We start from the raw sequence: 72089 nt of genomic DNA, 5'->3' as shown, positions 1-72089 counted from the left end.
GACATGAACAGACATTTCTGCAAAGAAGACATCCAGATGGCCAACAGACACATGTAAAAATGCTCAACATCACTCAGCATCAGGGAAATACAAATCAAAACCACAATGATATACCACCTTACACCAGTCAGAATTGCTAAAATTAACAAATCAGGAAACGACATGTTGGAGAGGATGCAGAGAAAGGAGAACCCTCCTACCCTGTTGGTAGGAATGCAAACCGGTGAAGCCACTCTGGAAAACAGCATGTAAGTTCCTCAAAAAGTTGAAAATAGAGCTACCCTATGACCCAGCAATCGCACTACAGGGTATTTACCCTAAAGATATAAACGTAGTGATCTGAAGGGGCACATGTACCCGAATGTTTATAACAGCAGTGTCCACAATAGCCAAACTATGGAAAGAACCTAAATGTCCATTAACAGATGAATGGATAAAGAAGATGTGGTATACGCATACAACAGAATACTATGCAGCCATCAAAAGAAATGAAATCTTGCCATTTGCAACAATGTGGATGGAACTAGAGGGTATTATGCTTAGTGAAATATGTCAATCAGAGAAAGACAATTATCACATGATCTCCCTGATGTGAAGAATTTGAGAGGCAGAGTGGGGGTTTTGGGGGATAAGGAAGGAAAAAATGAAACAAGATGGGATCAGGAGGGAGACAAACCATAAGAGACTCTCAATCTCATGAAACAAACAGGGTTGCTGGGGGGAGGTGGGTATGGGCAGGGTGGTTGGGTTATGGAATTGGGGAAGGCATGTGCTATGGTGAGTGCTGTGAACTGTGTAAACCTGATGATTCACAGACCTGTACCCTTGGGACAAATAATACATTATATGTTAAAAAAAAGACTGTATAAGTGTAGAGAAATAAACATATATATGTTAGCACCAGGCTAGGTAGGCTTTAAGGCAAAATACATTACTGAAGATAAAAACAATAGCATGGGGTGCCTGGGTGGCTCAGTGGGTTAAAGCCTCTGCCTTTGGCTCAGGTCATGATCTCAGGGTCCTGGGATCGAGCCCCGCATTGAGCTCTCTGCTCAGCAGGGAGCATGCTTCCTCTTCTCTCTCTCTGCCTGCGTCTCTGCCTACTTGTGATCTCTCTCTCTGTCAAATAAATAAATAAAATCTTTAAAAAAAAACAAAAAAACAAAAAAAAAACAATAGCAATATTATAATATTCTCGAGAAATAGCAACAATTCTAAACCTATAATGTACCTAACAAAATAGCCTCAGAATAATTGTTTTCCCAGACAAGTGGACAAGAAAATAAACAAGCTTGTTCTAATTGACGTAGTGATGTGCTGGCACTCTTATTACTAATGCCAGATATTTTGTAAAGTGTAAGAATTTAACCTTAATAAGACTGAATGTTAAAAAAAAATATGGGCTCTTACAATCTTATGTTCCCACTTCCTAAAAAGTTTGAAGTAATTTAAGCACTGTAGGATTTTTGCCTAACTCTTTTGAGCTAGGATACTTTATTGTGCTATTTAGGAAAATATTGCTTGGGTGACTACTGTAAAGATGCTGTATTTACTCAAAATAGCATGCTTGCTCCTAATGAGGGATGGTAAGGGACCTTCTCCATTCCCAAGAACATGGAAGTAGAGAAATGAAATTGCCTTTCAGAGCTAATTATTAAATCAGTCCATACTGGATCAGAGAAGAGATATTCAAGAAATAACTTTAAATGAATCAGATAATGTATTAGGCATTATTTTAAAATGTTTTATATATGCATCCCCCACTTAAGACTTACCCATGACCTAATTGAAGAAAAAGGGCTATCATGCAAAAGAATAACATGACCCTTTTAGGAAAGGAAAATTCATATGTAAATTTTCCCAATGTGTCCCTAGCACTCACCAGGAAAAACCTGCCTTGGTCAAGAAACGTGAGTAGGTAGCCCTTGCTACATACTAGTGGGATAGCTTGAAAACTGGCCATCAAGAGGAGACAATTACCTTACTTCGCTCTGATTCCTTGCTTTTTGTGCATATAATTTGGCATCTTGAGTATACTCTACCTAGAGAAAAGCAATTCACTAATCAAGAAATGCAAGTCATAGTTGTATTGTCCTCTGAAAAGTAAGGATAACATCTTTTTTTAAATAAAATATTTCTTGCTTCTCTATCTGGTTATTGTGAGTCAGCTCTCCAGAGTGTGAGTCCTTCTGGATGTGCCAGAAATTTTTATTTGGCTTTTTAAGTTTTGCTTTAATTCTAGTTGACGTATAGTATTATATTACAAATGTGCCAGAAATTAAATTCCCAGACCCCAAGCTCAACCAGAATGAGAAGATAGCCCCGAGGTCTTACTGACTGCATGCACCTGTTGGGAATCCCACAGATTCCTGAGAGACCATTGACATCGATGTCCTATATTCCATTTGCTCTGCAACGCTGATTACCCCAAGTACAGGCATGCCCTCGATCACCTTGTGTTTGGTCATTGGGTGATTATAAATCAGTATCTTTTCCCCTTACTGTTTTTCATAGATTTCACAAAAATACCTTGGACCTCCTACTTAGGTACAACAGAGTATTCTAAGGTGAAATAAAAATGTCGAGACCCTCAAACAGTTTATAGTGTAGCAAGGATTAAACAAGTAAGCAATGGTGTAAGACAACATTACTGCAAGGATTCTACAAGGGATATAGAAAATGGCTATGGGTTCAAAAATAGAAATCACCTCTGGTTGAGAGGAAAGGTTTAATGGGTGAGGTAGTTTGTAAAACAACCTTGATAAATTGTGACTGCTAAAGTGACATTTTCAAAACCCAGTCTGTTTAGAATAAAACGATTTCTTCTCTGCAACACATTCTTAAAACCCTTTGGTGGCTTGGCAATTTTTAGGAACAATGGCTAAAATATTTAGCATGCAGGCCTCTCTAACTTTGTCTTGTCCTGCCCTCTCTGCTGTCCAGCTCCCCTGGCCTTCTTCCCTCTTCTGTACACCACCATGCTCCCTCCTGCTTCCACATCTCTGTTCATGCCACTGCCTCTGCCCCGAAACCCATTCCACCTGCCCTGTTGGTTGTATTTCCTATTTAGCTCTCAGAGGTCCTCTTAATTTAGGTTCAAAATTTATATTCTCAGACAAAAATCCACTTGTTGCATTTAAGTGAGATCTGCTGTCGTGGAACACTTTTCTTCCCAGGGCTTATGTTGGGCTGTTTCACGTTCTAATTATACATGTATTTGTGTGATAATTTGATTACCATCTGAAGTCAAATACTTAAGACTGTAAACTAAAAAGGGATGGGAACTTACCTGCTTTAAAAAAAAAAAAAAAGCAGTGAGTGCTTACTGCCTTGCCTACTGTCACCTACCACCTGACATATGGTAACTGTGTGATAAATATTTGTTGAGTAAATGACAAATGCAAAAGAGAGAAGCTGTTTCAGACTATGGGCACAGCACAGATCAACATGCAGCAGGGAAAAGAACTGCCAAGTTCAAGGATGCAAGAAGTTGTTTAAATGACAGATATTTTATTACTGAGTTCCAGGATATAAGAGAAAGAGTTAATGCCTCAGACAAGGGACTAATCCCCACTAAAAACTCCCATTACTACTGACTAGACGCTCAACAAGAAGAATGGTTTATTGTTAATCAAGTGGTGGGAAAAAAGTGTAACAGAAGTCTAATAATATAGAGAAAAATTAGTAATGTATTACTAATACATTAATTGTTAATTGTAATGAAATATGGTCAACACCAAGAACTAATGCAAAAGCAAAAACCTCAGCAGAAATGAAAAAAAACACATTGAGAGTGTGATGACATTGTTAGTTTTTCAGAAAGAATTGTGATCGTAGATATATTTTTTAATACACTTTAAAAAATTATTGAAGTAAAGTATTTGAGAAATTTTTAAACTATTGATGTAAAATTTACATATAGTGGAATGCACAGATCTTAAGGGTACAGTTCAGAGTTTTGACACAGTCACATGACTCTAATCCATACCATTTTAAAGACACAGACATTTTCTCTCATCCCACAAAAGTTCCTTCATGTTTCTTCCCAGTCAACCCCCTTTCCCACAGGAAACTACTGTTCCGAAATCTAAAATCATAGAGTAGTTTGCCTATTGCAGATGTTCATGCAAATGAAGATATGCACCAAAGGAATATAATTTTGTGTCTGGTTTCTCTTGCTCATCATAATGCTTTGAAGATTCATGCCTGTTGTTGCATACATCAGTCATTTCTTTGTGTTGCTTAATGGTGTTCTGTTGCCTGGCTATACATTACAAGACAATGTTTTGTTGTTGTTGTTATTGTGTATGTGATGGTTTTAAATTTAATTTTCTAATTATTTGTTGCTAAAATTTAGAAAAACACCTTAGTTTTGTATTTGACCTATATTGGTATCCTGTAACCTTGTTTAATTCACTTAATAGTTCTGGTATTTCTGTAGATTCCTTGGTATTTTCTAATAAACAATTGTATCATTGGGAGAATGTTAGTTTTTTTCTTTCTAATAGTTATGTTTTCTTTTTTTTCTTTCTTTCTTTCTTGCATTGCTACATTGGTTAGGACCTCAAGAAAGAAGAAACATGGTGAGAATGGATACTTTGCTTGTTTCCAATCCTAAGGAAAAAGTGAAGTCTTTCCCCATCAAATATATTGTAGCTCCAGGTGTTGTACCCTTTATCAGAGTCTATTCCTAATGTGTTAAAAAAAATTTTTTTTATCGTAATTAAGTGTTGATTTTTTTCAAATGCTTTTCCTGCACCTATTGAGATGCAGATTTTTATTGAGATTAATTGATTTTCTACTATTGAACCAGCCTTGCTTTCCTATGAAAAGCTTCACTTGGTTATGATATATTTTTTTATACAATGCTGGACTTCAATTATTAATACTTTGTTAGAGGTTTTTGTGTCTATGTTCATGAGAGATACTGGTCTATAAAATACCATTTGTTATGGTCTTAACTAGTTTTGATATCAGACTTTTTCTGACCTCATAGAATTGTTCCCTCTCCTTCTTCCTATATTTTCTGAAACAAAGGAAAGAAATGTATTTCTTCCTAATGTGCTAGTAGAATTTGTCAGAGAATCTAGATCAGAACTGTCTTCAAGTAAAAGCTTTTATTTCCAAACTCACACAGATATTGGGATATTCAGATTCTCTAACTTTTTCGTATTTTGGCAAATTGTGTTCTTCCCTAAGAAATTTTTACATTTTACCTGAGTTGTCTCATTTTTTAGCAGATATTTTCAAATAATAATTACTCTATTATTTATTTAATGTCTGCAGTTTCCCTAGTGATACTCTTGCATTCCTGATATTAATATTTTTTTCTCCCTCTCTTATTTTTGATGACTCTAGTTATGGGTTGTCAATGTTATTATTGTTTTCAAAGAATCAGCTTTGGCTTTGTTGATTGCCCTTACCATTTCATTGTATTCTTGTATTCTATTTCATTGATGTCTGCTTTTATATTTCTTATTTTCTTCCTTTTGTTTGCTAGAGCAAATAAAAGTTCAGTTTTCTTTTTATAGCCTTTGGTCTTCTCTTCTAATATAGAGCTATACATTTACCTTTACTACTTTAGTTAGCATCATACAAATTTGGACCTGCTGTGGTTTCATTACCATTTAAGTCATAATATTTCCCAGTTATTCTGTATTTTCCTTTTGAAACCATGGATTATTTAGAAATATATTGCTTAATTTTAAAATGCTTTGATATTGTCATCATCGCTTCAGTTAATGATTTTATTTTTTTAAGGATTTTTATTAATTAATTTGACACAGAGAGAGATTACAAATAGGCAGAGAGGCAGGCAGAGAGAGAGGGGGAAGCAGTTTCCCTGTTGAGTAGAGAGCCCAATGCTGGGCTCGATCCTGACCTGAGCTGAAGGTAGAGGCTTAACACACTGAGCCACCCAAGAATCCTATGTTAATGATTTTAAATTTAATTTTATTATGGTCAGAGAACAAACTCTAGATGATTTCAATTCTAGTACATTTATTGAGACTTCATTTCTTTCCACAGGACATGATCTGTCCTGTGAATGGTACATATCCACTTTAAAAGACTATATAATGTCTAGGTGCTGGGTGTATATTCCATAAATGGCAATTAGATTAAATTGATTGATAATTTATTAAATTATTTTATATTCTTTGTGATTTTTCAGTTTAATTATTCTATCAATTACCAAGCCATAAGTGTTAAATGATATCTAAGTATAAATGTAGGTTTGCCAGTACTTTTTTTTAATTCTGTCAGTGTTTTCTTCATGTAGTTTGAAACTCAGTTACCAGGTGTATATAAAAGAGCATTATGATTTCTTGATGATTGACACTTTCCCATCTTGAAATGTACATCTTTATCTCTTCATCTGTTTATAATAGCTCTTTTAAAGACCTTATTTGCCAATTCCAAAATCTAGGTCATCTGTGAGATTGTGTCATTCATCTGTTGTTTTCATAGTTAGATATTAATATTTTCTTGGGTCAGTATACATCTCGTAATTTTTGGTAATATGCAGGGGATTGTGGATGTCATGTTACTGAGAATCTAGATTTCTTGTCTTCCTAAAGACCATTGAATTTTGTACTACTGGGCAGTTAAATTACTAGAGGATCAGCTTGATCCTATTGAGGCTTAGTTTAAGACTCTAGTTGAATTACGATGGTCTTACTGTAACCCTCCTGAAGTTATCCTTCTAGAGTTTTCAAATGAATTCCCAAGATATTCAGCAAGTTTTCTCCACTGTGGATAGTACAAACTCCAGTTTTTTCCAGCACCATGTTATCTCCAGAATCATTCAACTCACAGTCACCCAGTAATTGTTCTGCTCTAGTCCTTGTAAAATGTGGCTCTGTGCATAGTATTAAAAAGTATTTGGCTCAAACTCTTTCTAGTGGCTATGTTGATTTTTGGTATTCCCTCTCTGAACATCTTTCTCCTATCTGGTACATTTCCAGGAAATTCCAGTTACTTTGGCAGCCCCAAACACTGATTTCTGTTTCCTTCATCCTGCATGATTGCTGCTTTCTTTTTGGACTCTGCTTCTCTCCACTTCCTTTTGGAAAGAGGACTTCCCAGGAGAAAATCAGAGTGAATGTGTAGCTTTCCTCATGCATTTCTCTTCTCTGGAGAATTTTATCCATTTTTTTCCTGTTGTCCAATGCCTGAAAACAATTGTTTACATAGATTTTTCAGTTGCATAGTTGTTGATGATATTGTTCTATCATGACCAGAATTGAAAATGCAGATAGACTTTTTTTCTCTCTCTGAAGAACTATATTACTGATCTTTACTTTTTAAGTTTTTTTTTTAATTTAACTAACACTTTTTATTTTATTTTATTTTATTTTGCATGTTTAATTTTTTATTTTTTATAAACATATATTTTTATCCCCAGGGGTACAGGTCTGTGAATCACCAGGGTTACACACTTCACAGCACTCACCAAAGCACATACCCTCCCCAATGTCCATAGTCCCACCCCCTTCTCCCAAACCCCCTCCCCCCAGCAACCCTCAGTTTGTTTTGTGAGATTAAGAGTCACTTATGGTTTGTCTCCCTCCCAATCCCATCTTGTTTCATTGATTCTTCTCATACCCACTTAAGCCCCCATGTTGCATCACCACTTCCTCATATCAGGGAGATCATATGATAGTTGTCTTTCTCTGCTTGACTTATTTCGCTAAGCATGATACGCTCTAGTTCCATCCATGTTGTCGCAAATGGCAAGATTTCATTTCTTTTGATGGCTGCATAGTATTCCCTTGTGTATATATACCACCTCTTCTTTATCCATTCATCTGTTGATGGACATCTAGGTTCTTTCCATAGTTTGGCTATTGTGGACATTGCTGCTATAAACATTTGGGTACACGTGCCCCTTTGGATCACTACATTTAGGGTAAATATCCTGTAGTGCAATTGCTGGGTCATAGGGTAGCTCTATTTTCAACTTTTTGAGGAACTTACACCAGCTTGCATTCCCACCAAGAGCATAGTAGGGTTCCCCTTTCTCCACATCCTCACCAATAGCTTATCTTTTCCCAGTTTTTTTTCCCCCCACAGATGCACCAATAGGCTGACAATGGAAATCACCATCAAGAAATCCAAAAAGCTTATTTAAAGGTTTTCTAAGTGTTAAGATGATATGGTATTTCCACACTGATGTCTAATGTCATAAATACATATATTTCCCTTGATTTAGAAAATTACTTATTCCTGCATCTTTAGAATCTACCTATTAATTGACTTTTAAACATTTATTTAGCTCATGCTTTGTGTCTGGCACTGGGCTAAGACAGAATAACTTCTTTTAGGTAATTGAGTGGAAGGAAAATAGTCCCAATAGGTTACAAAAAAGTGATTCTGAGTATTTGACAAATTATTTTAGTTGGCTGAAATGCATTTGAATGGAGCATAAGGCACATAATGGGAGAGGAAACAAACTTCTTGTTGCTTAGCTGAAACCATAGAGAATGGGGAAAAGGAGTACATACCAACTGTACCTAGTAATTTGATCTGATCTTGAGTGTACTTTGCCCTTGCCTTTTTGATCTTCATTTGGTCTGCAGTAGTAAATTTGTACATTATATACAAAGTGAACATAATTGTATGGAAAATTAATTACTCTTTCATTGACTCTAAAAAGAGTCAATCTAAGACATACCAGTATTTCTTGTCATTGTGTAAGCAGTTTTTTTCAAAAGTCTATATTAAAATAGGCGGGTTTTGGGGTGCCTGGGTGGCTCAGTTGGTTAAACACCCAATTCCTGATTTCAGCTCAGGTCACGATTTCAGAGTCATAATATCGAACTATTAAATAGTATTATATACTATTAAATAGTATTATAATAAATATATCTTGGATAAATATGGAAATTCTCAATTATATGCAAGGATTCACAGTAAACATTAATAATAAAAATAACAAAAATTAAACTGACAATAAAAACTACACAGCAAAACTATATAATTCGAATGGAGAAATTCTTATCTGATAGATTTATGAATACAGATGCACACTCAAAAAGGCAAAAGCTATAAAGTGTAAAAGTGGGTATGAAAAACTAATCAATTAACCAAAGAAAAACTTCATGTAAAATGTTTATAGAAAGTAATTATTAACTGATCAATATTTTCAAACAAAATTCCAATGTAGATATAATTCTTAAATATTTACATTCATAAACAAATATCCAAATATCCCAGGATTAAAACAATGGGATAAAAAGGGGGGGCAGGCAAAGCATCTTATGTATGTGCAAAATATACCTAAAACAAGTTACATTTGTTTTACAGAATATTTGCAGTTCCTAACATTTTTATTTAAATATTCATTCAGTCTTCTCAGTATGTTCGAAGCCATAGCTATTAAGATCAATGCTATTAAACCTGAAAGCATTGACACCAATTTACAAATGTCATAATAGTTATATTAAAGTGTATTTCTAAAGAGATACTATTAAAAATATTACTTCCGTATATGGTATAACTTTACATTTCATGGATTTATTTATATTTGCAAATATTCACTTGCAAAATGTATTTGAATCCAAATCCAACTTACCTGATAGTACCTCAACAGGGAAAACTGAGGTCCCCTCATAAAGTGGAACTTGGTAAGGTCCCAGGATTGTTTGGTAAGTTCTAAGATCCAGCTGAACTTCAATCCAGTTTTAGAAAAGATATTCCACTATGGAGAATGTAAAGTAACCTAATATTCTACAAAATTATCATCATATGGATATAATATATGAACATTCTCAAATGCAGGTAAAAATTAACCTCATGTTAAGTATTTAGTGGGAGAGAGATGATGTGAGTTGGATGGTGCTGACAGAATTGTATATGCCTGTCTTGTACTTAAGCTTTTAAAGAAGAGAAACCATACACTGCATATTTATAATGATAGGGCCACAAAACTGGAAAGACTCTTAAGTTTATAGATGTACAATTACTTCTTAATGCATATGCTGAAAAAAGGAATTTACGTTCTGCCTTCAGTTTGGTACACTCCTCTCAAAGCTAAGTACTAATGAGACATTTGTTTAAAAAGATATTTAATGATTGTACCATCCACAAGACCACTCCATTTGAGTGTTTAAATGGTTCATACCTCAGTGTACCAAAAGAAAAGTAAAATCATGTCAATATGTTGAATAAAGTATGCCTAATCTTTCTAAACTTTTTGTGCCAGCTCCCTCAAAAACAAATAATATAATATAAAAATTTTCTTTAAATTCAACATACATAATGGTTTTGATGTAATATTCAGTGATTCATTAGTTGTATATAAAACCCAATGCTAGGGATGCCTGGGTGGCTCAGTTGGTTAAGCAGCTGCCTTCGGCTCAGGTCATGATCCTAGCGTCCTGGGATCGAATCCCACATCGGACTCCTTGCTTAGCAGGGAGCCTGCTTCTCCCTCTGCCTCTGCCTGCCATTCTGTCTGCCTGTGCTTGCTCTCTCCCTCTCTCTGATAAATAAATAAAATCTTTAAAAAAAAAATAAAACCCAATGCTAAAATTTTTCTTTAAACGTTCTTTCAAAAAGGGGCATACTTTTAAAAAAGATTATTCTGGGATGCCTGGGTGGCTCAGTTGGTTAAGCAGCTGCCTTCGGCTCAGGTCATGATTCCAGCGTCCTGGGATCGAGTCCCACATCAGGATCCTTGCTCCGCAGGGAGCCTGCTTCTCCCTCTAACTCTGCCTGCCACTCTGTCTGCCTGCGCTCGCTCTTGCTCTCTCTCTGACAAATAAATAAATAAAATCTTTAAAAAAAAAAGAATTAAAAAAGATCATTCTATTTTTACACTGACCTGCAGAAATCGTTGACAGAGGAATAAGCAAATGGTATATATGAAAATTTCTGCCTATCAAAAAGAAAAACAGAGCATTGAAAAGTGTCCAGAAGTCTTCTTTACAAATGGGAACATATAGCATAGCCAAACATTTTGCACAATATTAACTTTGATGAGTGCAGATAAGAGAAAATGGAGCATAATATTTTGTTCAGTCCATTTCCCATTTCCCATACAGCCTAACCCATTTGTTTGCATGTGCTGTTAATAGTTTAAATTTTTGTGGTTACTTTTTATACTTTTTATGTGTTGTTTTCCCATAACTCATAAATATTTCCCCAAGAATAAAACTTTTTATGTTTAAAATTGTTTGTATCACTCTTACATTAGTAAAGAGCCTGCTTTTGATTAGCTAGCTTCTCTACATTCCATGTTGTAGGAGGAAAATTACACCCTTTTTGAAATGCTCTGTAGATTTAGTAAAAACTGTTTCTCAGCAACGCTTGAAAAATAGCAGCTGAGAGATCCTAAATGTAAATTGAGTGAAACTGAAACACCTGTGGGTCATTTGGCATAGGTAGGCAATTGTCACATTAGCTTTTACTTTCTTAGGTAATGGAGTTTGTTTCACAATGCTTTATAATTCCAAATGGAATACTGTTTGGTCTTCTGAAATCTAAACTCCTAAGATTTAAGACAGTGATGAAAGGCAAATGGTAACTTGGCTGACTCCTTAGCTTTTCAGTGTAGAGTATGGTGTTTTGTGATGAGAACACACTAATAAAGAACTTTTATCAAGATTGGCTTTAAGTGTTGGTGCAGTGGGAGGATGTGAGATGGAGAGATGAGAACCCAAGCTTTACATGTAGTGACACTCAGGTTCCTTTAGTGTATGTGGGATTAGGAAGTTCTGGAAAAGGGAAGTACTATTTATTTTACTTTCGGAATTTTTGCAAGTGAGTCCATTTGCTTTCACCTCCAGTTTTATAAGAAGTCATAAAAACATCAATAATTGCTATCAAATATGATAAAATGAAACTTGAAGCAAGGAATTAATAAAACAATGGTGAGCACCTGAAGTAGCTGGAGGGTGATTCACTTAGTAAGAAAATATGGAATTTATTATTTATTTTTACTCTTTGAAAATTAGAGAATTTTATTCTGCTTTTCTGAATAAGGCAGAGAGGCAGGCAGAGAGAGAGGAGGAAGCAGGCTCTCTGCTGAGCAGAGAGCCCAACTCAGGGCTCGATCCCAGGACCCTGAGATCATGACCCGAGCTGAAGGCAGAGGCCCAACCCACTGAGCCACCCAGGCGCACCTGAATAAGGAAATTCTCATTGCTGTGGTTGCTACTACTAAAATATGGAACCGTGGAGAGTCAGTATTTTGTGGAAGCTGAATATCCTTTTACATGGCCTGCCATTACAGATTAGGAGTGAGGTAATTATAAAGGACAGTATTATGCAATAGCAAAAGCATACACTCCAAAAGCCACTATTCATTTTGGGGTATACCCAGCCCATTTCTTGGACTCCTGGGAAGATTTTGGTCCCATTGGTCTAGAGGACATAAATAAATATTCATTTGACCAGTACAGAAGCAGAGCATGACCAAGAGTCCATATTAACCTATAAAAGTTCATGCAAGACAACTTCTACAGAATCTTTTGAAAACATTTAGATGAGAAGCTGCAACTCTTTGCATCAAATTCATGCCAAGATCACAACTGTTTGCACATGTGTCATCATTCTCATGTCCTACAGACACAGCAGATACTGCTGTTCAATCTTTATCCACACAGCTCTTAAGGCAGCTAACTCCAATAAGACATGCAAATTAAAATCTGTCTCTTTCTGAGCCAGTCCAATGAATTTTATGTTAATATTGGATGGCCCTAGGATCAACTTAATGTAAATTTACTGAGTGTACTTTGTAGGATTACATGGGATCCCAGTGAGGCATAAAATATGGTGTATACCCTCAAGGAACTTGGAATCTAGAAGGAGAGACAAAACACAAACAATCACGCTGAGCTGTGGGATTTGGGCAGGGTGGCCAAGGAAGTTCAATAGGGAGTCTGGTTGAGAGGAGGCAGCTATATGTAAAAGATTTAAGGAGACAAAGAGTAACCTTCAAGAAACTTGGCTAAGTTTAGGAATGAGCAAAGAAGGCCAGATTTAGAGTGAAAGAGATCGGGAAATTGCAGGGAAGGACTCCAGGGCTGGTGGGGGCTGATCCTGAAGAACAGGAGTTTATTCTCTGCCCCATTCTACATTATCTACTGGATATAGGTATCTATTAGCCCATGGGGACTGTTTGTAGTTATAAAGCAGGATTGCTGGAGTCCACAGACGCTTCCATGACTCTCTCGTACTTAATAATATGAGGAGCAATTTTGGATTATTTGCAACTATCTGTGTTTCCTCTTTTTATGAAGAACAAACAGTGAAATAAGCCCCATTCTTGAATATTGAGTTTTGTAAGATTGAGGGACACTAAGGCATTTTTATAGTATTGAATTAGATACTAGATATAAAATGTACCTTTGTAAAATATGCCTTGTTATTCATTAAATATCTAATGGATAGCCTTCGTTAATGGATTGCCTTTCACAAATTTCTCTCAATATAACCAAGGTTTCCCTTGTATTTACTTTTAAAATAGTTGAAAACATAAAGCACTGAATGACCTGAGAAAGCACATTTGAACAGATTTCGTACTGGGATCTTATAGCTTATATATTGTTACCAGGATTGCAGATGGTCAGTCTATATGACAAAGCCTATCAAATTACTGATTTCTTCTACAGACAGATGGTGAAGGGGCCTAACAGAAGCTCAGTTTTCAAGTTGTAGGGGTGTGTGTGTGGGGGGGGGTGTCTGCTAACGAACAAAGGTCTCTTACTCTGAAGGGCAAGAATAATTGTGTATATTACCTAGCCCGTATTTGTCAGTACAATACTGATGACTGACTGTTGAGTTTTGGGTAAAGAATATTTTACCCAACCAAAGCAAAACAAAACAAAAAATTGTAAGGCTGTTGTTTTACTTAAATTATGATCTAAATTTTCCTATGAAAACCAAAAATAAAAAAAATAGTAAGCACCTGAAATACCTGAAGGGTAATTCAATTGGTAAGTTTGGAATTTAATATTAATTTTTACTCTTTGAAAATTGGATAATTGTATTTTTCATTAGGAAAAGGATAGTTTAGAATTAAAAATAATTTAAATTTTTCTATTTATAAGAGTCTAAAGTACTCTTTTTTATAATCTTTCATTCTCTATCTTCAAAAGACTATAGCTCTTTATTAAATTTGAGCTCAACTTTTCTGAAAATAACTGCAAGACTTCCACAGAATTGTTAGTTGCAGAGCAGCACTTGAATTAGTCATGCTCCTTTGCTGTATCTGTGTAGGACACAACCATTTCATTAGCTCCTGGAGCTAGTGAATCTTCTGGAAAGACTCCATGTCAAAAATAACTATTTAACTTCAAATTATTCTGTCATCTGACATATCTCAATCATTTATCAAGATGAGATACTGTTTCCAATGTTTCTTCTGACCTAAGATGTTGTGGGTGAGCAACAAATTTCCAGCCTAATTTCTGATGTAACCTGTCCCAGGGAACAGGATGTTTTGAGCAGAAAATGAGTTGGCACTTGCCTGGAGGCTAGATGTGGGTAAACCATCTCTCTCCTCCCAAGATGTAAGATAGTCACACATTTATCAGGGAATGCTCAGTCAACTGATAGATCAGGCAATTGACAAAGAAGGAAAAGCGCATCTGGTGCATTATTAAGTATCAAGATGAAGAACAGAGGTCATAATTAAGCTTGTACTTAACAGCTCATTGACTTGAGTAATAATAACAATGACTTTACAAAAGCACTCTCCTATTTTTTCTCTTTGTCCTCACAAAGAAGTTTAACAATGTCTGTGTTGTCATTACCAAGAAATATGTCAGCCTTCTCCTTAATTAAAACCTTCCTTGTATTCACATGAAATTGTTCATGTATTCCATTTTTAAAAATTACTTCAATTGCTCTTTGGAGACAAATCACTGTATAAATCCCCACATACAAATAAGTAAGTCAACCCAATTACATGTTGTAAGGCAGTTACTTTATTTATATATGTCTGCTCATAAGGAGCAAAATAATTATTAGGGAAACTCTATATGAATGCTATATTTTGATGAATGGAGACACTAAAGTAAATTATGCAATAGAAATAACATATATAGTATTCATTAAAATCTGTATTATATCATCAAATATCTTTACATAGAGTTATTGTATGTCTCACTTGTCAAATAAAAAAAAGAGGAATATACTAACAGATAATAAGAAATAATATTTTATAAGACTAGTGTGTCCTAATTTATTAAAGAAAAGAGTAAGATTTGAGTTAATGTTAAATAATAAAGAATTAGAATTCCATATTCAATAGAAATAAAATATCTAAGTTTGATTAAATAAGCAACCAATACACAGTAGAAAAAAAAAGGGTGATTTTAATATGGCAATTAGTCCCTGACCAAATAGACAATAAAAAATTGGGTTCTTTGAATTTTACTGCATGTAATTTTCAGATGAATTTTCAGAGAAAAGTTTTTGATCTACACCACAGACCAAGCATTGGACAACAGACACATCAGAGTTGGACCTCACATTCTTGAACTATTTACCAAGCACAGAAATCCATAGTTGTTAATATTGTTATTTTTTGCTATTATCATTGTTGTTGCTTAGTTGAAATTCAAACATAACTGCTCCTTCTGTAGTCAAGTAATTTATTTGTCTGGAACAATGTCAGTGTAGTGAAGCATGTGATGAAGATTGAGTAGGATATTCTTCCCTGATTATCCCTAGTCTTCATACAGTGAGAGCAGGTGTTGGGAAGAGTACTAGTTTTACTAGCTCAGGGCTTCTATCTTCTCCAAGATTCAAGAGAACTGTTAAGAGAAATGCATTTGTATAGACATAGAGAAGAAACTATTCTCTATCCTTTCCTTTTCTAACTTCTAACTTCTATTCTCTTCTGTTTTATTAAAAAAAAAAAATCTCTACCATTGTAGGAAAATATTCCTAGTAGTTATGTCAAGGAATCCCCAGAAGATCCCCACAGATCTGAAATGGGGGATTTTTTTGTTTAAGTATAATGGACTTGGATGAACATGTGAATGAGAAGGGGGAAGCTAGAATATTCTTCTGTCTCACAGCCTTTTATCAGTGTCCTCTTGCTACTTAGAGTATATTTTTGTCTATGCAATGATACAGGTTAAGAGCAAGGAGTTTGGGGAAAGTTCTGGGTTTGAACATTGGCTCTTACTCTTATAGGCCATGTGGCTCTGAGTAGCTTTGAGCAGTTATATTTTCTGGCCTCAGTTACCTCATGTTAAAAAAAAAATAGGGTCATAACAATACCTACTTCATAGGCATATTGAGATGAAAAAATGAGATAATATATGTAAGAAATTTAATGTAGTCTGACATATATAAACACTTAATAAATGATAGTTATTATGCTGGATAACATGAAAAGTTTTCCATTACCAAGAAAAGGCAAATTATTTTTTGCAAAATCATTTACTCCACCAATTAACAAAGTATATGAAAAAAAATGTGGTATTAATAATGGGTTTTCATGGGCAAATGATAGGAAAAAGAACTGAGTTTTTTGGCACTCACAGAGAACAGTGTTTTCAGTCACTCAGTCAAATATGCAGCTATGGGAATTCTTGTCCCATCTTTGAAGACACACTGTGGCCAGCGCAGATATTTGGGAAATCCCATTAAGGTATGGCAAGGTCCTTAATTTACCATGAAAACTTAAGGCTGTCCTATGAGCCAGCATGAGAGAACTGAGTTCCAGCCTCTTCATTGGGATTGGGCTCTTCGATTTGGCCTCTTTATGGCTAAAATGGACCATTAAATAGCTCTATAGTCAAAATATGTTTTGAATATAATTACTTCTCACCATCTATTCAGTTGGCACTACTCTGGCTCAGTCCATAATCATTTTTCATCTGGACTACCTAACTTGTCTCCCTGTTTTTACTTTTGGCTTTTCTGCAATATGTTCTCCACATAACAGCCAGGGTGATCTTCTAAAATTTTATTGCCACATGTTACTTCTCTGCTAAATCTTGCTTAGAATTGTATTCTTGGGATGGCTCCGTGGGTTAAAGCCTCTGCCTTCGGCTCAGGTCAGGATCCCAGCGTCCTGGGATCAAGCTCTGCATTGGGCTCTCTGCTCAGCAGGGAGTCTGCTTCCTTCCCCCCATGCACCACGCCCCCCCCCACCTGCCTCTCTGCCTACTTCTGATCTCTGTCAAATAAATAAACAAATAAAATCTTTAAAAAAAAAAAAAAGAATTGTATTCTAATTTCTTACCATGGTAAATGAAGCCGTATATGATCTCGTCCTTACCTCCTTAATGAACTGACCTGCTACTTCCTCCTTTTTTGTTACTCTGCTTCAGCCATACAAGATTTCTTGCTCTTCCCCTAATTTGTTGCTGCTTCCGAGACTCATATTTGCTGTTCCTTCTTCTTGGAACATACCTGGACCAGGTCTTCATGTAGAATGTCGTTTCTTGTGCTTTAAGTCTGTTTTCAAAGGTTGCCTCCTCAAAATTCTTTCTTAGTGAAACCATAAGCTGGGGTTTTTTTTTTAAGATCAAAAAAAGTGATAAAATTTTAACCAGACTCATCGAGAGAGAGAGTGAGAGAGAGAGAGAGAGGACTGAAATAAATAAGATCAGAAATGAAAGAGGAGAAGTAACAACCAACACCACAGAAATACAAAGGATTAGAATAATATTATGAGAAGTGGCATGCCAATGTATTAAACATGCTCAAGAAACAGTTAAGTTCCTAGAAACATATAACCTCCCAAAACTGAATCAGGAAGAAATGGAAAGTTTGGATAGACTGATTATCAGCAATGAAATGGAATCAGTAATAAAAAAAAACTCCCCCAAAACACAAATCCACAGCTGGATGGCTTTACAGGAAATTCTACCAAACATTTAAAGAGTTAATATCTACTCTTCTCAAACTATTCTAAAAAATAGAGGAAGAAACACTTTCAAATTCATTCTGTGAGGCCAGTATTACCCTAATACTCAAAACCAGATAAAGACACTACCAAAAAGGAGAATTACAGACCACTATCCGTGACTGGTTTTTGTAGATATACTTGACTTTACTGGCTTTGTGTTTCTTACTTTTCTTTTTTCTGTTTATGGTCTTTCTTTTCACTCAGAGAATCTCCTTTAACATTCCTTGTAAGGCTGGTTTAGCTGTGATGAATTTCTTTAACTTTTGTTTGTCTGGGAAACTATTTCTTTTTTAATTCTAAATTCTAGCCTTGTTAGATAGAATATGCTTGGTCCCCACTGAGCAGGGAGCCTGATGTGGGGCTTGATCCCAGGACCACAGGATCATGACCTGAGATGAAGGCAAGTGATCAATGACTGAATCACCCAGGCGCCCCTGATTGGTTCTTTTTTATGTTGTCTATCTCTTTGTTGAGAGTCTTACTGAGTTTCTCTACTTTTTTCTCAAATTTAGTATTTCTGTGAATATTGCTTTAAATTTTCTATCAGGCATATTACTTACCTCCATTTTATTTAGCTGTCTTGTGATTTTGTGCTATTCTTTTATTTGGGACAAATTCCTCTATCTCCTAGTTTTGTCTAATTCTCTGTTTCTTTGAGTTAGAAAAGTCATCTACATATCCTGCTCTTAAAGGTAATGGCCTTATGGAGAAGAGTTCCTGTTGTGCTTTGCAGTTCAATGTCCCCTGTTGCCCAGAACCTGATAACTCAGAGGTGTCTCCTGTGTGTTCTATGTGCCCTACTATTGTGGCTGACCTGTGTTTGTCTTTAGTCCAATCATCTGCAGTGGCTCTCTTTGCCTGATGTGGGCAGGGTCTGGTCTCTGTTTGGTTAAAAGGTCAGTCTGGCCCACCTTGGGCTTGAGATGACTCAGGTGAGCAGTTTCCCAGAGCTTCAGTGTCACTGAATAGCAGGGCACTCTCCTCTTGAGGAGCTTTTGTTGGTGGGTGGGACCTGCAGTCAGACCAGTTGTCTGCCCCCAGCCCAGTGCTGGGGCTGTAGTCAGACTGGCGTGTGTGGTTTTCTTTCCCTCTCACAGGGGCAGCAATCCTGTGGAGTGGTGCTGATCCATGTCAGGGCTGCTTGCACACTGCCAGGCTTGTGACGCAGCTTAGGTTGGACTCATACTGAAGGTGTGTTCAAGTGAGTAGGTCTGCAAAAGAATGCAGGGGTGAGGCATGCAGTGTTAGCAAGCTAAGTGAAGAGTATTCACACCGAATCCCTCGGTTGTTCAGATATTTAGTTTGGGGGGCGGTGGATGGAAATTGCACCCACCAGCTCTTTTGTTCTAGGAGAAATCTCCTAAAAATCCCTTACACCCCCAGCACAAATTGTGAGACCAGGAAGTCAGTCTCCTTCCAGGTGTCTTTCAAGAACTGCTGCTTCTGGGCTCTCTTTTGTGTCCCTTTCTTGAAGCATCATTACAATTCCTGGTACAGTCCTTTTCATGAGGCTCTGAAACTGCCCTACCTTGTAGAAGATAGTGTTTGGCCTCCGCCTCATGTCAGAGCTTTTGGGCAAGCAGGAAAGGAAATCAGTTATCTGTTGAGGATAAGGATGAATGATTATTGTTAATTATATAAGTAACCAACAACATCAGAAAGGAGAAAAGTCAAATCCTTTTTTTGGATATAATATACAAATGTTACATAAGGATTATGTCAGTTTCCCTTTAGGGTAGTCACTTATATATGATACACGAGTGCTTTTCTATAAAGTATATAATCTCTGAAATATATTAAATTAATAACATTTTTACCAGAATGTAACAACCAATAAAGTTGAAACTTGTCTGATTTCACAGTTACTATTGAGCTAATTATGAAAGATTGGATATACCAAAAAAAGAAAGATTTTTTTCTAGTAGTGGTTCCTTTGTAAGGTAGAAAATATAATTTAAAAAGACATCCTGGGGGAGGAGTCAAGATGGCGGAGAAGTAGCAGGCTGAGACTACTTCAGCTAGCCGGGGATCAGCTAGATAGCTTATCTAAAGATTGCAAACACCTGAAAATCCATCGGCAGATCGAAGAGAAGAACAGCAATTCTAGAAACAGAAAAACAACCACTTTCTGAAAGGTAGGACTGGTGGAGAAGTGAATCCAAAGCTATGGGAAGATAGACCCGGGGGGGAGGGGCCGACTCCTGGCAAGTGGCGGAGCAACGGCGCACAAAATCAGGACTTTTAAAAGTCTGTTCCGCTGAGGGACATTGCGCCAGAGGCTAAACTGGAGCGAAGACCAGGCGGGGTCAGCGTGGCCTCAGGTCCCACAGCGTCACAGAAGGATCAGGGGTGTCTGAGTGTCGCAGAGCTTGCGGGTATTGGAACGGGAAAGCCGGCTACAGAGAGCCGACAGTAAGCTCACAGCTTGGTGTTACCTTGAACCGGTCGCAGGCTCGGTGAGCTCGGAGCGCGGCCGGAGGTCAGGCAGACGGGAGTGACTGGGCGCTGTTCTCTGAGGGCGCACTGAGGAGTGGGGCCCTGGGCTCTCGGCTCCTCCGAGCCGGAGACCAGGAGGCCGCCATTTGTATTCCCGTCCTCCAGAACTCTACAGAAAGCGCTCAGGGAACAAAAGCTCCTGAAAGCAAACCCAAGCGGATTACTCACCCCGGCCCCTGGTAAGGGCGGTGCGATTCCGCCTGGGGCAAAGACACTTGAGAATCACTACAACAGGCCCCTCCCCCAGAAGATCAACAAGAAATCCAGCCGAGACCAACTTCACCTACCAAGGAGTGCGGTTGCAATACCAAGGAGAGCAGCAGAATTCCAGAGGAGGAGGAAGCAAAGCACGGAACTCATGGCTTTTTCCCTGTGATTTTTTTTAGTCTTGCAGTTAATTTAATTTTTTTCTTTTTCATTTTTTGTTTTTTTTTCTTGCCTTCTGGTAAAATTTTATTTTAACTTTTACCTTTTTCTTTTTTAATGATTTTTAACTAGTTTATCTAATATATATATTTTTTATTTTTTATATTTTTCTTGTTTGTTTTCTTTTTTTTTAAATTCTTTTCTTTTCTTTTTTCTTTTTTTTTTCTTCCTTTTAAACCTCTTTTTATCCCCTTTCTCCCCCCTCACGATTTGGGATCTCTTCTAATTTGGTTAAAGCATATTTTCCTGGGGTTGTTGCCACCATTTTAGTATTTTCCTTGCTCCTTCATATACTCTTATCTGGACAAAATGACAAGACAGAAAAATTCAACACAAAAAAAAAGAACAAGAGGCAGTACTGAAGGCTAGGGACCTAATCAATACAGACATTGGTAATATGTCAGATCTAGAGTTCAGAATGACAATTCTCAAGGTTCTAGCCGGGCTTGAAAAAGGCATGGAAGATATTAGAGAAACCCTCTCGAGAGATATAAAAGCCCTCTCTGGAGAAATAAAAGAACTAAAATCTAACCAAGTTGAAATCAAAAAAGCTATTAATGAGGTGCAATCAAAAATGGAGGCTCTCACTGCTAGGATAAATGAGGCAGAAAAAAGAATTAGGGATATAGAAGACCAAATGACAGAGAATAAAGAAGCTGAGCAAAAGAGGGACAAAGAGCTACTGGACCACGAGGGGAGAATTCGAGAGATAAGTGACACCATAAGACGAAACAACATTAGAATAATTGGGATTCCAGAAGAAGAAGAAAGAGAGAGGGGAGCAGAAGGTATACTGGAGAGAATTATTGGGGAGAATTTCCCCAATATGGCAAAGGGAACGAGCATCAAAATTCAGGAGGTTTAGAGAACGCCCCTCAAAATCAATAAGAATAGGCCCACACCCCGTCACCTAATAGTAAAATTTACAAGTCTCAGTGACAAAGAGAAAATCCTGAAAGCAGCCCGGGAAAAGAAGTCTGTAACATACAATGGTAAAAATATTAGATCGGCAGCTGACTTATCCACAGAGACCTGGCAGGCCAGAAAGAGCTGGCATGATATTTTCAGAACACTAAACGAGAAAAACATGCAGCCAAGAATACTATATTCAGCTAGGCTATCATTGAAAATAGAAGGAGAGAGAAAAAGCTTCCAGGACAAACAACAACTGAAAGAATTTGCAAACACCAAACCAGCTCTACAGGAAATCTTGAAAGGGGTCCTCTAAGCAAAGAGAGAGCCTACAAGTGGTAGATCAGAAAGGAACAGAGACCATATACAGTAACAGTCACCTTACAGGCAATACAATGGCACTAAATTCATATCTCTCAATAGTTACCCTGAATGTGAATGGGCTAAATGCCTCTGTCAAAAGACACAGGGTATCAGAATGGATAAAAAAACAAAACCCATCTATATGTTGCCTCCAAGAAACTCATTTTAAGCCCGAAGACACCTCCAGATTTAAAGTGAGGGGGTGGAAAAGAATTTACCATGCTAATGGACATCAGAAGAAAGCAGGAGTGGCAATCCTTATATCAGATCAATTAGATTTTAAGCCTAAGACTAAAATAAGAGATGAGGAAGGACACTATATCATACTCAAAGGGTCTGTCCAACAAGAAGATTTAACAATTTTAAATATCTATGCCCCCAACGTGGGAGCAGCCAACTATATAAACCAATTAATAACAAAATCAAAGAAACACATCAACAATAATACAATAATAGTAGGGGACTTTAACACTCCCCTCACTGAAATGGACAGATCATCCAAGCAAAAGATCAGCAAGGAAATAAAGGCCTTAAACGACACACTGGACCAGATGGACATCACAGATATATTCAGAATATTTCATCCCAAAGCAACAGAATACACATTCTTCTCTAGTGCACATGGAACATTCTCCAGAATAGATCACATCCTTGGTCCTAAATCAGGACTCAACCGGTATCAAAAGATTGGGATCATTCCCTGCATATTTTCAGACCACAATGCTCTAAAGCTAGAACTCAACCACAAAAGGAAGTTTGGAAAGAAGCCAAATACATGGAAACTAAACAGCATCCTTCTAAAGAATGAATGGGTCAACCGGGAAATTAAAGAAGAATTGAAAAAAATCATGGAAACAAATGATAATGAAAATACAACAGTTCAAAATCTGTGGGACACAACAAAGGCAGTCCTGAGAGGAAAATATATAGCGGTACAAGCCTTTCTCAAGAAACAAGAAAGGTCTCAGGTACACAACCTAACCCTACACCTAAAGGAGCTGGAGAAAGAACAAGAAAGAAACCCTAAGCCCAGCAGGAGAAGAGAAATCATAAAGATCAGAGCAGAAATCAATGAAATAGAAACCAAAAAAACAATAGAACAAATCAACGAAACTAGGAGCTGGTTCTTTGAAAGAATTAATAAAATTGATAAACCCCTGGCCCGACTTATCAAAAAGAAAAGAGAAAGGACCCAAATAAATAAAATCATGAATGAAAGAGGAGAGATCACAACTAACACCAAAGAAATACAAACTATTATAAGAACATACTATGAGCTACTCTACGCCAATAAATTTGACAATCTGGAAGAAATGGATGCATTCCTAGAAACATATAAACTACCACAACTGAACCAGGAAGAAATAGAAAGCCTAAACAGACCCATAACCAGTAAGGAGATTGAAACAGTCATTAAAAATCTCCAAACAAACAAAAGCCCAGGGCCAGACGGCTTCCCGGGGTTAATTCTACCAAACATTTAAAGAAGAACTAATTCCTATTCTCCTGAAACTGTTCCAAAATAGAAATGGAAGGAAAGCTTCCAAACTCTTTTTATGAGGCCAGCATCACCTTGATCCCAAAACCAGACAAGGATCCCATCAAAAAATAGAGCTATAGACCAATATCCTTGATGAACACAGATGTGAAAATACTCAACAAAATACTAGCCAATAGGATTCAACAGTACATTAAAAAGATTATTCACCACAACCAAGTGGGACTTATTCCAGGGCTGCAAGGTTGGTTCAACATCCACAAATCAGTCAATGTGATACAACACATCAATAAAAGAAAGAACAAGAACCATATGATACTCTCAATAGATGCTGAAAAAGCATTTGACAAAGTACAGCATCCCTTCCTGATCAAAACTCTTCAAAGTGTAGGGATAGAGGGCACATACCTCAATATCATCAAAGCCATCTACGAAAAACCCACCGCAAATATCATTCTCAATGGAGAAAAACTGAAAGCTTTTCGGCTAAGGTCAGGAACACAGCGGGGATGTCCATTATCACCACTGCTATTCAACATAGTACTAGAGGTCCTAGCCTCAGCAATCAGACAACAAAAGGAAATTAAAGGCATCCAAATCGGCAAAGAAGAAGTCAAATTATCACTCTTCGCAGATTATATGATACTATATGTGGAAAACCCAAAAGACTCCACTCCAAAACTGCTAGAACTTATACAGGATTCAGTAAAGTGTCGGGATATAAAATCAATGCACAGAAATCAGTTGCATTTCTCTACACCAACAGCAAGACAGAAGAAAGAGAAATTAAGGAGTCAATCCCATTTACAATTGCACCCAAAACCATAAGATACCTAGGAATAAACCTAACCAAAGAGACACAGAATCTATACTCAGAAAACTATAAAGTACTCATGAAAGAAATTGAGGAAGACACAAAGAAATGGAAAAATGTTCCATGCTCCTGGATTGGAAGAATAAATATTGTGAAAATGTCTATGCTACCTAAAGCAATCTACACATTTAATGCAATTCCTATCAAAGTACCATCCATCTTTTTCAAATAAATGGAACAAATAATTCTAAAATTTATATGGAACCAGAAAAGACCTCGAATAGCCAAAGGGATATTGAAAAATAAAGCCAACGTTGGTGGCATCACAATTCCGGACTTCAAGCTCTATTACAAAGCTGTCATCATCAAGACAGCATGGTACTGGCACAAAAACAGACACATAGATCAATGGAACAGAATAGAGAGCCCAGAAATAGACCCTCAACTCTACAGTCAACTAATCTTCAACAAAGCAGGAAAGAATGTCCAATGGAAAAAAGACAGCCTCTTCAATAAATGGTGCTGGGAAAATTGGACAGCCACATGCAGAAAAATGAAATTGGACCATTTCCTTACACCACTCAGAAAAATAGACTCAAAATGGATGAAGGACCTCAATGTGCGAAAGGAATCCATCAAAATCCTTGAGGAGAACACAGGCAGCAACCTCTTCGACCTCAGCCGCAACAACATCTTCCTAGGAGCAACGCCAAAGACAAGGGACGCAAGGGCAAAAATGAACTATTGGGATTTCATCAAGATCAAAAGCTTTTGCACAGCAAAGGAAACAGTTAACAAAATCAAAAGACAACTGACAGAATGGGAGAAGATATTTGCAAACGACATATCAGATAAAGGACTAGTGTCCAGAATCTATAAAGAACTTAGCAAACTCAACACCCAAAGAACAAATAATCCAATCAAGAAATGGGCAGAGGACATGAACAGACATTTGTGCAAAGAAGATATCCAGATGGCCAACAGATACATGAAAAACTGCTCCGTATCACTCGGCATCAGGGAAATACAAATCAAAACCACAATGAGTTCATGACCTGAGCCGAAGGCAGCGGCTTAAGCCACTGAGCCACCCAGGCGCCCCCAAAACCACAATGAGATATCACCCCACACCAGTCAGAATGGCTAAAATCAACAAGTCAGGAAATGACAGATGCTGGCGAGGATGCGGCGAAAGGGGAACCCTCCTACACTGTTGGTGGGAATGCAAGCTGGTGCAGCCACTCTGGAAAACAGCATGGAGGTTCCTCAGAATTTTGAAAATAGAACTGACCTATGACCCAGCAATTGCACTATTGGGTATTTACCCTAAAGATATAAACGTAGTGGGGCGCCTGGGTGGCTCAGTGGATTAAGCCGCTGCCTTCGGCTCAGGTCACGATCCCAGTGTCCTGGATGGAGCCCCGCATCGGGCTCTCTGCTCAGCAGGGAGCCTGCTTCCTCCTCTCTCTCTCTGCCTGCCTCTCTGCCTACTTGTGATCTCTCTCTCTGTCAAATAAAATAAATAAAATCTTTAAAAAAAAAAAAAAAGATACAAACGTAGTGATCCAAAGGGGCACGTGCACCCGAATGTTTATAGCAGCAATGTCCACAATAGCCAAACTACGGAAAGAACCTAGATGTCCATCAACAGATGAATGGATCAAGAAGATGTGGTATATATACACAGTGGAATACTATGCAGCCATCAAAAGAAATGAAATCTTGCCATTTGCGACAACATGGATGGACCTAGGAGATTTTGAATATTAAGTGAAATAAAGCAAGAGGATATTCGGTGAGGTAACGGGCCCATAATCAAAGTCACTTGTTATTAGCTACTATCAGCCTGCATCAGGAAGTACAATGTTCTCTCTCCTCGCCAACATCTGTCATTTCCTGACTTGTTGATTTTAGCCATTCTGACTGGTGTGAGGTGATATCGCATTGTGGTTTTGATTTGTATTTCCCTGATGCCGAGTGATATGGAGCACTTTTTCATGTGTCTCTTGGCCATCTGGATGTCTTCTTTGCAGAAATGTCTGTTCATGTCCTCTGCCCATTTCTTGATTGGATTATTTGTTCTTTGGGTGTTGAGTTTGCTAAGTTCTTTATAGATTCTGGACACTTGCGACAACACGGATGGAAGTAGAGCGTATCATGCTTAGCGAAATAAGTCTAGCGGAGAAAGACAACTATCATATGATCTCCCTGATATGAGGAAGTGGTGATGCAACATGGGGGCTTAAGTGGGTACGAGAAGAATAAATGAAAGAAAATGGGATTGGGAGGGAGACAAACCATAAGTGACTCTTAATCTCACAAAACAAACTGAGGGTTGCTGGGGGGAGGGGGTTTGGAAGAAGGGGGTGGGATTATGGACATTGGGGAGGGTATGTGCTTTGGTGAGTGCTGTGAAGTGTGTAAACCTGGTGATTCACAGACCTGTACCCCTGGGGATAAAAATATATGTTTATAAAAAATAAAAAATTATATATAAAAAAAATATTCAAAATCTCCTAATAAGATCCTTTCACTCAACTTGCAGTTGAAGACATTCAGGCCGAGAGAAATAAGCAGCTTGCTCAAGTAAGCAGGAGAATCCGAATTTGAATGTGGTCTGAGGGGTCTGGTCCATGCCGCCATGTCACCAGATAGCCTCTCCTGAGTAAGAGAGCAGCAGATGTTCTGTATTAGCTTATACCTTTGAAGCTGTTTGCAGAAAAAGGAGCAAGCCACTGACAGGTGGCCTCACAGAAAACCCCAGCTTTCCGACTGCATGAATTTACTCTGATACTCCCTATAAACAGATGTCAGCATAAAGACTAGAAGAGCAAAACCAGTCCCTTCCTTGGTAAAGGTTTACCCAGGAGCATACTAAGTGATGACAGTTTCTCAGGCAGCACCGTACCTTAGTAGAGCACTGATTTGTACCACGTTAGAGACGTGGCAACTTTACCGGGGTTATGAATTTTATTCCTTTTAGATGGTTGGCAGTTTAGCAGGACATATTTGACAAAACCACCGAGGCTTTCCTTGCAATTAGAAGAAAGAGCACCCAGCCATTTTGCAAGTGGGAATGTTTCCCATTTGTATACCATCTAAAAAGAGATTAAAGCTATTTGTTCTTATTTCTCCTTTTATATAATAGCCTTAGTAAGGATACTCATTCTGAGCATATGTGACAAAATCATTAATTGAAATTAAGTAAGTTAAGTTATAAATTTATATAATTTATATATTATAACCTGAAACAAATATATAATATAAATAATTTTGAGTTAAAACTTATAAATTTATTGATAATGGAAGGTAATTAAAGGTAATCAACTGTGTAGAAGTGTGATTTCTCACATTGCATGTATATTTTCTTCTTTGGGGCATTTTTTGTTTCCTAACTTGTATTCTGGTAACTTATATATGTCCCCCACTATATTTTTGGCACCATTACTGAGGAGTATAACTTCATTGTAGGCCCAGCATTTGTATCTCAGTGGTATTTTCCCCAGTTATGTTGAGTTACTTTTTTGTATCTCAAGCACAGCACTTTTAAAGCATTTAGGAGGTAATTATTTTATGCGTCTGAGTTTCCCCAGCATAGCAATGCCTTCTGTTGCTTGTTTCTATTTTAGAGCTTTGTAAATTTGTGTTAGAGCAGGGTTTTCTAGACCAGACACTGTGTACCACCCCCACAATTTTTGCCAAATAGATCACCTGTACCTTCTATCTAATTTATATTTTCCTTAAGTAAATTCAGGACTTTTATCTAAAATTTATTTCTGAAGGAACTATGTAACTATTGCACATGGGAAACCAGAACCACTTATCTTAAGTAAGATGTGGAAAATTTATGCACTGCAAACAGACTCTGGCTTTATAGTCTTATCTGCCCGTAAGTGAAATAAGGAGGAGAGAGAGAGAAAGTAGCTGTTACTGGGAAAGCATTAAATACATACTGGCACCAATCAGAGACTTTATCCTTGATGTAATAAAATTAATTACAAAGAAGTTTTAGAGGAAATAATTTTCTTACAGTCTAATGTTGTCATTACTTAATGCCACTTTGTTTAAGACCTTAATCATCTCACTTACAGCCATAGACCACTTTGGGAACATTTCTTATAATATGACCCCCAAACAAAACGCACGTCAGAACTAATTCCTCATTGTTTGCTTTTTGACAAGTTAATTCCTTTAAGCCTTGATTCCTCCATGTGAAAAAGGGATAATATATTCATATTTCAAGATCAACTTTGAGAATTATATGAGGTATTGTTCACATTTTGTCTAGTCCTGTGCCTGGAGTTTATTAAAATACATGAATACCTTGGGGTGCCTGAGTAGCTCAATCAGTTAAGGGTCCAACTCTTGATTTTGGTTCAGATGATGATCTCAGGATCATGAGATCAAGCCCTGAATTGGGATCCATGCTGAGTGTAGAGCCTATTTAAGATTTTCTCCCTCCCTCTCTCTGCCCCTTCCTGTCACACTCAACATGCTTTCTCTCTCTAAAAAAAAACAAACAAAAACAAATCATGAATACCAACTGTGTGCCAAGCATACACCTCTGGGGTTTCAGGATCTAGAAGAGCACATGACAGAGAAGGGCTCTGCTTTCATGGAACCTAACATTCTGTTGAGGGAAAAATCAACAATGAACAACTCAACAAAAGAGCAAGGTTATTTGAGGTAATATTGATAAAAGCTCTGAAGTAAATATAATGAAACACTATGAAAGAAAGTGACTGGTGTTCAGGGAATACTAATTTCCTTCCTAATTCTCAACTCTATATGGTTGGAATTCCATATATGCAGAAAAAGATGAAGGCTATTGAGAATATGCTTGTCAACTGAGACAAGCAAAGGGCCTAAGACCAAGAGGGAATAATAATGGCAGTTTAAAACATAATTAAATACATGGTCCAAATTTCAAACGTCTCTACTGCTCTAAAATTTACCTTCTTAAATTATATTCTATAGAACATATGATCCTCTCTTTGAAACAGAGAACATTTCATTGTTCATATCATGGAAATGAAATGTAGTTGGTGCTTTATCACCTACTTTTGTCATGGGTGTGCTTTTAAAAGAACACAACAACTTCAGAACTTACTGTATTATGTGTGATGAGTTTGATTTTAGGAAAGTTAAGAACATTCTGCCACATAGTTCAGGCCCCTAAATATACTTTCACTCAGCAAATTCTGTGTTGGGCAGGGCTCGAAAGTCCATGAGCTGATGAAGACAGAATGGGAATAATTAAGTTTGTACCTAAATCAAAGGATGAATTTTTATGGAGAGAACCAGTTCTGAGATTTCTGAGATCTATTATCTGTCCTGTGAATGATAAATGAACACATTTGAGGCATTGCAGATTAACTTTGGAGAGCCAGGATAAAAGTTACCTCTTTTCCCATTCCTTCATCTCTTTGCCACTCTAGTCATTTGCAATGATTTTGAATCCTGTTGCTCTTACTGGACTTGTTAACATCCTTCTGATGTCCAAATGGCTTAATTGCTGGAATTAAGATTTTGAAGAATCAATTACGAGTATCTAGTTGGAGGCAGTAGACCCAATTAGGAAGTACCAAGAAGGCTCTGCTCCCTTCATCTCAGTCCTAATTGAATTCTACTTTTTCCTCTCCAGTAACAATAAATCTTTTGATCTCTGCGAAAGAAGCAAAGATCAAGCAGATCCTCAGAATGAATCACCTCCTTCCCCCACTTCTTCAAAGATCTAGTTAAATTTGAGTTGCACTTATTTTTTTTTAAAGTGTTTTCCAATGCAGTTACCAGGCACAAAAGAAAATTACTTCCTTTATTATCATAACTGAGAAACACTATTTCTTTTTTCTTCCAGTATTTTTATGTTACATTTTAAATCAATGAATTTCATATAAATTTAACTTTTTTCTCTGCTACTTCACAGTAAGAGGCTTTCACAGTAATACCACAAATAGTTGCTTTTTATTTTCCTGTGTAAGAACCCCTACCTATAAAACAAGTCGTTCAGGGCTGTTCATAATTTACTTTAGAAACGTAATGATTTTTATTTCCCAGAACAGCAATTAAGAATGTTTAACAAACTAGATGATGTAGTGGAAAAAGCCATGATCTACTTCTGACCCCAGTATTTACTATTTGTCTTTCAGCAAGTGAAATCTGTGAATTCTGAATCCCAAGTTGCATTTCTATAGAACAATATTTTATCCATCGTGCTTTTTTTAAAAAGATTTTATTCATTTATTTATTTTACAGAAAGAGAGAGTACACATAAGCAGGGGGGAGCAGCAAGCAGAAGGAGAGGGAGAAGCAGACTCCCTTGCCCAGCAGGACCCTGGATGATGACCTGAGCCAGAGGCAGACGCTTAACTGACTGAGACACCCAGTAGCCCCCCTCCTTGTGCTATTTGGAGGGAGAATCAAATGTGGAAATACAAATGTGCTGCTTTTAAACTGCCAAGACCTCTACAAGTAAGTTTTATTTTACCACAGTGCTAGAAGAAAAACGTGCTATGGCTCATAAAGCACAACAGTGGTTAATCTCATTTTTTAGTGCTTACTTTATGGAGCTACTTGCATTCATTTGAATGCATTCAAATGTTATCTCGAGAGCTTGAAATGTGCTGTATCAGTTCTTCTCTAAACAAATCCAGGAGATGAGTGCTGAGATTCCAAATGTAGCAGGAAGGAGCAGTTCGGATCCACTTTTCTATTAGTCTTGACATATGTATCAAGGTACTGCTTTAAAGATTTCATGAAAATTTACTTCTAGCAATAAGGACACAAATAATACACTATCTGTAAGATCAGTTCAGGGCCAAAACTGTATTAACATTTTGAAATCAACCGGCTCACATTACCGACTCCTTTCATTCATTGTCTCTTCCTTCAAACCTACCATGCAGGAAAACCTCTGACACACAAAGCCTCTGGGGATTTGTTTTTTGTGGCTATGTCATCTAGAGAGCTCTCCACAATCTTGATTAGTTTGGGGATTTCAGGTGCATAGCAAATTAGAGAGCCTTACAAGGCTGGAATTGTGTTGAATTTTATTTGGTGAAGTAAGGTGAAACTAAGTAGAGCTCAGTGAAGAAAAGATTTCAGAAGACAGAACCTAATAGTTAAGAAAATACTGTGATGGTTAATTTTATATGTTAACTTGGCTATGCTACGGTGCCCAATAGTTTGATGAAACACGAATCTAGATGTTGCTGGGAATGTATTTTTTTAGATGTTATTAACATTTTAATTAGTAGACTTTGAGTAAAGCAGATTACATTCTTTCGTGTGGGTGGGTCTCATCTAATCAGTTGAAGGCTTTCAGAGCAAAGACCGTTTCCCATAGAAGAAGGAATTCAGCCTCAAGACTGCAACACAGGAAGCTTGCCTGAATTTCTCATTTGCCTGACAGCCTGTGGAATTTGGGCTCAAGACTGTAACATCAACTCTTACCTGAATTTCTAGCCTGCCAGGTTGCCCTACAGACTTCAGACTTGCCAGCCTCCATATCTGTGTGAGCCCATTTCCTTTTCTCCCCCAGATTTTATTTATTTATTTATTTATGGTGTGCACAAGCAGGGGGAGGGACAGAGGGAGAGGAAGAGAGAGAATCTCAAGCAGACTCACCACTGAGCATGGAGCCCGATATGGGACTCAATCTCATGACCCTGAGAACATGACCTGTGCTGAAATCAAGAGTTGGACTCTTAACTGATTGAGCCAGGCACCGTGAACCAATTTCTTACAATAAAGTGTATGCTTGTTTTCTTTCTCTCTTACCCTCCCCCAAATGAAAGGGGGATAGTAGATAATAGTGTAAATTCATTCATTGTGTAGTCTTTTCAATCCTCACCTACTTCTAGTTTTCCAACATTTACTTCTTCCATCCAAACTAAGTATATAACTTGAAATTCTGCAGGAACAGAATTCTATGTTCAAGATAACAAGTTTCTAAATAAAAGTTGTTTTTTTTTTCCTTCCAAATTCTAATCTTATCTTAAGGATAACACTTTCTGAAATTATAGCCCTTTATAGATTTCCTTAATATCCATGCATGTGCTTTGGAAAGAAATCTAAAATTTGCTATCTATGAAGAAATACTAGAGTGATAATTCATGTTCATTCTGGGAGGCCTAAAGCACCACTTTTTTTTTTTTTTTTAAGAAAATGACATAAAAAAGAACTATCATTTAGGAGATTGGCACACAGTTGTTTGAAAAGATTAAGAGGAATGATCACAGTGGATGTAGTCTGCATGTTTGCACACAAACCAATCAAGAACAAACTGACCCAATTATCTAGCCATAGCTATGCCAATCCCTGTGGGTGCAGAAGCCTGTGTTCTAATGAGACAGACAAATCTGAAACATACTACACATTTATAACAATATTTTCAGGTCCACAAAACCTTTTGCTCAGATCCATAAATAAAGTAATAAAACAAAAAGTACCAAAAAAAAAAAAAAAAAGAGAGAGAGAGAGAGAGAGAGAATTGAGCTGCTTGTTCAAGGCTATAGGAATGACCAGAGCAGGGCTTCACTGGTTTACTTAAAATTTCCCACTGCATCAGGTACCGTTGTTGGTACCTCTGGGAGGCGCTGTGGAGGACTACCTGAGAACCATTTGCGAAGTCAAGTTTGCTAGTTCCTCATTTTCCAAGAACCAATGGATTATATAAGTGTTATCCATTAAAAAGCATTTGAGGGTGGACAGAGAATTGCTGGAAAAAAAAATGCATATATACATATAGGGTACGTGTTGGGGTTAATGTAGAGCATAAACTCAACCATAATACCTGACTTACTAAAATGTAACACGAAAAAATAATAAAATAAAATAAAATGTAACACAGAGGCCATAGAGGGCGAAGGAAGGTTTCAGAGAAGGGCGTGGGCCTCTGGAATGCTGAAGCCTGTGTGACCACTCTGCTGTTGGAATGCCTCGAGGAGTTGCCTTCCTGAAGCTTTCCTAGCCCAAACAGCCACCCTGTGATCTGAGAGATGCCTTGTCGCTTAAGCTATGTTTAGCAGAACCCCTAGGACACACTTGAGAAACAGTGATAAAGATTTGTGATTATCCTGAAGAACCAATAAAAGCGGGAGCAAAGAAGAGCAAAGGGTCTTTGCCTTTGAGAGTTGACCCTGTTGCCTTCTCCTCACTTTTGCAGCAAAGTCTGAAGTCATCTTTCATCCATGGGTACAGGGATTTCTGGCCATTCCTGGCAGGTGCTTCAGTTTCAGAAAATGTAAAGTTAAAAAAAAAAAAAAAAAAAGATGGGCCTTAAAGACTACATGTCACAAACATTACAAGAAAATGATTGCAAGGCTATAGAAATTCCCAAGAGAAAATGCCAACATGACGGAGCAAATCAAGACAGACTTGGTGGGAAAGATGACACTCTATAGGTTGGATTTGGAAGAAGAGGACAAGGAGGGAACCATCTAGTGGTGGCAACAGCATGAGCACAAGTGCTAGAGCAGAAATGACAAGCTGATTTTGGGAAATCTGAGACTTTTCCATATCTTGAAGACCTGATTTCTTTTTGCTTAATATCTTCTTCAACTCATTTCTCTCTTCTTGCATTTTACTTCTCTTCTTCTTGCATTGCATTGCAATCAGGAGGAAACAAGCTCCTTTAAAACTTTCCTGAGAAATCTCCTCAGGTAAATACCCAATCTTATTGCTTGAGAGTTTGACCTTCAGCAAAACACTAGAATACTAGTTACTAGTTAAGTGAAGTTCTTTGCCATTATATAACAAAGTTCTCCTTTCTTACGGTTTCCAGTAACATGTTCGTCATTTCCATCTGAGATCTCACCAGAAAGATCTTCAAAATCCATATTTCTAACATTCTGTTTCTGATTAGTTATTTATTCTCTAAGAAGATAGAATCTATCACTGAAGCTCTTGCTTTTATTTCTGAACACTTACAGAATCGCCTTCAACATCTATTATTTCTACCAATAGTCCCTTCACAGCAAAGTGGGCTTTTCCTAGCATGCCCCTCAAAATTCCTCCAGCCTCTACTCCTTACCCAGTTCTAAAGCTGCCTTGACAATTTTAGTTAGTTGTCACAACAGCATCCTACTTCTTGGTACCAAAATCAGAGAGGGAAATGAATGAAATGATCTTAAAAAAAAAAAATTATCTATTTGAAAGAGAGAGAGAGCCCATGAGTGAGAGAGAGTGTGGGGAGGGGCAGAGGGAGAGGGAGAATCTCAAGCAAACACCCCACTCAGTGGGGAGCCCCACTCCGGCTGATGTCAGGATCCTGAGATCATGACCTGAGCTGAAATTAGGAATCATATGCTCAGCCTACTAAGTTACCCAGGCACCCCTGAAATGATCTTTGTTGAAAAAATATAAAATTATATGAATAGGAAAAAGATCTGATTAGTAATCCCAGAAAACATATAGGCATTAAAAAAAACAAACAAACAAAAAAACAAAAACCAAAAACGACATGAAACTAAGAGAATAAACTCTAGAATAACCAAAGTTAAAAAATTTAAATAAACTGGAAGAAACAACTGCAAATTTTACCCAGAATTGGGTTAAATTACCCAAAAATGCAGAAAGAGAAGAACTTGAAAGAGTTGTTTATATGGGGTGTTCTTTGAGAATCATTGTTTGTAAAATTTTAGTGGATTCTAGTAAAAGATAATAGAAGAATATTGGAACAAAGTAGTCAAAGACATGATAGCTGAGAAATTTTAAAACATATTAATAAAAATTATAGGGAAAATAATAAACTATAATTTATTGATCCAACAATAATTAGTAAAGGGAGAAAAAAGAAACCAGGAGAAATCTTTGATGAATTAAAAGTATAAAATAAGGTGGTCAGCATAACTTGAAGTGCATTGTAATGACAGTAAGTGTGGATAGATTAAATCACTCCATTAAAAATCAGAAACTATCAGTGTTGATATAAAAAAATCATTTATACACTGCTTATAAGGGACACTATTATACACATATGCACATACACACCCCAAAACAGAAAATATAAAAAGGAAAAAAAAGAAATATACTAAGCATATATGAACCAAAAAAGAGTTGGCAAACAGTATTTGTCAGAATGGAATATGAAGTCAAAGCATTAATGTGAGTAAAGCAAATAAGCTAGACTTCATGACAAAGCTATAGAGACTATAAATTTGTATGTACCTAATAATATAGACATAAACTGTAAAACACCAAAAGCCCTCATCTACAAAAATGCAGAATTACAAAATAAAATTGAAAAGCTCATGTAAAGCATAATGGCTAAATTTAACACCTCTCTCAGAAACTACATATTTGGAGAATATATAGAGAATTCGAGTAACACATGTGACAGAATTGTGACTTTACATATCCCTGCACTCAAAGGTCAACACAACAGAGGATACACATTCTCCTAAAGCATGCATGCAACATGTTAGATATTTATAAAATTAACTGTACACTCTCAGTCACAAGGAGTCATAGTTATTCAAACCCTATTATCTGATTGCTATGCAATTTAATTAGGAATTAAGTACTACAACTAGTAATTAAAATCCTACAGGTTAGAAAATCTGAAAAAAAACAAAAGCTTAAACAATAAATAGGTTAAAAATAATTTACAAGGAAAATCATAAACTGTAAATGGTTTTATCAGCAAACTAAAACATGAAAAATTTGTGAGCTATAGCTAAAGCAGTACTTAGGAGTTATGAATAGTCTTAAATATATTTACTACAAGTAAATGAGCTGGTATTTAATCCAGAAGCTAGATGAAGAAGTCTAATAGAAAGTTGAAGCAAAAGAAGTATAAAAACAAAACACAAATTAAAAACCTAGGAAAAAACATGAATAGAGATGATTTTTAAAATCTATTTCTTTGAAAGCTAATAAATCAGGCAAGCCTCTAGAAAGCTTGATCAAGATAGATGTGTACACACATAAATGTATTGTCACAGGATGGAATACTAGACAGAGCAAACCGGGTTATCAATACAGAGGAATCACAAAACATCCTGCAAAAAGAAAAAATTGCTGAACGATAAAAATTTTTGTAGTTTATTTGCTTATTCCTTTAACAATGTTTTGTATGTTTATATGTACAAATCATGTGTATGTGTGTGTGTGTGTGTGTGTGTGCGCACATGGGTATGTTGTGGATATTTCTGTAATAAAGTTACCCGTAACATTTTCTTAAAAAGTGTGAAGCATGTGGTGAAATGTTAGCATTTTTTTTATTAAATTAATTTATTTTCAGAAAAACAGGATTCATTATTTTTTCACCACACCCAGTGCTCCATGCACTCTGTGCCCTCTATAGTACCCACCACCTGGTACCCCAACCTCCCACCCCCCTGCCACTTCAAACCCCTCAGATTGTTTTTCAGAGTCCATAGTCTCTCATGATTCACCTCCCCTTCCAATTTACCCCAACTCCCTTCTCCTCTCTAACACCCCTTGGATATTTGTTATGCTCCACAAATAAGTGAAACCATATGATAATTGACTCTCTCTGCTTGACTTATTTCACTCAGCATAATCTCTTCGAGTCCCCTCCATGTTGCTACAAAAGTTGGGTATTCGTCCTTTCTGATGGAGGCATAATACTCCATAGTGTATATGGACCACATCTTCCTTATCCATTCGTCCATTGAAGGGCATCTTGGTTCTTTCCATAGTTTGGCGACCGTGGCCATTGCTGCTATAAACATTGGGGTACAGATGGCCCTTCTTTTCACGACATCTGTATCTTTGGGGTAAATACCCAGGAGTGCAATTGCAGGGTCATAGGGAAGTTCTATTTTTAATTTCTTGAGGAATCTCCACACTGTTCTCCAAAGAGGCTGTACCAACTTGCATTCCCGCCAACAGTGTAAGAGGGTTCCCCTTTCTCCACATCCCCTCCAACACATGTTGTTTCCTGTTTTGTTAATTTTGGCCATTCTAACTGGTATAAGGTGATATCTCAATGTGGTTTTAATTTGAATCTCCCTGAGGGCTAATGATGATGAACATTTTTTCATGTGTCTGATAGCCATTTGTATGTCTTGATTGGAGAAGTGTCTGTTCATATCTTCTGCCCATTTTTTTGATATGTTTGCCTGTTTCATGTGTGTTGAGTTTGAGGAGTTCATTATAGATCCTGGATATCAACCTTTTGTATTTTTTAATCATTCAAGAAATTAATATATGTGTGCTTGGAGTTTCTTTTTTTCCCCTTTCCTCAATTCCATATAAAAAAAAATTTATTTGACAGAGCACTAGTATGCAGAGTAGCAGGCAGAGGGAGGGGGAGAAGTATAAGCTTTCTGCTGAGCAGGGAACATGAAATGGGGCTGGATCCCAGGACCTTGGGATCATGACCTGAGCCAAAGGCAGCTGCTTAACTGACTGAGCCAGCCAGGTTGCCCCTCCTCAATTCCACTCATTCTTTTCCTTCCACTGAAGTAATCATTACCCTGAAGATGGTGTTGTTTTGTTTTGTTTTTTCTTTCCCAACTAGTTTTATAATTTTACATTTTGGAAAAACTCCCATTTCTACAAAGCAGTTTCTCTTTTTCCATTTTAGGAAACTATAACTTTGACAATTTGGTTTTCTAGTTGCTTCTTTATTTGACAAAGGAATGATACCATTCTTTAAAAGATTAAGCCAACTAAATTAATACTGACATTTAGGCCCAGGACCATAAGGAAACCAATTTTTTCTCGGCGCCAATTATGCTATGGGTAAGTAAAACAAAACAAAACTGGAAAATAAAGTCACCATCCACTATAAAATCTTCAGCCCATTTGACTAGTGTGGAAAGAATTACAGAAAAATATAAAATATAAAAGGTATTGTTCAATGGTCTCTGAAAAAAGGTGGTTTCCTGTACTAATATATATTCCATTCACCAAATTCTTACATGTTGCTTTTGTAGAATAAAAATTTTGTAGTAATTAATCCTGAGAGTAGCTTTCTTTCTGGAAAAAAATAAGAGAGTCATTCTAAGTAGCTTTATTTTACTTTTGGAGATGTTTAACCTTAACTGCATCACTAAGTGCAGACTGACTGATGATTACACACATCTTACTCCCAGGTATAGTAAAGGCCAATATCAAAATGTCTAATTGCCTTTTATTCATTCTAGATTAGGCAATTAAGTCCTCTACAGTTTATCAGAATTCCCAGGATCTTTTCCTCAAAATTAAGAAATAAATTGCTCTTCTCAAAGAGATATTATGCTTGAGTCTCCTGACGGAAGTACTAACATTTATTAACTATTTTCCTATGTCAGGAATCTCTTCTGTGAGTTGCCATTGACAAATTAGTTCAATTTCAGCTTATCCTTACCTCCAGGTATTTCTATCTCCTCTTCTTTAAAAAAAAAAAAATTTTTTTTTTTTAGTATATCTTCCTTGGCTTAAAAACTCACATGCCCAGCCATGTTTTTTTGTTTGTTTCCCCTTTTATTCTGGATTGTTATTTAAAAGAAATTTCATACAAAATGCAGTTATTCCCAAATACATCACTGATATCACATTTTTTGCATAATGAATAAAAATAGTATATCCCAGAACTTGTGAATAAGGCTGTGAAGTCATACCTAAAAATATTAGTCAAACTGATGTATTGCGCCCACTGAATTTTATATGTGTTGTGTTCTACCTCTTCAGTTTTAAAACTTGCAGTTGCTACCAATCTATATAAAATCTATACACTTTGAAAATTGAACATACTCATTCACACATTTTTTTGAGTAGACATTTAGCCAGGCATTAAAAAGTAATATAAAACGAATATAAGATACAGTCGTTTACTACAGGAATTTGGATGTGAACACACTGGCTTAATTCCTGATAGTGCAAAGCAACGTATGAGCCAATGTCTAGTAGGGTCAAGTGCTCATGTAAAGAGCAGTTAATTTGAGATCAGAAAGGCTTTGTGAAATTTCTGGGAGTGGAAAACCCAAATGGTTACCTCATTAGTGTGTGGAAATGTAGAGACCAAGGAGAGGTGAGAATTATAGTTAGAAAAGTACATGTGACTTGTTCAGGGATGAGTGAGGTGTCTGACCTAGCTAAAGCAAAGGACCTACACTGGGAAAGTGGTGGACAAAATTGATTACTAGTGCAGGTTGCATTGTGGAGGTTCTTAAAAAGGACATTTTTTCCTGAAAAAAAAAGAAAAAAACCCAAAGATCTATTGAAATCCATTGATGGCTTCTTAGCAGGTGAGTGAAATGGTAAAATCTGTGACTTAATTCTTAATTTAAGAATAAATTAATCTAGAGCAATGTTTATTAGTGTATGTTCCCAGGATCCATTAATTAATGGGGTTACTCCAAAAGGGTTAAGTAATGTGGAAAAAACTGAGACATTTGACTTCCAGAAGGAAAATGCAGAATTTCCCAAACCTATTTGTCCAGGGAATGTTTTCTAGGAAAACCATGCATGGATCATATATTCTATATGTATTGATACCAATCTCAGTCTATACATTGATATATTTAAGAAATGTCCAGTTCTGTATTTTTCAATAATTCACTTGATGTTTAGTTTCTCTGTTCTCAGATTGGTAGCAATTCAGGATCTCTTAATTTCCCCCACCAGTGTGTCTATGTTCTGGAGTCTTCTAGTACCAGGGAGTTAGGAAGCTGTGAAATGGTGAGGTGGCACTTATCTGGTGCTCTGTGTCATTGATGTATACTAGCATCTGCTGAGACGTCCTACTGCTCTCTGGTCCTGGGGAACTGGTCAGTACTACTGTTGCTGAAACATGTCTTTCAAACCCAGGGGCTCTCTTTATTTTTTCCATACTATTCTGGGATTGATGAGCATACTTTTACTTACTGATCTGTTCCATGCTGAGGTATAAGAAACAGTGTGTGGATCCACAGGGCCCCATCTTTCTTAGATGTGTCAGTTAGCTATTCTGTGAGGACTCTATTGCTTTCTTTTGATTTCTATCCAGCAAATGGTGCAGATGTCCCTTGTACCTAATGGTTTGGGGCTTTTCCCATGAGATTTCCACCTAAATCTTCTACTCTATGCCATGAATCATTTTTGTTTCCTAGAAAACTAAATTTTTAAAACTCATAAACAACAAAGAGCCCCCTTTCCCTCTTATTCTCCTATAGCTTCTATTCTCTGAGGAAGTTATTTAGTTGTCTCTTAAGAAAGCTTAAGACAGGGAGAAGGAGAGGGGCAAGGAATACCTGCTGTAAAAAATCAGTTATTATTTCAAAGATGTTTCCTACAACACTTGGAATGCCTTTTAGGAATTGCTGGTGTGCAGAACTGAGGATTAAAAGCTGATGAATAAAAGAATATGTATAGTATTGGTGGTGCCTTAAGTTTGGATTACCATGTGTGGTCTCAATAAATAATGAATGCCTTGTCTTGTAAATCACTATCTTTGGCATAGTCCTTTGCGACCTCTCCCACACTAACTCTTACAAAACCTTTCCTGTTTCTAAGAACTCTTCTTCCACCATATGAAGGAGGTCAGTCTAGCTTGTTGAAGACATGAAGACCAGTTGAGAGATAGCACCAACAGACACATAAGTTAGCTCTAGGTGAGCTGCATGCTGACTGCAAGGGTACAAGTGACCTCAGCTGAGACCAGAACTGCTCAGATGAACCTCCACTGAAGGTTTGATATGAATCATAAGCAAATAAAATGGTTGTCTAACCCACTGAGTTATAGAATGATTTTTATTACATCAATATCAAAATATGTGGTACAATACAATACTAAAATATGTAATATGATATGCTAGGCATTGAAGACAGAGGAGATATTTTATGGATAGATTTCCTCAATATGGATATATGGGATGAGGGAAAAGAAAAATTCAAATGGGATGAGCTGGTACCTTGGAAGGGGCTCATTTTTTCATTCATTGGAAAAAGAGTTCTTATAGGAAATAAAAAGGAAGTGTCAAGTGTCATTATGGAGATTAGAGTCTTCAGTGACTTAGGTAACTGTAGACAGGTAGTTGGGTGGATCCATGCAAGATGGGGTCTTGGTATCATTCTGCAGTTGTGCCTTTTTGTAAATCACTATCACTCTCACTGGCTTGGATTCAAGAGGTTGTTCTTCTGTCACTGATGAAATGAAAAACAAACAGTTCTCTTATATAAGCATAGTCTCAGACATGACACTATACTCATCTTAATTCGTGATGACAAGTATTTTCCTAAAGATTTCCTCAAAGCAATGAGGTAAATGTCATAAAACCAAGAAATACTAAAAATATGGAGGGATTGATAACACACATCTCCAGGTTCTGAATCTAAACTCTAGCTTATAAAATGGATTGCTGCCAGTTAGCTGTGATTAGTTAGGTTCAAATATTATTAGCTTTAGTCTCACGGAAACTTCTCCTAGTCCTACTAATAGCTTTCTTAGAAATTTATTTTACATTCATCATCTTATTTAATCTTTACAACAATTCTAAGATTTAGACATTATTTTTATCCACATTTTAGAGATGAATAAACTGATACTGAGCTAAAATAATTGGCCAAAGACAATATAGCTGGTCAATAGGGGTACAGGTGTATACACTCTGGAGAAGTTCTTTGACTTCAAGTCAAATCCTTTTTTTCTCAATGATGCTAGTTCTTTTCAACCATTTCAAAGAGCACCGGAATCTTGTGGTGCCTCAAGAGTCACTGAGCAAAAAGAGGAGGGAGGGGGAATAAAAGCCCTTCACCGTGGTTTCAATCAGAGCACATCATTCATATATATACACACACACATATATATATATGCATGTGTGCATATATATCCGTTCATGTATATATATATGTGTGTGTGTGTGTCTGTGTGTAGACACACAGACACACACACACATATATGTATATGGGACCCTTTTAAAATTTTGTTAGAAAAAATTCCCCAACACTGCATCAGACCATCATGACTCCTAATGCTGTTATGATCTACACTAGAAACTTCTTGAAGTCAGAGACCTCATCTCATCCTTTCTTTGGTCTCACAATGGTGGGAAACCTCCCTTGACCTGTAAGCCAGTCTTTGGAAGAAGGAGCCGATGGAAATCATTGCCCTGTGGATGCTCTGGGCTCCAGAACAGCACAGTCTAAGCATCTCCCATGACCCCAGTCAGCCTTGCTGTCTGCTTCTCTAAAGCCAATGAAATTATTCACAGTACCTTCAGCCTTCTCGCTGTTATCACAGCTCACTGAGTTCTCTCCCAAGAGGGAAGTGATATCTTCTCCAAATATCTTGAGGCAATTTTCAATGAGAAATTCTACAAGAGAAACCTGTAACACAAAAAGACAAAAAATGGGGTGCTTTTTTCATAGGGCATAATTTCAAATCACATTTTGTATATAGAACTTGGACCTAACAAAAAAAGTGAAAGACTTCCAAGAAAAATTCATATATAAAAATATGATAAAAATATATAAAAAATCAAAGTTCTCTAAGAAATAATCTAGAAAGAATGATACTTTCTAGTATACTTTGGGTACAGATTTTAAAATATTGTTCATCAGTGGGGCAAAGTTATATAATATATATAATATATAATTTATAGATAAGTTATAGCCTATTTAAATAGCAAACATTTTGTTATTAATGGTTATGTCATTAAAACTGGAATAATTTGGGGGGCACCTGGGTGGCTCAGTCAGTTGAGCATCTGACTCTTGATTTCGTCTCAGGTCATGATTTCATGGTGGTGAGATTGAGCCTCACATGGAGCCAGCACTGGGCTCCATGCTCAGTGGGGAATCTGCTTGGAATTCTCCCTCTCACTCTGCCCTGCTCACACTCTCTCTCTCTCTCAAATAAATAAATATTAAAATAAAATAAAACTAGGATAATTTTCAAAGTAACCTACTTTATTAAATTTTACTTATTTTTGTTTGTAAATTTTGTCTCCAGTTTTATTGAGCTGTAACTGACATATAACATCTTATTAAAATTTATAAAGTATAAACAAAAACTTATGAAATCCATTTCTTAAATGAAGAAGTATCTTAAAATTGGAAAGCAGAGATTTTTGTGGGCTTTTTTGTGAGGGAAAACCCACACAGTTGGAGAAAAAAACATGTCTGTCTGTCTACATGCTGGCTTGGGGAAGAGCTGTCATCTTATTAGGCATGTTGCGGTTCCATTAGGATGTTCTCAAATCTTTTACTAGTTTACTAGATGTAGGAGGTGAAATATTAGCCAGGTATTTTTCTAAATGAGCCACAACTTGCAGAGGAAGGCCAATGTGTTGAGCCAATGAGCCATGGGTGCTCATACTGCCCAAGCCACCTAGGATGTGCCAGTAGATTGGAGGAGCTGGATGTTGTTGCCATTGTGTAATGAGGAAACCAGGGCTTTGCCCAAGATTACAAGTCCTTCAAGGATTAGGCTGAGAGTTGAACCTTGACTTGTCAAGCTCCAAAGCCCAGGTTCTTTTCTATTGTATCACATGATTTTTCTATCTGTTTAGTCAAGTGTTTAGTTTCCCGGATGGGGAAGAAGTGACTCAACTGCTCTGAGTTTCCCGCCTAAAGACACCCCTTCGCAGACCCCACCAGAGTAGGATAAAGAATTCTGACACTCCAGTGGAGCCTAATGAAAATGTGCATTTTACAAAACAGATCCATCAGAGTTACTACTGCACATTTCCGGTTCAGAGCAGAGATTCTACACCCCCCACCGGGGAACAAAAATGAGAGCCCTCATTACCTTTTTCATGACATTTTCTTCCAATTCCAAGCTGCAGGAATTAGGTGGACAAAGGATGCTTGGAGCTATACACACTGATAAATTATAAGCCGTCATCTGATTGGATGAGGATTGTTGCTGAATGTTGTATAACACTCCAAAAAGGTATCGCAAAAGAACAACATTCGCTTTTGGCAGCTGGGCTAAAAGTCTAAGGTTAAAAAAAAAAAAAATGCACTTTTAAATAAGACAAGTCATTCTACTTAGGAGGTTGGAAATACATAAGACAGGGGACAGGATATATCTTTGTATATCTAGTACACAGTCTGCTGTAGCAGAGTTGCAGGCATGAGTATATACAAAAATATTTCACTGAATTCAGTTCCTAAACCAGATAAAAACTTCTCTGGTTAATTAAATGTTTGACAAACTTAAGGTCATAACCCTGTCAGTTGATGCTCTAGCATCTCACTTAGACCAATGGATTTCATCTACCAGTTTCATACATCCAGAAGGTATAAAATGGCCAAGGATTCCATATTAATAAAATCAGGAGAAGAACAATAATAGCCCTAAGGAATGCCTCTATTTTGAAGCTGGTCTCCATGGGTGTCAAGAATTGAAACTCTTTGGCATGGATCATTATTTTAGTGGACAAAGCTGTGAAATTTAAGCCAGTATTTTCCCAATAGTTTATTAGCTGTATTTTTGAGATGTGACCAGAGTAGAGTAACTGTTGTATCATTACCTCTGGGCTGCAGTTATTTTCTCCTCTTCATTCCCTTGATCAATAACACCAAGCCATTTGTCATAGAGATCAGATAAAAATATACTTCCTGGGATATTTCTAAGAAAATCCTTATGGAGATAAAATATATACATATATATATTATAGAAAATATAGATTGGTAATATTACAGAGAAAATATTTAGTTAAAAAGTTCAGTCGCCCCCTCACTTCCTTCACAGATACCCAAATGATGACCCACACAGAGCTTGGCTCTCACTCTCCATTGATTTGCACATGCAGAAGCAGGTGCTTGGATTTTTTCCAACTAAAACTTAGAAACATAAAAGCAGAGCTCAGGCTGTGGTGTAAATGAAGATAAAGATCCCTTCTATCATCTGGAGCTTGTGTGTGTGTTTTGCAAACTACCACAAACTCTGAGTCTGGCTATAGACAATCCTAAGTCCTATTAGTTTCTTGGACAGAAATACACATACTCATTTTGCTTGTTTTAGACACAGTACTAGCTCTTAATTCTAGCAAGAAAAGTTCTGAAACAGAACATAAATAGGTGTGCTCTTGCACACATATTAGGAAAGAACTAGGTCTTCTGACTTGAGGTGTATGTGCTCCTTGGAAGAAAGCTACTGTCATAATTGCTTCATTCTTCCTTTTCTTAACTGTTTAAAAGTCAAGATTCTATGGCAAACTCATGTGGTCCTGATGACATATTCATTTCTAGCTTGGGCCAATTCTCCAGTTAGTTTGACATGATATTATCAAGTCCAAGTTTTCAGAGTCTGATTCTCCATCAAGAACAGTTAACTTTCAGAAGAGAAAACTTTAGAAATGTGTAAGAACTATACCCACAAGTGGTGACCCTCTTCCTAGTCTGTGCTTATAACATGGAAATAGGAAAGAATCCACTAACTCTTGCTAGAAAATCAATTCCACGTGTGCACTCTGTAAGAGGGTAACACTCATCTTGCTATTCACATACTTAGTGCATCATCATTCTTGATGCCTATATGTATATTACTAGTGTATGTTATTATGACCCCAGTGTAATAGTGGTTAACTAAGTCATTTCTGGACTATTGCTATTTATCATATCTTCCAGCACTGATGGGGGATAAGGAAAGACCGAATGTGACTGAGATTCTAAGATTGTAGTATTACTACATTAACTTAGGTTTGTTCAGAGCTGTTAATATGTGCTAAGATGAATGAATTAAATTCTTTCTCTCTTCCATTTCTTTTGGAAACTTTGCCTTCATTAGGAAGGTGGTAAGGATGTTTGCTTTGATAAGCATTGTGTACATGTAAGTGCATATTTAGAAATTTGTTATCATTACTAGTAGTCATTTTAGTATTAGTATTTTGCATGGAGTCTTCAGGAGTGAAGGTAGGGAGGGCGGTATGTGGTGAAAACAGAAAGTATTTCTAACATATGGGGCTTTTAACTCCTAAAGTAGCTTCCTTAAATTTTGATTTTGTCAAGTGTTTTTCAGTTTGTTAGGTTCTTAATCTGTTATGCCCATTATTGTTCTTGGGCAGTCATGATGAAGGACACCAATCATAGTTTCAGTTACTTGTGTATGGAAATGCTAGAACTTTCCCTACCTTTAGGACGGATGCTACCACAAGAACTGATTCATCATCCAAGTTCACTTTGTCCCCAGAATTTAGTTTCTCCTTTAGGATTCTGCATGATTTCATATTGGCTGATTTTCTGAAGATGCCTTCAGTGAGTGGCCCTTGTTGATTGATAAAGCAAAGCATATCCTGTAGGAAGGAAAGAAAAGTGTATGACAATTCATATCCACAACCACAGAGCACAAGCTTGCCTCCTTTTTGAAGGAGCAAGAGATTGTGAAGGTACACTGTTTAAGAGCTGGAAGAACTAAAGTCAGTTTAGATTTTTTTTCAGTGTGTCTATATATTTTCTACCCAAAAATCAATTTTACAGTCATACACTGAAACATTTTAAACTTATTTTAATCAGATTTTCCTTTTCATTGAATTTACACTTTTAAATCAAACTTCTCTGCTTCAAGGCCTTTGTGGAACTACCATGTTTCCTTTTTACCATTCTTTTCTCATTATTCCCTTACATAGATGCTCTTTTCTAAATATGGAAATCTTTTGCCATACTCATTTCCCATTTGTTTATTTCTCTTTAAGTGACTGTGTATTTCATTCCTACTACTTCTATTTCTTTCCTTTTTGAAAAATCAGGCTCAAAAGCTCTCTTCTCCTTCTCTGATTATATTCCCTTCTCATGAGTCTTTCATTGTCTTTTGTTCTATCTTCATGTCCTCTCCCTGCAGTGCAGAAAGATAATAAGGACCGGAGTCAGGTAACCCAAGGGATCTGAAATCTGTTACTTATCTATTGTGTGACCTGGGGCACACATATACTGTACTGAGGCCTTTCTAATTCATTTGTGAAAAGCGGGGAATGATAATCCTCGCTACCCCCTAAATTTGCTGTGATGCAAGGACTGGGGTGATAGCTAAGCATGTAACTAACATGATAAATTTCTTCATTATCTAGCAGAACATTCCCTACATTGAGTACAGTGCTCGCAGGGATACTGGATACTCAATGAATGTCAACCCTGACAATTTAATACACCAATTTGAGATAACACGGGCCAAACTGTGTCTTTTGTTTGACATATTGTTAGGGTTAAATGGATTCATATTTGCCAGAGGAGGAGTCTTTATGCTTGTGTGAGGTGTTTGTAGTTGTTAGATTGAGTAGACTCAGCTGACGGAAACTTGAGAATAATGTGAGTTCAGGAAGGCAATGAAGGGGAGAGTGTGAAGATGATGTGGCCTCTCAGAGACTCATACATAGTGTCCATTTTGACTGATCTGAACAGGACTATGTGGGTCTTAGTGGAAACAAGAAACAAGTGGAATGGACAAGAATGTCTTTTCCTGTTGTATTTGCCTCATGACTCTGTATTACCTAAATCAGATTCTATTCTTTGAGATAACAGAGAACTTCTTAGCCAAAGCCAGGAGCTATCTAATGACCTCTCCATTTGGGGATAGATTTGGATGAGAACACTTGATCTCTCTGAGCTTCCCCTCCTCCAGAGGGCTGTAGAAGACCTACCAGAATTGGAGAGGGCAAGTTGTCATTATCACACACATCCGTGAGGGTAACTCCAAAGAGTTGTCCAGGCTTTGCAGAAGGTGGGGCTGTGCACTGGTTGTTGTGGCAAGTACTGGGGCGCCGCCAAAAGGCCCAGTTTCTGAAAGAATACCTTTTATCTTTCTTCTGGTCTGAGTCTAAGGAAGAAGTGAGATGATGATGATTATTATTAGTAGTAGTAGTAGTTTAATTAGCTTAACCTTATTTTCACAATTGCCATTTTACAGCATGTTCATTGCAATGGCTAGAAGAGGGCAAACTGAGTCACTCATTGTGTAGAATTCTCCATTATCTGATAATGGCTGATAGAATCCTTATGGTGTTAGCGTGTTCTTCCCCAGATCCTGCAAAGTAATGGTTAAGCCTAGAGACTTGATCAGATTCAGGGTCAATACTTTCAGTGCCATCTACTGCCTATTGAGCTGTATCATGAGGCATTCAACTTGTAGTTGTTTGCTTCCTATTAGTAAGTATGGTCAGTGGATTCATCAGGTGTCAGATCTGATTTTAAAAGCTAAAAAACAGGGGCACCTGGGTGGCTCAGCAGCGAAAAGCTGAGTTCAAAGTTTCTATTGGTCAACTATGAATATTTTCCTTGTAAGATACCTTAACATTTGCTTACATAATCTGCTTAAGTCACTAAATTCTTTAAAGGTCCACAGAGGAGCCAAGCTGCAGAAGGATAAAACAAATGAGCAACATTTCACCAAAAAATCCTTAAACACCTGACTGCTAGGCTTTTCTAGGATGTAATGAGTGCATCATCGTGTCCACTTACATGGGTGGCAACACTCACGGTGCTTGACTGGAGAGACCAAGTCCCAAGACCAGAAGCATCCTGATTCTGCTACTTGGTTAGATTACTCAAAAATTTTTAAGCGTTGGTTTGTTCAACTTCAACGTAAATGCTGCTGCCTACAACTCATTGAATTAAATATAATGTACTACTCAGCACAAGACATGGTTCATGGCAGCCTTGATAAAAGTAATTTCCTTGCTCAGAGGGCCTCAGGCAGTCTAGAGTCCATCTCTTAATCGCTTCTCCCCCAAAGCAGACATCACTCCCATTTTCTATTTGATTTTGCAACCTCTAGAAGGTAGGCAATCATGAAAGACTGCCACCATTTTGCTTAACTAAGGCTCTTTCTTCCTGCCCTGGAATTGATACCCTTACCATTTCAAAAGGAGAGAAGAAAGAAAGCAAATACATTCTTAAATCCAGGAGGAAATTTCTGTACATCAAAATGTACATATTTCATGTCCTCTGCCCATGAAATATGGACATTTTGGGGAGGGTATGTGCTTTGGTGAGTGCTGTGAAGTGTGTAAACCTGGTGATTCACAGACCTGTACCCCTGGGGATAAAAATGTATGCTTATAAAAAATAAAAAAATTAAAAAAATGTACATATTTGCTTAAGATACAAGTTAATACATAAATTGAGTTGCTGTATGCAACCTGGGTTCCCTACTTTTACCCTAGTTTTATTATTTCTAAAACTACCCAAATACATTTTATTATCCAACTTTAATAAGAAGAATGCTCTTAAGAAGAATGTTGTATCCCTTGATACAAAGCTGTATAGCTAACTACTCTAGGAGTACATACAGAAAGCAGGCAGACATAGAGCCCTATACTTTCTCAAAGGTATATTTAGACTTAGCCAGATGTTTTGTAATGTATGCTATTTGCTGTCAGAGTTCATGTTGCCTCTGTGACTAATAAAAATATACACTATAGCCACGCAAATACAAGAATGATTAAATAATCATTCTAAGTTTCTAACTTTATAGAAACCTATCCTTTCTTAAACAGCATTGGCAAGATTTAGGTTAATGTTTCCTAATGCTCAAATTAGGGTATGAATATTAAAAAGTAAAATTGTTAAACTTTGTGCTTATAGAATAACAATCATAGCAATAAAATACTTTCTTTTTTGGCCCCATTTCTTCTTAGATTAACAACATATTTTCATTAGAGAAAGAACTATCAATGGGAATACTGGAATGGTAGGACAAAAGATAGCAAGAAGGATGATTAAAACACTCTGATCATAAACATTCAGTCTAGCTCCAGCCTTAACCTGGGTCTGAAGCAGACATGGAAAGTGGGGGGCAGAATTGAGTGTTGAATTCTAACTGGAACCCCAAGACCTCTTCACCCTAAGCTCAGAATAAAACAAATTCAGTTCCATAACTCTCTACTCCACTGGAGTTCTTCCATTCCAGGTGTGTCTAAGCCATGCAGTCATTTGATCCCACCCTGTGATTGCCTGAGATACTAGACAAAACCCTGGAATGGGGAACACCTGTTTCCAGGCCGCAAACAGCTTGTGCTCTATTAAGTCACACATAATTACATGTAGAAAGTGCTCTGGGGATGCACAGAAAGGAGTTACGGTCTACCTAGAAGAATTAAAACAACCTTCCTAGAAGAGAGTTGGGTCTTGATTTCAGACCTTTGGGTTTCTCTAAGCTTGATTCTGCATAGTTTGGAGTTTTTGCCTATACTGTTCCTCCCCAGTCCCCACAGAGAGAGTCAGCTCTGTGTCATGAATTTGTGGTCAAGAGTGGAGACACAAATCAAGAGAAGGCACTTGAAGAAAGGGAGGGGACTCACCTCTCTCTTGCTGGTTCTGGGTTGGGTGTCTGGGCTTCAGGATGAACTGGTCTTGCACCTTTGTGAATTTCTGCTCCAGGAGGGACTCCTGGAGGGTGGAAGAAGAGGTGGAGTCCTCGGGTGTTTGTGGCAGCAGTGTAGTAGATGGATGTTCATGTCCTAAGTGGAAAAAATATATATATAGATTCAGGTTGATGGTGATGGCTGTCATCAAACCCACCTTCACCATGAGTGTACGCATCACACTGGTATATGCTGTTATTCTTCTGGGGCTCTTGGATAAAAAAAAAGGCTGTGCCTCCTGAGTGAGCATCATATTTGCTCCTGTTGGGGACACGCTGCAAAAAGCAGGTGCCCAAGGGAAAGATTTTAAGAAGAGAAAAAAAAATTTAAGCATGTTACTTTGCTTGGAATACATAGATTGTTCAGGGCATTGCACAGTGCTGACTTTTGCTGTGTTTCCATCTGAGAATATTTAAGGCCTTCTCGTTTCTGCCTTGAAACTAATAAGATCTGTACATCTTAGGGAAATTACTTGACCCCTCTAATCCTTACATTCATCCTTTGAAATGCTTGCCCTCACACAAACTTACAAGGATCAGAGTAAATATATTAATAAGCATTGGTGGTTTAATATTTTTTTAAATAATTAGACCATTTATATTAAGAAGTGCTATTCTCTCTCACACAATGTCAGTTGAACTGATTTTTTTTTTTTTTCCATTTCCTTTTGTCAGTTCTAGAGCCAGAGCTATGCATGGGTGGTGGGATCGGTAGACTTTATGCTTTATGCTTCCCTCCCACCGGCTGCCCTTCCTCCAAAAGGAGTCCTGCCAGGCGATGATGAGAGGGAAGGCTGCACAGTATTGGGAACCCAGAAGCAAAGGGCAAAGCGATGTTTACAGAGTGGAAAACTGCACCCAACCACAGTCAGTGAGAATTGCCTGGCAAGTGATTTGTTTTGTTCTTGGATGCTTTACATTGTTTCCTCTCCATAGAATTATCAAAGGCCTTGTGCTATATGATATGGATTTCATTTTTTAAGAATAGAATGAAAGTTCTCTTTCTGTCATTTCTGTTTATTATTGAGTGTAACTTGGGGAGCTTTTGCTGTTTTTTTTTTTTTTTTCATCTGTCAGAGATGCAATGTCAGTGCTCTGTTCACAAGAATCACAGTGATTTCCCTTTTTTAAGGAAAAAGAAGTTTCTATGACAGCAACACAACCGAGTCACCAAGATAACCAGGAGATAATCTGCAACTGAGAATTGAGAGCATTTTTTAAAATGGAATGCATGTGGACTGCTGCTAATGGATCAGCATGAATGGCAGGCTCTCCAGATTCCTCAGAGATGCCTTTGTGTGTGAAACTGCTCAAAGTCTGAAAAGTTATCGTCTACATTGTTTTACCTAAATTAATGCAATTTATTAAAAGAAATGTATTTCAGTATTTTTTTCCTTTTGATTGTTGACCGACTTTTACAAAGATGTCAACATTAATACAGAACATGAAATGGGGGGTAGGCTTTGTCCTCAGCTATGCGCTTGGTGACTCTCTGTATTCTAAGTGTGGGAATATACATTCCATAGAAAGAAACTCGTTGTTTAGATTTCCAGATCATTGGAAAATATCCTTTAGATAACTTTAAAAAGAGTAATACCCTCAAAGGATTATTTTCTTTTTAAGACTCTATTTATTTGTCAAAGAGAGAGTACGCACAAGCAGAGGGAGTGGCAGGTAGAGGGGGAAGCCCGCTGAGCAGAGAGTCCTGACTCAGGACTCGATCCCAGGACTCTGGGATCATGGCATAAGCCGAAGGTAGACACTTAACTGACTGAACCACCCAGACATCCCACCTCACAGGATTATTAGAAAGATAAAAAAAAATTGCATATAAGAAGGAATGCTATAAGATTTCTAGCAAAAATCATTGTTGCCTTTACCATACGTTACTACTTCAAGGTCTGTTATATATCCTGTCCTCTTTCTCTTGTTTTTTATTCCTTTTATTTCTAGTAAGCACTGAACAATTTTGCTAATCCAAAGATCTATTTTTTTAAGAAAACTTGTGCTAATAACTATCTTAGGAGAGGTATAAATGGTTTATCAATAAACTTAAGACTGATGGAAAAAGCCTGAGAAACAGCAAAGTGCAGGTAGTTTAGTCAGTGAAGACTTGAGAAGTTTAAGCGTGATTATCTCATTTTCTTTATGATGCTGAGAAGACTTCTGGGCACATGGCAGGTGTTAAATAGATACCTATACCTAGATTCACAGCCATGACTGGATTTTAGAGGATTTTCACAAAATAGAGGCTATTTAGTAGTTAGGAACTGGAATTCAAGACTGGAATATGAAAAATGAATGTATGGGAAAAGAAATTCCAATCCCTTTTGTTTTCATACCTAAGTGGGTAAATAAGTAAGCAAATAATAAATAAAAAATTTTCAAGACAGCTCTGTTTGTTGGGTAAAAAGTAGTAGAAAAGAAAAATTTACTAGGCCTAACTAGGCCATAAGCTGCTGAATGAGGAGATGTCATCAGTGCCTGGGAAAAAGTAAGTACCTGGCAATTATTTAATAAATGTGTGAGTGAATATTGCATGTGATTTTTACTTTTAAGGGTATTTAAGCTTAAGACAGAACAAGCATTACTTTGAGATGTAGGGTTACAATTTTGAACCTAATCAATCCCATCTTAGGTTTTCCTGACACTTACCACTGAGTGGGTGTGGGGCCGCTTTCTTGCCAGAACTCACCCACAGCTGGTAGTCTTTCTCAGAGCCCTTGGAGACAAAAAGAACTATACATCATAACAAATCTTTAACAGTACTTGAAGAACACATTTCCTTAGCATTTCTGTGTTTTCAGAAAGAAAGAATTGGCACCAGTATAAATGCTGTTTGGTCCATGGAGGTAGCTATAGTACTTGTTCACTTGATTCCCTCACAGCCACCAGTAGACCATCCCACATTCTTGCCATTTTTTACAAAGGCCAGGAGACCACAGTACAATCAGCTCCTCACTGTATAGGTGGCCTATAGCATAAGAAATCACAGTTGTGCCCCCTCACTAAAGAGGAAAGGGCTTATCTCAGAGTGCTGCCTTCTGTTGTCTCTAGACTCCTTGGGTATGTTAGCTTTTGCCTTCATATTCATGCATATTGTCCAGAGAGACCTATACCCTGCTATGACTATTTCTGAGCAAAGTAACTTGAAAGGCATCAATAGGTCAGCAGCCCTGAGCAAAAGGAGATGAATGCCCAAGGGGCCTTCAGGAGATAGTGGACTCAAGTTAGCCACTGGTGGCGGTAAGCCCCACTTCAGGGAGAGAAAGGAAAAGGAGTCTACCTTAGACAACATGTCAGATGCAGAAAACAATTACCCCCCAGCAGAATTACTGCCTAGTAAACTGGAAATCCCACTTGAAACAAACAAGTCTAAATTATAAAGATTGCTGAACTATTTTAAAGAGCCATCCAAGAGACTAAAGCAAAAAATGTTTGAAATAGTTGTTGGTGATAGGTACTATGCTTGTCCTTGACTCCTGATTAAAAATCATGGCCTTGCCCTTATGAAGGAAGGTCATAGGCACGGACACAGATACAGAGCTAAATCTTCTCAAAATTGTATTGCAAATAAGAAATGAGAGCTAATAAGGTAGGTAGGGTTTGGAAATGTTATTCTGTAATCCTTTTAAATCAGGTATACCTAAAGCCAAACAACCCCAGTTCTTCATTAAAACAGCAATTCTTTGTCTAGTGAGATTGATCACTTTGTGCAAAGGAAAATCACAAACATGCCATAAAATGAGATATATCATTAATTGATCTCCCCAAATTTATCCCTAAAACCACTCACTCTCTTTCCAAGATTTAGTTCTTATTTAGAGTATATATATCATACAGGTTAGAAATCAATGTAGAGATGTGCTTTACCCATTTATTTTGGATGTATTATTAAATTTTGTTTGTTCAGAAATCATTGATTTCTTATGCCAAATTCTGGTTGCTCTGAGTTTTCAAGGGGCTTAATTACACCATTGGGTCAGATAGAATTTAAGTAGGAATCTTGTAATTATGTCATGTCATGATAGCAAAACATTTTCAAATTTATAGAGGATTTTTAAATTTTATTTTTCTAAAGGTTTTATTTATTTATTTGACAGAGAGAGAAAAAAAGAGAGACAGAGAGAGAGCACAAGCAGGAGGAGTAGCAGAGGGAGGGGGAGAAGCAGGCTGTCTACTGAGGAGGGAGCCCAATGAGGGGCTCAATTCCAGGATCCTGAGATTATGACCTGAGCCAAAGGCAGATACTTAATGACTAAGCCACCCAGGCACCCCTACAGAGGATTTTATATAAGAAGTTGTGCTTTACAAATGCTCCCTTCAGTTCTGTCCAACCATTATCACTCTCCCTCTCTTTTTCCTCAGAAAACCTCATCATCAAATATGTCCATATCTTTCATAAAAAAAAAAAAAAAAATCCAGCAACTCACACCAGTACCATCAAAACATAAAGGAAAAGGTAGTTAAAACCAAAACAAGATGAAAGCGATATGTTCTCATGGTCTTATTCAGAACTTGTCTTCTTCCTTACCAGTTCAAAATGGGCGTGACCCACCTCATCCCAAGGAACCGCATCAAGAGGAGGTAGCTTCTAGCCATGTGGTGTTTATGTCAAAATGTACAACCAAACATGTAATTCAGGGTTCATCAAACTGGGATTGACTCCTTGGGTGAGAACCAGGGTAAATAGGGATGGGAAGGAATCCAAAATGAAGACACAGAAAGAAGAGTCCAATAGAGGAGGAAATATTTAGAAACTTAGAAATATTTTATTGTCTATGTATAAAATAAATAAAATAAACAGCATGTTGTTATTAGTACTCTAAAATTATAGCCCAATTTTATTCTATGACTTTGAATTTGCAGAAAATTAAAAATGGCAATGCAAGAATAGCACCACGTATAGGTTAATAATGTAGCTTTGCTGCCTTCAATTTCTAAATTTGGAGGACGAAATAGGACTATGATATCTATAATAATCAGCTGTTTTATAATGGGAGGTACACAACACATGCACACGCATGAATCTCTAAAGTCAAAGTTGGTTTTTAAACTAAAAATAGTTTGCAGGCAACTTACAGTTATTCCTAGCATTCGCAGTGACATGTTGATAATGTCATTCACTGTGTCTGAATTTGTTGCTGTTACAGTTACAGACTGGAAAAAAGAAATAAGAAAGATTGCTATAAATTTTTAAAAATTTAAAGCAGGTGACCAAATTATTATTGCCAAATTATTATCCATACTCTAAAGGCAAAGCTTGTTCAGGTAATGACAAAGTAAAACATAAGTAGAGCACACACCCATAATTATATTTTTATTTCTTTATATAACATGAAACTAGTAGGAAACATTTCAGTAAAACATATATTTCCCTTCAAGGATTGGTGGCACACAAATATAGGAGCTTAAACAAGAAAGAGAAAAACTGAGAATCCCAAAAGGGGACATGGCCTGACCCTCGGCTCCTAAGGCTATTTCCAAAATGGAGGGGGAAGATAGTTTAAAAAGGAGGAGCTCTTCCTGAGTTATGTTTTTTTTTTTTTTGTATGGCTTTCTTTCTTTGTAATTATATAATCAGTATCAGCAAAATCAGAATAAGAACTGGCTATGAAAGACGTTTTTTTAAAAACTACTATTTAGTCACTACTTTCTCTGTATCAGGCATCATGGTTACTAAGCTTTCCATTGTTGAAATCTGTTGAGACAAAACCAACAAGTCTAGGAAATGAGACTGAAAATGTTAGAAGTTTATATTCTATTCGCAACTCTGACAGTTGAGTAGTTACTTATAATAGCTCTACCTTACACTGAGAAACTGCCTCATACAACTAGGAAAATAGTTTACAGAAAATTACCTGAAAGGGATTGATAGGAATCTGAGGTGATACCTGTAAAACTATCTGAATTCCAAAAGACATTTTAAAATTATACAATATGTAACCAACTATGCATACAGGTTTTATAACATTATTAGGCAAGGAGGCCTCTGTCCTTTGAGAAACAGTGCATAAAGAAGACAAACAGTACAAGTGGACACCCACAGGCCTTAAAAAATATTAAAAACAAAGTTAAAAGAAACTGTCCTTTTTTTTTTTTAAGATTTTATTTATTTATTTGACAGAGAGACATCACAGGTAGGCAGAGAGGCAGGCAGAGAGAGAGAGAGGAGGAAGCCGACTCCCCGCCGAGCAGAGAGCCCGATGCGGGACTCGATCCCAGGACCCTGAGATCATGACCTGAGCCGAAGGCAGCGGCTTAACCCACTGAGCCACCCAGGCGCCCGAAACTTGTCCTTTCATTGTATTTTTCTTCTTTTGGATTGAATGCAATTGTTTGATATGACAGATGCCTCGAAAGCTGTTTGAAAATTGGACTTTTTAAAAAAATTTTTTATTTTTATAAACATATAATGTATTATTAGCCCCAGGGGTACAGGTCTGTGAATCGCCAAGTTTACACATTTCACAGCACTCACCATAGCACATACCCTCCTCAATGTCTATAACCCTGCCACCCTCTCCCTACCCCCCTTCTCCTGGCCACCCTCAGTTTGTTTTGTGAGATTAAGAGTCTCTTATGGTTTGTCTCCCTCCCGATCCCATCTTGTTTCATTTATTCTTTTCCTACTCCCCAAACACCCCACACTGCATCTCCACTTCCTCATATCAGGGAGATCATATGATAGTTCTCTTTTTCTGATTGATTTATTTCGCTAATACCCTCTAGTTGTCTGATTGATTTATTTCACATAATACCCTCTAGTTCTATCCATGTTGTCGCAAATGGCAAGATTTCATTTCTTTTGATGGCTGCATAGTATTCCATTGTATATATATACCACCTCTTCTTTATCCATTTATCTGTGGATGGACATCTAGGTTCTTTTCACAGTTTGGCTATTGTGGACATTGCTGCTGTAAACATTTGGGTGCATGTGCCCCTTCAGATCACTACGTTTGTATCTTTAGTGCAATTGCTGGGTCATAGGGTAGCTCTATTTTCAACTTTTTGAGGAACCTCCATGCTGTTTTCCAGAGAGGTTGCACAAGCTTGCATTCCCACCAATAGTGTAGGAGGGTTCCCCTTTCTCCACATCCTCACCAGTATCTGTCATTTCCTGACTTGTTAACTTTAGCCATTCTGACTGGTATGAGGTGGTATCTCATTGTGGTTTTGTGAAAATCGGACTTTTATAAACAAAATTGTTCATTAATTTCAAACTACTTGAGCTTCAGGGATTATTAAAAAAAAAAAAAAGTGTTCAGAACTCAGCATTAGGACTCAGAACACCCAAATTCAAGGATATCCTATGTTAAATTGTCTAGAGGATTCAAGACAGGGTCTTAGCTTGAAATTTAGTTAGAAGTAATGGCGCTGCTATTTTTCTTTTAATGGTGCCTGAAAGCCTTTCAATACAACTTAAAAACTCTCCCATGAAATATTCATTTATTTATCTATTTATCTATTTATTTATTATTTATCAGAGAGAGAGCGCGCACAAGCAAGGGTAGCGGTAGGCAGAGCAGGTAGAGGGAGAAGCAGGCTCGGTGGTGAACAGGGAACCTGATGTGGGACTCCATCCAGGACCTTGGGATCATGACTGAGCCAAATGCAGAAGCTTAACTTACTGAGCCACCCAGGCGTCCCTCCCATGAAATCTTTTTGAAGTAAAAATGGAAAAGAAGGTGTGCCTGAGTGGCTCATTGGTTTAAAGCCTCTGCCTTCAGGTCAGGTCATGATCTCAGGGTCCTGGGATTGAGCCACATATCAGGCTCCCTGCTCAGTGAAAAGCCTGCTTCTCCCTCTCTCTCTGCCTGCCTCTCTGCCTACTTGTGACCTCTGTCAAATAAATAAATAAAATCTTTAAAAAAAAAAAAAAGGAAAAGAAAAAAATCTCTTTTGAAATACTAATAATCACTCCTTAAATTTATCTGGTCTGCAAGATAATAGTTTTCATGGCATAAGGAACACACTGTGGTTAAAATAATAATTTCAAGGATTTTTTAGGTTCTCCAAAACAGATAAATTCCAGTAGATAGAGCTCTTTCTAAACAAATAACTTCAGAAAAATAAACTGTTTTCTGAAATAATTTAAAAGAAATGTTACTTTCTTTTTTTCCTTTGAGTCAAAGTTTTACTTAATATATGAAGCAGGAAAATGTGATCAATTCTCAAGAGCTGAAACCAGCCCTGAGATGATCTAGATGTTCAGACTGTTATCCAAAAACAGCTATTATAATAATGCTTTATGATCCAAGTGAAAATATGCTCATAATAAACAAAATAGAGGCATCTTAGCATAGAAATTAAAAATCTTTAAAAATAGAATTTTTTTGAAAATATCTGAAAAATATCTTAAAGGATAAATTTACTGACTAGGCTACATTGCATAATGGAGATGACAAAATGAAGTCTTATCTAACAGGAAAAAAATGCCATTTAAAGATACCCAAAGTATCAAAGTATCTTGTAAATGTCTTACCTACTGCACTACAATTTCAGAAATCAAATTTCACACAAATAACTGGGGCAACTGGCTTGATTTTTTTCCCCTAAGAGCATAAAGAAATGAGATAGAAATAGGGTGTTCCCTTAAAAGTGTCATCCCTCTCAGCTCAATTCAACCCTGATTTTCCTTGGAACAAAAGATTGTTCAAAATTCCTCTGCATGGGGCTCTTGGGTGGCTCAGTCGTTAAGTATCTGCCTTCTGCTCAGGCCATGATCCCAGGGTCCTGGGATCAAGCCTCAGATTGGACTCCCTTCTCCATGGGATCCCTACTTCTCCCTCTCCCACTCCCCCTGCTTGTGTTCCCTCTCTTGCTGTGTCTCTCTGTCAAATAAATAAATCTTAAAACAAACAAACAAACAAACAAACAAAATACCTCCTCTGCAGCTGACCTAATAAGTGAAATACGTGATCCTTGAGTAGATCCCGTACTAGAAAGGAGGCATTATTGAGGTCTACTGACAACAGATGGCAGAGTCAAGTATTATACTGGTGTTAGATTTACTGAATGATAACTGTATATTGGTGATATAAGAGAAGATCTTTATTCTTAGGAAATACTTAGGTTTAAGGATAAAGGGCCACGGCATTTGTATGACCCTCAAAAATAAATATACACATACACTTACTAGAGACAGAGAAAGAAAACTAATGATAAAGTAAAATGGAGTAAAAATGTTACTAATTGGTGAATCTAGGTAATCTAGGTGAATCTATAGGTGAATCTAGGTAAAGGGTGCATGAGGCATAAATTTTTATATTTACAACTTTTCTGTGAGTTTACAGTTATACCAAAGAAAACATCATGAGGGAGGGGAGTGGGGAAGAACTGTGGTGTGGAAACAATCCAGACCATTCTGTTTTTAAGTAGTGACCACTGGGGAAAAGTTTTAATTCTAATAGGAAATACCTGCATGTGTAAATCACTTTATTACAAGCCAGTATAATTGCTATTAGAAGGATCCAGAGATATATTATGGACATTTAACATGCAATACTCCTTCCATGCTTAAGTACTGCAGCATGGGTTCCTCTCATGTCATATGACCTAGGATTCACTTTTTAAGTATACCTGTGGATGGGAAAAATGGTACTTTTCTAAATTCTCTCTTCTTATCTTTTGCTCTCTCTTTCTTACGTACCCATCTCCCCCTCCCCCCATCTATGTCCACCTCTATCTCCATCTCTTTCATTTTTTTTTTTTAAAAGATCTTATTTATTTATTTGTCAGAGAGAGAGAGAGAGCGAGCACAGGCAGACAGAGTGGAAGGCAGAGTCAGAGGGAGAAGCAGGCTCCCTGCGGAGCAAGGAGCCTGATGTGGGACTCGATCCCAGGACGCTGGGATCATGACCTGAGCCGAAGGCAGCTGCTTAACCCACTGAGCCACCCAGGCGTCCCTCCATCTCTTTCATTTTATCTGAATCAGAAACATGGAATTTAATTTTTGGTCTTAAAAACACTTACAGAGGCACAGTTCTTGATGTTCTCAGTGAAGATTTTTAGAGGAATGCCTTCTGGTTCGTCCTTCTCTTTGGCTAGATTGATGTACCTAATCAAATTCAATGATAACCCAAAATAGAGGAGGATGAATTAGCTATTAGCTTACTTTCAAATTGATCTACGTGGCTAAAATTTTCAACATACTCTGTTATTTTTAAATTCATATAAATAAACTCAGCAAAATCAAATTATGGGTTGGAAGAAAGCATGCAATACTATTTCAGGAAAATAAGACTCAGAAAACAACAGGTTGCTCTTGTCCTGTGAGATCTGAGTAGCCCATCCAGTCCTCAGAGCTTTCCTGCCAAGACAGGAGGGCCAGCACCCTCAAGGGTAGGAATGAGGAGTTGCTTTGAGCATCACTCAGGAGAGTAAGCTGCACTTAACAAAATCTAATATATGTTTTGAGAATGATATTAGCTCCAATCACTGGGTCAGAGAGAAGGGCAAGATGAGAGTGATAACCAGAATTTCATAAAAAATAAGCAATATATGCATGTAAATAAGGGCGGATTATTTGCAGTAGCAGCCAGGGTGCATCTAAAGAAGAAATTATTTGAGGGTAGTCTAACAATTCCTACTCAGGAGAGGGAGCATAGTGTGGGGGCACTGCTTTGAAGAGATTTATTCTTTTGTCATGGGTTAAAGATTTATACTATGTATAGTGACAAAATACCTTTGAAGGAAAGAATGCCATTTTTCCTTTATTTCCGAAGAGCTGCAATTTAAAAAAAATGGGGAAAAAATTAAGATATATACAATATTTATACTAACAAAATAAGGTCACCTTTCCAGAAAAAATAATATATATATATATGTATATATTTTTATATCAGCAGGCTGTTGAGAAGGATGAGGATGCATGTGTTAAATTATCCTCTCCTCATGGTTGGGCTTTTGAGGGAATCCAGTCTTTTATGAGAGGTATTAAAGCCATTGGAAGTGGATCCTAAAGTGGAAGAAAATTTGGGTTCAAATATGAACACTTACTTGTGACTAGGTGATGCAAACTATGTGACCATGGGCAGGCACATTGCTTAACCGCTCTGATCTTCAGTTTCCAGAAGAGGAAAAGGGTTAATTATACCCCAGAGTATTCCTGCAGCTGCTAGTGTTATTCATGTTATTATTCAAATTAAATCATACATAAGAAATTTGGCATTTGGATGAAACTACCCTGGCCCAGAAACAAGAATATCTTTTAGGAACAAACACCTGTAATATTTTTATTTCTTTATACACATAACTGATTGTAATATGTTAAATTAGTTCCTAGAAAACATATGTGATCCTCTGAGCAAGAACAATGCAGCCAGGACTAAACTACTGCAGATTAGTATTTTCTCTGCTGAAGTTTTCACAGCATTTAATAGCCAAAATTGTGACTGTTTGAAGTCTCCTCCATACATGGCTTTATGACTTACTAGCATTTTGTATTGTGGTAAATTACACAAAATAAAATTGACCACTAATGTCCTTTAGTACATTCACAGTTTTGTTCAACCATTGTGACTGTGTCGTTCCATGTCTGAACATTTTTATCACCCAAAAGTGAACCCGTGTCCATGAAGCCATCACTCTCCCTTCCTTCCTGTTCCTAGCTCCTGTACAACTCATTTTGTGTGTTTGTTGAGAAACACTTGGGTTGTTTCCACCTTTTTTGGGGCGGGGTGGGTGGGTGGGTATTGTCAACAGTGCTGCTATAAACATCTGTGTTGTTTGGACGTATGTTTCTCTTGGGTATATATCTGGAGGTGGCGTTGCTGGATCATTTGGTAATTCAAACTTACTGAGGAACCACCAAACCGTCCACAGTGGCTGACACATTTCATACTTCTCCCAGTAGCACTGCTCCCCTCACCGCCCCCCCCCCCGCCATCACCATTTTAGGGTCCCAGCCTGCCTTTGTGTATGGACACAGCTTCTAGTTAGCCATACCCATCAGAACAGTAATAAACAAATAGCAAATCTAGGCGCCAGGTGTTGTTAGAAATGTTTTCTCTATGTTTACACAGCTTTTTAGCTTTATAACATATATAAACCTGGCTTCCACATTTTCCTCCTCATTAGGGAAAAGAAGTTTCTTGGAAACTCCCCTGTCAAAGGCTTTTTACATTTCCAATTGAAACCGTTTCTTTCCATTTGGATGTGGTTGTTTCAAACAGCAGATATAAGTGTTGCATGACCCCTGTAAACCCAGGAGTGTCTGCTCAGCATGTCCAGGGTAGAGCACCACATTCCCTGATCCTCATGTCTCTTCATGTCCATTTAAGAATGTGTCTAGCACAACTAACCTCTACTCAGTGGAATTATACTTTTGATTTAGATGGTCACCTCTCTAGAGACACCAGCTAAGATAACTGGTACAAAAAAAAAAAAAAAAAAAGATAATCGGTATACAGCAATTCAGGCCACCTCCTATTCATTGACATGATTAATTTATTTGCCTACTTATGTACTACTTTTAAAGGAATGAACTTGGGAGTATAAAAGCAATTTTTCAAATTTAATTGGACTCTTTAATAGTACTTGCTCAAGAAAAATATGCCAGTGATTTAGAAACACAGATACCTCCTGGGAATTAGGAGGCAGGATATTGGAGAGGGGATCTAGAACGTCGCTCTCTTGATTCTCCTTCCACATATCTGGAACACCCAACTCCTCAAGTGGCTCCTAGAGCCCATTTTGGAAACCACTGACCAAAACCAAAGGAAATTACTCCAATAGTTTCCACTCTATGTTATCTACTTGCTCACATTTGTACATACATTTTTGGGGAAAGTACAAGCAAACAAGTGTCATTACGGGAGGTCAAAAAGTGTGTCACTGGCTTTGATATACAATCAGATTAAAAGGTTTTTCTTTTTAACCCATGTAAATACAAGACAAAGTGGTAGGTCTTACCCAAAGGTGGCCACAAAGTTTTCTGTGGACCAACCCATGACAAAGGACCTTTCAGTGTGGACGTTGGCATGTCCCTCTTTGTCCATACAGTTGGCAGTCCACATGGTATTCAGTGGTATTTTATTTTCTATCTTGAAGTTTTTTTCGTACCTAGAAAGATACCCAAGCAAGACCTCTGTTAGTTTATTTCATAAATGTTATGGGAGCAGCTGTGCTCATAAGAGACCAGTTCTCACTGCTCCAGAGCAAAGCATGCCTCCCTCGTCGCTATCACCCTCTGTCCACAGCACAGCAAATGGTGACATGGGGTTTACAAAGTGCATGTTGAGCAAGGTCTGGCCTAGGAAGGTCCTGAAAATACTTCCTCGAATGGCAGCATGTAGACATTTTTCTGAATGTTGAGTGCTGAGTAAAGACTGTATCTTTTAGAGCTTTTTAAGAAAACCATTAATTCACTTATTACTGTAGGTTTGTTCCTTATTATATATATTTTTATGGTTATTATTATAGTGAATTATTCATTTATGATTTGCTTACTTCAAAAAGTATTTGAGGGGCTAACAAAGGTACCTGATACATGATTTCTAAAAAGACTAATACAATTTTTTTCTTAAGAGAGACAAACCAGGTGAGTGCCTGGGTGGCTCATTCGGTTAAGTGTCCAGCTCTTGGTTTCAGTTCACGTGGTGATCTCAGGGTCTTGAGACTGAGCTCCCCTGTAAGTCTCCCCTCTCAGTAGGGAGTCTGTTTCCTCTCTCCTTCTGCCCCTCCCCCTGCTAATGCTCACTCTCTCTAAATAAATAAATCTTTAAAGAGAGAGAGAGACAAACTGAAAACAAAAAATAAACTTGGATCAGAAGGATGTAAAAGTTACTTTCAACCTTAATTTAAAAAAAAATTTTTTTTTTCTAGCTTTTAAAGCATTATTTTCTAATTCCCTTTCTTAAAATTTTGTCCATATCATTTTCCTACAGATTTCGGCTAAAATCTGTTAGCTTAGATTGAGACCAATTTAAAAATCATCAGTCCATTAATCAGTCAATCCCAGATCAGTGGTCAGGAAGTCTTATATGTGAGTGATGGATACTTCCCATTTCTCTGAGGAGTCAGAAGGTAATCAACTTTGTCAGTGGTGAAATTGCTTTTTTATAATTTCTGCCTAATCTTCTTTGACCTCTAACATGAAAACCACCATATTGATTAAGCTGGTTAATTCCCAACTTTAACTCTCAGGTGGGCTTGAGAATTAAATAGTTATAAACCCTGTGAGGAATGCCTAGGGAACTTGGGACACACCACTCTGGAATTCCTTACTGTTCAGAAACACACATGGAAACACTAAACTAAAATGAGATCAAAGACACCTCATGTGCAAAAATCCCTATGACTTCACTGATTCATGGAACAATTAAAGCTAAAACTCTCCAATGGGATGTATGAAATAAAAATAATTTTACCAGAAGCCCACTTGAAGGATAATTTAGAGTCAAAGCTTATGACACAATAGATCTAAATTATCAGGTATCTGACTATCAGATAAAATCCTTATTCTAGATAATAACTCCAAAGGCACTGTCAAGCTAAAAATATATGGCCAATGGGAAAGATAGACATGTATCTGTTGGTTTTTACAGGGTTTTTTTTTTTTTTTTCTAATGTAGATATAGACACCTAAGGTACTATGTGGAAACTTCCAAATACATTCACCTGGAAAAAGCCATTTTAGTAATTCTGTCCTGAGTTCAAGAAAGCCTTAAGATTATCTACTCCAAACCAAGGAGTTATCCCAAAGCCCAGAACATGGGTTTCTACTTTCCTATAACATTTGGACCACTTACCATATACCAAGCTCTGTTCAAGTATTTTATAAATACGAATATTAAAAATTTAATCCCCAAGCAACAACACTAGGTGGACTCTATTAGCTCCATTTTACAAATAAGGAAACTTACAGAAAGGTTAAATAGATTGCCAAAAGCAAGATACAGGGTTTGAACCCTGCCAGCCTAACTCATTAGCCCATGTTTGTAACCACTTGGCCTCTGTGGTGCTGGCCTATATGGTTCCACGAAGTACCCTTCTCATCTTTCCTACCCTCAGCCTCACTTCAGTCCCCAGAGCCATCAAGCTTGCTCCTGGGATTTATCTGGGGAATAAGAGGATAAATCTCAAGACATTGTATTAACAAAGCTAGTCGCTTTCTTGGAAATATTTAAAATGTATTACAACAATTGAATTGCTTTATACAATTGAAGTTTTACACTTCAATGGATTCTTCTAGGGTCTTACTGTGTTTCTTCACTCTCAATCACTGACCCAACTAGATTAACTCAGTAAAAATTAGAAAGTACAAATCTAGTGTAAACTGACTCAAGCAGAAGGAAGAGGAGGAGAACTGCAGTTTTTACTTTTAAAAATAGTCCTTTATTATATTTTTATTTACATGATGGATATCACTCTTGCTTTCTGCTACCTCAACCTTTATGCTGGAAGGGAAGCCCCAGCATGCTATGGAAATTTACAGGAGTCCAAGGAGATTCTTTCTGTTCTAAGATAGGAGTGTTGTCTTACAGATGTTGGGAGTAGAGAGCACGGTATATTCTGTAAGTAACTCTTTGTAATTTCATTGATATTGAGTTAATAGTCATTTTCAACTTTTGACCTAAAAAATTTCATTTTTTGTTTCATTTTACATTCTTCAATAACTAAATATGAGGAATGTGATGTCTAAAGAACTAAGTTCAGTCCCTTCCTTTATGTAAATTCTTCATGGGCCTCTACTGGTAATAATATTTTAATATTTATCAAGCAATGCTATTCTTTAAAAAAGTAATAATTTTATTTGAAAAATAACTTATTTAGTATTTTAATAAATGTCAAAAGTTATAAGGAAGATTCCATCTAACTTCAAATCTTGAGAAATTTCTAAAGTCATGTGAAAAAAAATGAAAAAGTCCTAATTTTCACTACTTTTGACATCTTGTACAAGTAGAGAAATAAAATTTCTTTGTGAAGAAACAAACACTTAATTCTCTTTATTACTACACACAAACTAAATTCACTAATTTTGACTGAATAAACAGGTAGCAATTAGTCAAATACTTAGCCAATTCGTGTTAATTTCTATAGAATCAACCTAAAGATGAGAGAGTTTCCCGCTGAAGCCTGAAGTGAGCTGAGGTAAAATGGAACCCGGGTCACCCACCCCCTTCTTATGGCTAACTGGAAAAACTAGGCACCAAATCAGATTACTAATTTGAACAGATCAATTCAGATCATAACAAAATCCTCCAACTAAGAGCAAGGCATGATAGCAATGAAATCAGTTTATTATTGCAGGTGTTACTTCTTTTTAGTTGTTTCCCTCTAGGAAAAATATATATTTTTTCATATTAACAGTGATCATAAATATGCTCACATATTTACTATTGGAATGATCTCATAGTCCTTTTCTAAAAATTGTGAAAAAACTTGTACACCGCTCGTTACTGCGATGGACAGAATTGTGTCCCCTTCCCCACTGCTCGCCCGCATTCTTATCCTAAAGCCGTCTTTGCCAATATGATCATGTTTGGAGAGAGAGTTTTTAAGAGGTAACTAAGTGTAAGAGGAGTCATCGAGGTAAGGTCCCCTAATCCAGTAGGATTGGTGCCCTTGTCAGAAGAGGGAGAGATATCTCTCTGCGCATGTACATGCAGGCACTGAGGAAATGGCCCAGGCACAGGCGTGAGGGCAGCCGTGTGTAAGCAGAAACACAGCTCTCACCAGAACCTGACCCCAATGGTGTCCTGAACTTGGACTTTCAAAAATCTGTGTTCTCTCTGTATCAAGGGTCTTGGTTTTATAAATCAAATTCAAGTGTCTCAGATCACTTACATTTTCTAATATTCCTAATGGATGTAAAAAGTATATAAGATACCTTTCAGGAGCTGAAGCTCTTAAAAAAGAACATTATTAAATACACTGATGTAGATTTTGTCACATCATAAAAACCCGTGAGTAGACACAAAAATCTGTATCAAAAGCAGTATGTGGAAGAAGAAAAATGTTCCACTTCTTTTGTAATAGTGAACCAACCAAAATAAAATTTCAGCTTTTAAAAGGATGCAGATCTCTTGTGGAGAAAGAACACTTTATATAAATTTTTTTATATAAAAAATGTTTATATAAAATTTTTTTATATATAAATTTGTCTTTATATAAAGTTTTTAGCAGAACACCATAGGCTCTGTAAAACCCAATGAGAGATAAGCAGTATTCAGGACAATAAATGTCTCCAGTAAGAAAAGAGAAGTCTTCTCCTTTCCATACATACTGTAATCATTACAAAGATAAAAAACAAAGTAAAAGAGAACATATTCCCCTTATACAAATCGAATGTGAGGGGTCTGCAAGGTCCCAAGGAGCAGGAAAGGAGTTTGCTATTTGTTAGCATATCTCTTGGACTGAACATGGAAGAGTACATCACGGAGTGGCAGGAAGAGCGTGTTCTTGCCAGGAAGGCAGGCCTGGCTTGGAGTTTCTCCCTCCATTTCCCTGTGGATGACAGACCTGTTCCTGAGACTTCCTCCACCCCCATTTTCATTTCTGCAGCCAGTGGGTGGAGAGGAAGTTACACGAGGCATCTGTAATGCTCCTCATGTGGCCCCAATGTGCATCCCGCACATTTTAGCCTCCCATACTCACCTTGGTTAAACAAAGAGAATGATAACTAGCCTGCATTTTTAAAAATAATGACTTGGCCCTCTAAGGAGGAAGAGAGTGCTTCATATGGGCTGCACGCCAGGACCTGGACAGTCTTCTCTCTGTCCTCCTCTTGGCATCGCCACCTCCAAGGCTACATCTGTAGGCAATTTCACTCATCTCAAATATATTTTACTATTTCTATCTTTGCCTCTGATTTTTTTTGTTTGTTTGTTTTTTGGGTTTTTTTTTTGACAGCTACACTTCATTTTTCAGTTCATTAAGCATTCTGACCTCTTACCAGGTACCAAACAGATTGGAGTTATTTGCTTTCTCAACATAAATCTTGATTTCAAAGAGTTCAATGATGAAAGAAAATCTAGGTGTTCGTGGAATGTTCAAAGAATTTCAGAAAAATAGAAAGACTAGAAAAAGCACCACATGTTGAATAAAAGCCTGTGCTTTGAAATAAATGGACCTAATTTCAAATGTAGACTCTACTAATTACTAATATGGTGCCCTGGGAAAAACCTTTAGACCTTTGAGTATCAAGGTCTTCTCTAAAACAAAAATAATCCCATCTGACAGGGTAGTTATAAGGTTGGACAAGATTGGGTACATGAAGTTCTTGGTACAAAACCTGACGTGTAGTAAGCCCCTGGTAAATTATCATTTACATCACTCAGATTGAGTATAGCATTTTGCCACATTAGTGTTTGCATGTCTTGCCCCTGGTAGGGCATAACTGGGAGCTGGGTAAAAGCGGCAAAAAAAAAAAAAAAAAAAAAAAAAAAAAAATCGGGGGGTTAGTTTTTTTCTAGTGACCAACAAGCTTCTTGATATTTGGTTTGTTGGAATATTCTTCGGCTTTCATGATGTTTTGTGACATCAGAGACATAATGGACATGATGTTTTGTGACATCAGAGACATAATGGACATGATGTTTTGTGACATCAGAGACAGAATGGAAACAGAGATGGAGCAAGGAAACAGATGAACTCCCATCTACCTGCCTTCAGATATTTACTGAGCAATCATCATGTTCCAGGCTGGGTTTGTGTTCAGGACTAAAAGGAAAGCGCGCACAGTTGGTTCTATCTCTAGCATATGTTCCAAATCTGTCTGCTGCCTCCTTGCTTTTACTGCACTCCCACGATGGAACCCTTGAGAGCAGCCATCAGACTACCGCCCCCCTAGCCAGTTTCCCTGCTTGCACTCTTGTTTACGCATCCATCCATCATCTACCAACTGTTAGAAAAATTTGCTTGAGCTATAAATCAAATTTGGTCAGTCCCCTAGTTAAAAATCCTTCTGCAAAATATTTCCTGTGAAGACTCTATGAGACTGGACCCCTGAGTACGTACCACATCTGATTGCATGCCCCACGCTTTCAGCCCTAGTCAGATCACCCTTCCCTGAGCCCCCCTCCCTCCAAGGGGTCAGACTGCACCTGCCGGTCCCTCAGCCTTGAAGGTTCAGGCACCTTGTCTACCAATGTGGCTGCTTCTCATCTCAATTCTGCCACCCCAGAGAGGTCCTCCTAGACTACCCCTGCTACATTCCCATCTTCTCCTCCCAATCTACGTTCTATCAGAAGCACAAATCACAATCTACAATTCCCTCTTTTATTTTTATCACTTGTCTGTAAGTCCCTGGCAAGAGACACACTGCCTGTTACATTCTCAATTGTATTCTCTGCAGGGCGGGCATGGCATAAAATAAGACCTCCATAGGCACTTGTTGAATGAATGAAGGATCCAAACACTGGCAAAAAACAAAAGAAAAAAATGTCATGTCTTCCTATGGTAAGGGTTCATGGAAATGTAACTTCGTGATCCTTGCAAGAGCACGTAGCATAGCATACATACTTGGTGTTAGAGATCAGCAACACATCGCTGAACAAGAAGAGGTACCGCTTCTGCCTCCTCCAGCCTCTCTTGAGCTCCACGGGGCTGTGGATAATAAGCAGGGAACCGGCGGCAGCCTCAGATGATGTAGCGCTTTCGCTGTGGGTGTCCACCTCAACAGAAGAGACCTTCCTGCAACCCATCAAAGACCACAGAGCAGCACTAGTTAAATATACAATAGAGTTGTATGCTAAATGTCAAGGTTCACACAGCACTAAAATTTAGTCTCCACCCCCAAAACAGGGCACCAGAGCTCACATTCAGGGATCACTGAGTTATAGAAAGCTGTTGAAGGAGGTGAGGTGGGGGCGCCTGGGTGGCTTAGTTGGTTAAGTGTGTGCCTTCGGCTCAGGTCAGGATCCCAGGTCCGGGGATTGAGTCCTGCAACAGGGTCACTGCTCAGCTTCTGCCTCCCCCCTACCCCACTCCTCTGCTCCTGCTCTCTCTCTCTCACATACATTCACTCTTTCTAAAATAAATAAACAAATCTTAAAAGAGAGAGAGAGAGAGATGAGGTCACTTGGGGAATTGATGCAGATGGGGAACAGTTTCATGGACAAAGACCTTGGGCAGGCCAACACTTAGAGGTGGGGTAGAGAAAGCAGCAAAGCTAACCATAAGCTGTTAGGAAGGGGAGAACCAAGAGGTAAAGTGTATTACAAGAAGGCAAATAAACCACAACAACGACGAAAAGGACAATTTGTGGCCTAATATAAAACAAAATGATATGGTGTTTGTGAAGGATTAATTACAACTTGCTTTCACGTTAAGATAAAAATGAAGACAACTGAAGATTCTGGAAATTGAACCCGGTCTTATCCAAATCAATATTCACATTTGGGGGAAAAATTCTCAAAGTTCGACAAGAATACTGGAAACACCAAAAAGTTTCTGAACACAAGAGTTTGTTTAGCTATTACTTGGCTGAGCTCTAAGCTCTGATAGGACTTTCTGGTCATAACAGGTAAAACAACTCAATTGAACAGAACACAAAAATCCTTTCATAAATAGGACAGATATTTTCATAGACCTGGGAAAATTCTGTCTCGTGGAGCCAAGAAAGTGTCTCCCCCCAAGATTATAATGCCTGCTCTCTTCTGCTCAGCAGCACTGAATCTTAGGAACCTGAGTAGCTTTTCATGAAGCTGGTGCTGAAGTTAGTCATTAGTTTACAAGTATTAGAAGAAACTAAAGAGAACAACACTTCCTGTTACCATCAGTCTGTTTGAGGCTCAAAAAGAGTAATATCAAAAGACTACCTTGTGCGGTGAAGCCTTGAAAGACCACCTATGAGTTCGGATGGCTTTCTGATTGACGTGAACATCGTTTTGTCTTCAGTTCTCGGGACTGAAAATCGAGTGAGTCTACAGCTCTTGGCAGAGTACTGTAAAATGCCTGAAGCCTCAGGATTCCACAGTAGCCTGAGATCACTGCCATTATGACATCACGGATCTAAGGCTCATGTCATAACTGCCAAACTGACATACTTGTTTCCCAGTTTGGCCAGCATGTTTTGATTTTTTAAAAGTAAACCTCTTTAGTTTGAAATAACTATACATTTATGTGAGGCTATAAGAAAGAAGACAGAGAAATTACACCAATTTATTACAGATAGAGACTTCCAGACACTTCTATCACCACAAGGATCCTTCCTTTTAACACCACACAAACTTCCTCCCACTTCCATGACCTCTTTAATCCCTGGCAGTCACAAATCTCTTCTCCATGTGTACAATTTTGCCATTTCAAGAATGGTATATAGATGGGATCATAGAGTATGTAAAATTTTTGTGATTTGCTTTTGTCCCTTCAGCATAACAGGAGGCACCTGGCTTGCTGCAGGTGCTTGTGGTTCATTTCTTTGTGTCTCTTAGTAGTATGCCAGGGTAATAGCGTATCACAGTTTGCTTCACCACCTGCTGAAAGGGTTCTGGATTATCCGCAGGCTTGGGCTGTCACTAAT

At 37.5% G+C, this 72089-nt stretch overlaps 1 protein-coding gene across 1 annotated transcript; it reads right to left on the bottom strand.

Annotated features, from left to right (window-relative positions):
• Positions 1-41061: 41061 nt before the first annotated feature.
• On the bottom strand, positions 41062-71543 carry LOC309863180 (rho GTPase-activating protein 20-like). Its single transcript, XM_082727622.1, has 14 exons — positions 71386-71543; positions 70088-70258; positions 63536-63685; positions 61308-61349; positions 60596-60680; positions 55700-55777; positions 53273-53339; positions 50556-50714; positions 47898-48073; positions 46395-46556; positions 44793-44902; positions 44066-44255; positions 42531-42642; positions 41062-41460 (listed from the first exon to the last, which is right to left on the bottom strand). Exons 1-14 carry the CDS (start codon positions 71448-71450, stop codon positions 41330-41332), a joined length of 1698 nt encoding a protein of 565 aa, XP_082583748.1. The 5' UTR covers positions 71451-71543; the 3' UTR covers positions 41062-41329.
• Between the last annotated feature and the right edge of the window lie 546 nt (positions 71544-72089).

Source organism: Mustela nivalis (assembly GCF_964662115.1).
Source record: "Mustela nivalis genome assembly, chromosome: 4".
In the NCBI taxonomy this organism is placed as follows: Eukaryota; Metazoa; Chordata; class Mammalia; order Carnivora; family Mustelidae; genus Mustela; species Mustela nivalis.
Note: the sequence above shows the minus strand (reverse complement) of the source record. Positions and strands in the feature narration are given on the sequence as shown.

What these genes read in the sequence shown, in the direction of transcription:
- LOC309863180 (XM_082727622.1), bottom strand. Translation starts at nt 71,450, where the DNA reads ATGTTCACGTCAATCAGAAAGCCATCCGAACTCATAGGTGGTCTTTCA. An exon ending in AACTTTGTGGCCACCTTTGG is followed by an intron (nt 61,350 to 63,535) that starts GTAAGACCTACC and finishes TTTAAATTGCAG; the next exon opens with CTCTTCGGAAATAAAGGAAA. An exon ending in TAACAGCGAGAAGGCTGAAG is followed by an intron (nt 41,461 to 42,530) that starts GTACTGTGAATA and finishes TCATTTCATCAG; the next exon opens with TGACAGAAGAACAACCTCTT.